Source organism: Dreissena polymorpha, chromosome 9 (assembly GCF_020536995.1).
Source record: "Dreissena polymorpha isolate Duluth1 chromosome 9, UMN_Dpol_1.0, whole genome shotgun sequence".
In the NCBI taxonomy this organism is placed as follows: domain Eukaryota; kingdom Metazoa; phylum Mollusca; class Bivalvia; order Myida; family Dreissenidae; genus Dreissena; species Dreissena polymorpha.
This window is the reverse complement of record NC_068363.1, coordinates 36164364-36236452: the sequence shown is the minus strand read 5'-3', so window position 1 is coordinate 36236452 and position 72089 is coordinate 36164364. Positions and strand designations below refer to the sequence as shown.

General features: G+C 33.8%; 1 protein-coding gene across 1 annotated transcript; it reads right to left on the bottom strand.

The window, feature by feature from the left end:
- Window positions 1-31675: 31675 nt before the first annotated feature.
- Window positions 31676-34741, bottom strand: LOC127845246 (uncharacterized). Its single transcript, XM_052376061.1, has 2 exons — window positions 33467-34741; window positions 31676-32565 (listed from the first exon to the last, which is right to left on the bottom strand). The coding sequence occupies exons 1-2, from the start codon at window positions 34299-34301 to the stop codon at window positions 32387-32389; spliced, it is 1014 nt and encodes a 337-aa protein (XP_052232021.1). The 5' UTR covers window positions 34302-34741; the 3' UTR covers window positions 31676-32386.
- Window positions 34742-72089: the final 37348 nt, after the last annotated feature.

The following is a 72089-nucleotide window of genomic DNA, read 5'->3' as shown; positions in this document are numbered from 1 at the left end:
AAGCAAATGAAACGGTCTACTGACATTTTGCAATCATGTGTCAGGTTTTATGATCATCCGATTGTAAAAACACTTAGCGTTAACTATCAGGTTAACGATATAAACTGTATTCATAAGTACAAGTCATTTTGTAACTAACAAATAACGATTTAAAGTCATATATTGTTATAATCATCACGTTGTGTGGAAAAGATTTGATACGAGCTTGCTGTTAACGAGTCGAATAAATTTACGGACGTTGCATTTACTATTGACGACATCATAAACTGTTTTTGAATGAAAAACACTGCATGCCATATTACATCTTGGTTCATGCAATGTGTGTGATAAAAGATTCCAACAGTGTTCGTGAGATTTTCTTCAAAAAAAGCTGGAGCAGCAAGGCCTTGTATACTCAGAGCTTTAGTGAGAAAGCTAAAAATAAATATCGTTAGCATGAATAGTAGTATTTTGTAGATAGAGTTTTGTTATTGAATATCAAATTTTATCAAACTTGTTTACGTGTTTCAAACGTTGTTGCTTTAAAATTCCATTTAAAAGACCTGTTTAAGCAAAGTACTATTGCACAATTAAGTAAAAGTAAAACAACATGTAAAATGTGAGATGGCATCTTACTATGTACTAAATATGTCTCTTCATTTTATGCATTTAACACATCTAACAGAATAATTAATAAGTGTATATTAAAGTTTAAAATAATATGAAAAAAAAGAGGACAGAAGGGCCGAAAACTGATAACTAAGAGCTGTTCGCAAAAGTATCCGGGGTCAGTAATTATCTAAACGGGCCATTCATGTTTTGTTATGCGTCTTTGGCCCTTTTTGTGATCATTCATGAGTAATAATGTCGCGTACTGAATACATAAGCAACTTACGAAGTCGCGCAAACTCGATAGTCTACCAAAACCATAAAAGAATAGTAAAAGTCGTTTAAATTTGACACCATTTTTTCATCATCAAATTTCGTGTGACTTCCTGCGCGTAAAGCCTTGGTTGATATTGTGGAAACACTTAATTGCTTTATCTTTGGACATGTCTTTGTTAGTTTAATTAGTGATTCAATTCAATGTTTAGGGACCTACTAATGGAAGTTTGAAATATTGTATTAGCGGTAAAGCTTTGCGCAGTTATATAAATGCTTAATTGGTTTGATAACGTGTTTGTTTTCTGTCGCGTTTTATACTTCTGATTGTTGCGTAACAAAAACGCATTCCAGAATGTTCATTATATCGAGAGGCTGTTTCTAGTGTAACTTGCTTTTATGTATGACCTATTTATTAAAATGGCGAAAAGTAATAGTGATTCATGTACTTTGCGTTTGTTCTTGAAGTATATTTATATGTAGGTAGTAAATATTCATTTTCAATTTCCGACATACATTTTGTAATAAGTATTTCTAATATCATACCTAAGAGAATACCTCGTGAGCAGAATTTTTAAACAAAACTTAATATACCGGTAATGATTGAATGAAGTTTGGATTAATGATGTTTTAGGAATCTTCAATGGTTGCAAAATGGTTGAAGTTGAGACGTATATAATTTTGACTCACCGTTTTATTCTTATACATCTATAAATCATTTATCGCAAATGACCCAAACAACATATATTCTCCATGATTTTGGTAAGCTTTGTAATTTGAGCAATTTAAAACATATATGTGTTTTGTGCTAATGACATGTTTAAATTTGTACCTGAAAAACAATTTAGATACAATTATCACCCTAACTACATTTATACACACCTATGGGACTAAGGAATGTAATTATATAATATTTCATGTAAAAATGATCAATAATTGTGATTTGTTAGACAAGAAAAGTGGTTGGGCTAAATGTCATATATAAAGAAAAAAGCCTAATGTGCATAAATAAATGTGCTATATTTTGAGATATACTAGGCTTGTTATGCTTATGTGCTTGGATCTTTTTTTTTAGTTTAATGTGCATGCACATTGTTTTTAAACATTAAAAACATTTCTTTTGATTACATGTATACTAGTCAAAGGAAAGATATAAGGGTAAGACGGGTATAAAATATCTCGCATTGAGCTCTACTAGTATCAGGGGCTCGCGCTGCATGATTCTAAGATTTTCTTTGAAAATGCTGATGATAATCTACATTTTCTTGGGTAAAAGATTGTTTTTGTTCCCACGAAAGTTATTGATCACATGGGGTATAAAGCCAAGATGGCTTACAAGATGGCTGCCCATAAACCTATCAAATACTTTGCTTTTCACAAATCGCACAAACAACATATAATTTCGACCATTTTGGTGAGCTTTTTAATATATGCAATGTATAACATATTATTAAAAAACAATTAACTGTTTTTGATGAAATATAATTTTAAAGTAATAACAAAATGATTAAATATACGTAAAATCGGTACAAACAAATGTGTCTTTTGCGTAGGACATGTAATTTACAAACCACAAAGAGATTTAAGAATACAATGATATATTATTTATTTATGTGAATATCATCCATGATTATTATATTCAAGAAAAGAAAAGTGGATCGGTAAAATGACAATCTGAACAAAAATTGCCTAATGTGCATGTTGATATATTTTAAGATAATGGATCCTTTTTAAACCTGTAATGTCCACGGATATACTAATTTGTTTTCGTTCTGATAAGAGCATGTACCTTGCATGGACCTTGCATGTTATTAGAATCTAATTCCACAAAATCATAACAGTATTGTTCATACAAATAGGAAAACATAATCATCTAATTGTATGCACTTAGCTTGCGCATTAAAGACCCTCAAATAACACACACTGTCGTAAGATATTTAATGTTCAAATAAAACATACTTGTTTCGAACTAAACATTGTTATTTTTATAAAAAAAAACTGTTGTACTAAATTATGAAGTTTCTATATTATTCTTGTAACGTATACTTTCCTTTCTATGTGTGTATAGGAAACATATTGCATTCAATCAAGTAAGTAGATTAAATCTAATTACGTTAAGCAACCAAAACAGTGTGTGCGTGTATGTGTTTTTTTTTAAGTTAACGAGGTCCTTCCGCGCCTGAGGCTGAATAATGTGTGGACCCGGAGTCGGTTCCATAACTTCTACTAAATTAACTCACTACACCTTTTTAAATCAAATTTCAATTTTGTCATTTACCCACTTTTCCAGTTGTATATATAACAATAATTTTCACATTTAATAAAGAGAGGATATTTGCTCATGTCAGTGTTAGATCGTTTGTTATTTTAGGAGTAATCATAGAAAATATATTTGCACGAGTGGCGCACGATCTATGATCACGAGTGAAATATCAAACGATCTTACACTGACATGAACAAATTTTCTGTTTCTTGTATGCCCCTTTTTCAATAAAATAATTAACAGCTGTTTCCCTTTCGCTGAAAAGTTACCCTTTGTCCCGTGGCGTGCCTCAATACATTTCAATACACAAAATGATGTCATTATACCAGCGAAGTTATCCGGCTTAACTCTTTTACAATTAAAATAAACGGTGAAAAAAGCATAAAATAAAAAGAAAATGTGTTTAATTCGATGAAATATCGTTTTCAATGCATTGGTGATCATAGAAAAAATATATAAATCTTGAAGTAAATCTTGATATGATAATCTAAAAATAGAAAAATTAGTTCCGTTGTTTATTTTCACTGCAGAATTTTGCTGTTATTTCACTGCAGAAATGTCATATTTTATCATTAGGTATAAAAGAATATATAATATTATTCCTCAGTCGCTTTGTTGTTTATAAATGTAGTATGTATGATAAAAACATCGAAATTGCTTTCATTTTACTAATTGAAATATATCTTTGGCAAAAATAAGGGGCATTATGTTTCACAAACACATATCTAGTTTTCATTATATTTGTCATTTACGCCACCCATTTTTCTTGTCTTATATATCACAATTATTGATCATATTCACTTGATCTATTATATATTTACATTCCTAAGTCCCATAGGTATGTATAAATATAGTTGGGATGATAATTGTATCTAAACTCTTTGTTTTTCAGGTACAACTTGAAACATGTCATAAGCACAAACAGCATGTGTTTTGTACATATTTTTCATTGATATAGTCATTTTTTTATAGTGTGTTTAATATTCACCAAAAACCTTATTCGTTAAATAAAACTAATATGCTCTCAATTGCTTAAATTAAAAAGCTTACAAAAGTAATGGAAAATTTATGTTGTTTGTGTCATTTGCGAAAAAAAAGGTATTTCCTATGTTTTTGGTCGGCCATCTTGGCGGCCATCTTCGATTTAGACCCCGTGGGCATAACATTTTTCTTGGAAACAAAAAAATTATCTTACCCAATACAATGTAGAACATCAAAAGCATATTTAAAAGAAAGCTCAATTCATGCACCGCGGACCTCCGTCCCTACTAGACTTAGACTCTCGCTATTCAGTGCATATCGTCAAATTTTGGATGATTTGATATGTTTAATGATTCATTAATATAATCTCCACATTAAAATAAAGATACCATAAAATTAGCTCTTTGTGTTCATAAATGTATCCGATAAAAGTAAGAAAGGTATACACAGCGAGGAATTTTAAAAACCATTTGTGTAAGCGGAAAGTCTTTTACAACCAAGGACATTACTTATTCACACAATAAATTAGCCTAAGAGGTATAAACTTCATTTGAAAAGGACAACTACGCGAAAACTGCACTAAATACATATTGAGGCACAGTACTGGATTGAAGACATGAGGCTAACTGTTTGTAAACCGCGACAATACGACAATAATCTGGAAAAAAACACATTCATGGTTTAGTGCGTTTTCCTTGAGAATGGTTTCAATTCAAGACAACGATACCTTGTTATAAAAGCTTCATGAACAGAAACGTATAAAAAAAATAATCGATGGAATAATTTAGTTCAGGGTGTCGTAAGTATCATTTACACAAACCTTTCACGTTTTTTTTCTAGGGGCCTTGTTTATGCGATCCTTACAATTGATATTTATGCCTAATGTTGCTACAAAACAACAATGGCCTGTAGGAAGTAAGCGCCCGCATTAGAATTGGGGTGTTTAACATTGACATTTGACATTCACGGTAGTTCGATTGTCCTGGACAACCAAACTATAGACTCGGACAAGTAAAAAAATTATCTGTTTTTCCGAATTAGCACATAAAATCAAGTGAAAAATCCAGCAATTTGCAATTTAAAAACAAAATTTTACAAAGCATTAAAAATTAAATTATACACTTTAATGTGCTGTAAACAAGGAAGTAAAGTCGAAAAGTTCAATTCAAAACATTGTTGCATTTAGTTCCTCTATATGTTTAAATAATGTTATACTCTATTGCGGTTTATTGCGGTTTATTGTAGTAGTTGTTTTGCATACAGTATTAACAGTAATACTCAAATGTGTTTCTTTAGAAACGAAAATGTTTGTTTTACATTTTATAATCCGTGAAACTAGTAATACCGTATGACAAGTGTTACATTTTTGTTAATTTGATCTATAGTAGAGAAACCAGTTAGTTAATATCAGTCAGGACAGGAAACCTTTTTGCCGTGACAAGTGAAATTTGGTTGCACTAGTGCGGTTCGGAAAAATGGATGGTGAAGTTAATATCGATCCCTATTATTGAAAGTATGACTGTCAGCACCAGAAATGTGCATAACTGCCATAAAAATCCCTTTTCAAAGGATATTAATTTATGTTTAAAATTGATTTGCGAACTAGAGGTGAGACAAAAAAAAGGCCGCAACGTTTAAACTTCAGACCCCGAAAACGGTTGACTACTTGTTGAAATGCTTTATGTTTGAGAACATAAACCCTGTGATTACCATAACTATTTCATACAAGCAATTATAAGTATAATTATATATATGATAATGTATTACCAATGTGTATTCTATAGTAGTCGATTTTTAAATTGCTTTAATAAAGAGGCAAAACAGTCATGACAAAATATATTTTGTTTTTTAAATGTGAAGTATCGGATAATCATCTAATGGTATCAACATTTATGATTTGCGATATTTGTCTAAAATAAAATTCGTTGTAAAACATTGACAAAATTACAGTTAAGATCTACATTTTCTCTCGGTGCTGTCAATAGATCGGTTGTTGATCAACCACCGATTCGCCCTGGTTCTCTATTGAAATTCATGTTTTTTGCCCTTGTAGCGCTTAAACAAATATAACATTTTAATAAAGAATTACAATTATTTCTATCAATAATTAACGGATTTTTTTTAATCATATAACCTATTGAAAGGTATTTGGACTAGTTAAAATAACATTTGGGTTAAAATGTTGTTTATATATTTCTATCATTGAAAATAAAATGTATTTATTACAAATAAATAAAACAAAATACACACTTATTTGCGTTTCGGCTCATTCGCCATCTTTTCAATTGCATTGATGCTCTATTAAAGTAAATATTCAAAAGTTTATCACAAATCTCAAACAATTATCATAACAATGTCCCTCAAGCAATATTTTATACTGATAAAAATCTCAGAAAATGTATAAAACAAAAGGTCCCTCAAGCAACATGTTGTTCTGATAAAACATCATACCGACTGTTAAAAATAAGGATTTCAATGTTTCAATTTGAAAACTTTTCAGACAGTGTAATTCATTTTATCGGTTACGAAATACGATTTACGATTTCATTGATGAAACGAAATACAAATTAATTGGTTAACGACTTTATTAATCTCGATACATATATTGCGATCGAAGAAACATTTTAAGTATTGATAAACAACTCCCAGGACACGTATTAACAATGTTAATTGGGGAAAAATTAAGGCTCTTGTCGCAGTATTACATACATCGTCGAATTTGTAACGCTTATTGCAGGCATTATTCAAGAAATAATTGTTTATTGTCATTCCACGATTAACTTTAATAAGTTGTATCTCAATTGAAGGATAATCTCTTATATTTAAGTTTTAACTTTTTCATTTTTATGAATAATTGTTACATTAACGTTTAAACTCTCATTGCATTTTTATCTTTTACATTAAAATTATGTCACTCACTGCATATTTATCTCTAACATTAAAGTTTACACCCCTCGTTGCACGAATATCTTAAACATTAAATTGTATTCATTTTAACTATCATTTCAGGGTCTACAATGTTGAAATGCAACAAAGAATGCTTTGTTTGGAGGATGTTGCATCTTCTACTGGTATGTATCTCTATCTACCTCTGCTTGTACTTCTACGCTTCTGGTCACCTTGGAGCAATTCGAGGAAACGCGGTGTATAAAGAAGCGGTTCAAGACTTTCAAGTGGTTGAATCGAAGGTAATGTATAAATTATGTTGTACCTAACACATGGGTTTTTTAGCATCGGTATGTTAGAAAGAAGTTATTTTGAACGACTCATTATCTATTGCATAACGTTGGACAATGCACATTAAGCTCTTAATTCCGTTAAGAGTCTCAAATTATATTTGGATTAACAGGATGTGCCGTGTGGTATCTAGTGATAGTTTCAGACTTCTCACGATGTATTTTAAGTAGACAAGTTTAACTGCCGTCGTTGTGATTGATCGTAAATGCAACAACTTCGAGCAATACAAATATTATTATTCACTAGGGATGCTACCGATTATTAACATTATGCGTATGTCTGCTTGCAGTTTGTGAGGCAGGACCAGTTCGTGTCCGCATCACACAGCCTCAAGCAGGACAGAAGCCAGAAAAAAGACAGCGTCACGGAAGTTCCTGCCACCAATAAAATCATCGCCGCCGCCTCAAGGGCTCCGAATTCGACCCAACCAAAAAATCATTCACTGGTCATCGAAAACGACGACAATACTCTATTGGGGACGTTCAAATCGAGGATTCTCTCAAACTTAACATTGCCATTACTCACACTCTTTACCTCATGGAATGAAAATCCAGAAAAACATCTTGTTCATAACCTGACTCTTATTAACTGGCGGCCATTGCATCCCTACGTGATTCCCGTGGTTTTCACTAACGAGAGCTCAGTTATCAACGAGTGTAGCAAAGCGGGTGTCACGGCGTTGCCGCTTTCAACTGTTGCAGCAGACGGCATTCCCGTGCTAAAGTATATGTTTCGTGACGCAATGGACCATTTCAATACGTCATTCTATGCTTTCAGTAACGGCGATATACTTTTCACAGACACGTTGATCCACACGTTAGCTCAAATTATTAACTCTACAGCGGTGTATTTGAGTAAGCCTGTTTTAATTGTTGGACACAGAACTAACGTCAATAACGTCACGTTTGAGGAAGGCTCATACTGGGAAAATATTACACGCATTTCAAGAAGTAGAGGCGAACTGTTCGGAGATTGGGCGGAGGACTACTTTATTACTACGCCGTCGTATCCATGGAATAAGGTAGCGGAGGTTGTGATAGGGCGGAGGGCGTATGACAACTGGCTTGTGTATAATGCGAGAAAAATGAACTACACAGTGATAGACGCTACCAATACACTACTTGCTGTACATCAGACCACAAATGCAGGGAATTTTGAAGGTCTTAATCACTCTAATAGCTACTACAATCATGATTTATTAGTCAAAATGTATAACAGTATACCATACGAAGCCGGTGATTTAGGTTGTATAGAAATGTTTACTCAATATGACTTGAAACAATTTCAGGTCAAAGCTAGAAAGGTTCCTGCTTATTGTAGCGTGTGATATATTTGGTGTGTTTTTTTTCATGAAGATTTGTTTTCGGCGCCGATGTCTAAGCTTTTTAACCAATATTTATTGCACTAATGTATACAGAGGTAACATTCAAGGCCAATCGAATTGGGAAATTTTCATAAATATAGGGAATGTAAGATATAGCATTTGTTTAACGGTTAACGGTAACAGTTGCTTTTTTTAATAACTTCAATTTACTTTATTGTTCAAATTAAACTGTTGCAATGCACATTTATACATATTTATTTCATACACACTAATTTAACATAATTTTGAACATTTGTGCACATCTTATGTTTAAATCAGATTGTCACGTGCGTCCAAATAATTTTTAAAAGTTTTTAATTTGTCATGTGTACACGTTGCACACATTACTAATCAGATGCTGAAAGACGGGCTCGAGTCAATCATAAATCTTTTTTTCGCAAAGAGCTCATGATTGCTCAGTACGATTAAGTTGTTGATGTGTTTGACAATAACTCCACTAACTAAATAAAAACAAACGGTTTAGCTATATAATTATGTAAGACAATTCCCAATAGTGCTTAGATAATATATAAAATGATATTTTAAGTGTTAAGTATTCAAATGTTAAGTTGCGTAATTCCTTCCAGGTATGTTTAGTCATCATGTTTATTTATTGTTTGTTACGATTTCAACTTGAGTATAAACTTTTAACCAAATTCTCATATTTTAACACACGTTTGCCGAGTTTAAATATTCTATACGGACACCTTGTAATTCTGTGGTGAGCAATGTTAAGTATAACATATCCACCAAATTCTCATATTTTAACGCACGTTTGCCGAATTGAACTATTCTATATGGACACCTTGTAATTCTGAGATGAACAATATTAGCTGAGCAATATGAACTAGTTCAGACCCGACTACTTGATTTTGCAAACGGTGTACTACATGTAATTCCCACTAATAAGCAGTGTATTATAGTTGTATATAAAAACGATATGTTTCGCACGTTTATGCAACATATACATTTATAAACTGCATCAGTGTTAAGGCATATTAATTTGTGCAAACTACGGCATCATTTCAAGTTAAGCTGGAACTTCACATATGTTTGCTGAAACTGAACATGTTTTCCCGATAAAGGATATATCATATAAGATTTATATGAACAAATTATCATCATTTCGCCGTAATTTTTTTCAATTTTTTTTACTGACCTTGATTAGAATTTGGTATAATTTTAGTTTTCTGGGACGAGGTAACAAAGCCGGTGTGCTTATATTATATATATATTATTATATATATAATGCACTTGTATATAATGAGTCTTGCTTGATCAATATCTATGTTAATATTGGTGAGGCATTTAATTAAATTGATATGTAAAAAATGTTAAAAAAAGATTAAGACAATTTCTGAGAATTTCTGAGAATAATGAATGGTTTGGAAATATTTTCTTTAAATTTGCTTATATATGCAGAATACCACTGCACTAGGAAATATACGACGAATATACAAAAGTGCCGTATGACAATTAAAAAAAACTTAAGTTAGTTTGCTTTTGTTCATATATTTAGTTCGTTTGCTTCCTTTTCAAAATGTAAATGTTACTATGAAATTTCGACAATGTGTTTCATGTAAACAAACATGAAATGTTGTCTCCAAAAACATGTTTGCATTTGTATACGTATGACAAGTTGTTAGCACGAATTTTTAAATGTATGGATTTGCATTTTAGGTAATGGAGGAAATAGATCTCGTGAAATTTCAAATGAGAAGTGTTGTATGATCCGGAATTCTGTCATTAAAAACAAGCACGCCAATTGTGTTTACATAGCTCTTTGTTTATCAAAAGTATCATATAAATTACTGGTTGCAATCGCAATAGCAAATTATAAAAACTGTTAAATACTTTGATACACAATGATAAATTTAAAGTTTCTCTGTTTTTAATGCACGTTTAAAAAAAATAACATAAATTTCAATAAAGGCAGCTCACTTTAACGGTGACTAGTGGTTCTAAAAAGCTTCAGTGATATGAATTGTTTAATGGCATTTTTTGTAATTAAGAACATCACGCAAACAGTATGAACATATATACATGTAAATCGCAACCAGGACAATCTAATCAGTTATTGCATCAAATGTAACGGGGCCCAGTTGCTCAAAACTTTAAAATTAAGCCAATTTAGTTATTATTCCGTCAACTTCAGACCCAAATAAAATGTATTTTATGAGCAAGGTTATTATCAAACATATGCAAATTATTTGACGCTACAAATGTGTTTACAATTGACATAAATAAAGGTTGTATCTTAATAGGCCGATATAATTTTTTGCCACTAGACCCAGAGCATTAACGCCGATGTTTGATATCGTAAAGGCCGTATGGTTTGCAACAGGTAATAGACCAATTGTAATACTGTTGTTGTAACACTCTGCCCCAGTTTGTGTACTTTCACCAATAATTGATGTTAGTTCGAAAGGTGATTGCCTGAACAAAATCAGGGGTTGCAGGAAATTGTATTGAAACGTATACTTCGCGAAATTTGTCTTATTGGAATGGCGGGATAATAACGTAACTGTGCGAAAATGACTATGTACTAACAAGAATAGTTGAAACACTATATAAGTATTTAAATACATTAAAGTACATACAAAAGCACTAGCGATTTCGGCATATTTTTGTGATTTAACAAACAATGAAAAATACATTCGAATGGACTTTCAACGATGCACAATATATTAATGAGGTGTTTACGAATTACAAATAACTTTTGGCATGAATAAGTTCAAGTAATTCGCTGTTTATACTTTAATAGTATCTCTGTTTAACGGATTAAAAAGTACATACGATTAAGTTGTTAGCGTCGCTCTGGAGAGCGGCGACTAGTATGTAATGCATTTTTTTTCGCTAATGGGAGGAAAAGTTATTTTACGGATCAATGTATATATTTTTGTTTTAAGAATATCTTGCATAGTGGTGATTTTTTGTGTAAATTAGTGTAAATAAGTACTGCATTTTTGCCTATTACATTTATTACAACATGTATTGCCAATAATGCAAAGCTAATTGTTTTAATTAATAACTGATTCACAACTGATCACAGGGGAAAGATCACAGGGACTGGGCAAATACGCGAAACTTTCTGGTTTTGTATAAAAACAAAACATAATCAAAATATATTTATTTTGTGGTTTTTCTTATTTGCATATTTAGTGGAGAATCAATGTAGTACGATATTTGACGACCTATCGCGCAAGCAAGTTTATTGGAAGGCGTAGTGGTACAAAAACGTACAATGTATTAGTTTATTACTAGACATATAATAACGATCGCTATACACAACTTCGCCGAATAGCAGTACATAAATGATGTCAGCCGGAATACTCAGTTGGGAGAGCGTTAGACTGAAGTTGTTTAAGCAACAATCATCTAAAGGTCCCCGGTTCAATCCCGGGTTCCGGCACGAACGGAACAGTTCGGCGGCTGACAATTTTTTCAGTCAGGTTAATAAATATAATAAAGCTTTATTTTATGTAGACATTTTAAAATCCATTTGACTACAATTGGGACATTTTTATTAAAATTAATGGATGCCGCGTAAATTAAAATTTCTTACATCACTTAAATATCTTATAAAAAAATACACGTGCTTTTTAATATTAACAAATAAATGCAAACAACACATCTATTATCAATGTATTTTTATGGTTGTCTATCATAGGCCCTAAGTACTATCTCTACCACATATAGAGCGCGAAGCGCGACACGTATTATTGATTGTAACAGTGAGTTGCGACAAAGGAAGCAGCCGCTATCAAGGAGGAGCTGTGTCCCAGCAACCCGTTTCCCTAGAGTCAAGCACTCCTCGGAGCTTTTTTTTAAGAACCACATATAGAGCGCGAAGCGCGACACGTATTAAGTAAGTAAGTAAGTAATGAAAAATTAATTTGAAAAATTTTGAAATCGTTGTTCGAAGTCCAAAATTTTCATCCGATTGTTCCCAAACTTGCACAGGTTTTTTTATCAATGAGGACCCAACCCAAAATCTCTATATGAGCAATATCGGACCATAAGTCCAGAATTATGTCTCTTTGAATTTAAAATTTAATTTAAGAATTTAAAAAATAAAAGTGAAAAACTGCTTGGTTAGGTGATTATGTAAACATTTTTCATCAGATTCTTTCCAAACTTAAAGTGCCTTCATATCAATGAGCATTTTTATCTCATTAAAAATGAGAAACATCGGGACAATAAGTCCAGAAATTTTTTTTCTATTAAATTTGACAAAATAAACAATTTCCACTTGTTTAAAAGATTTCACAACTTTCGTCTGAATCTTTCCAAACGTGTTAAGTGTTTTTATATCAGTATTACTCGAACCCTATTGAAAATAATGAATATCGGAGCAATAAATCTATTATGATTTTTTACTGAATTTCAAAGTATTTTGAAATGCAGCTTCTTTATGCAATTTACAGTTTTCATTCAATTTTTTTTTCAAACTTTTACAGTGTTTTCATATCAATGAGTACCCCTATCGTAAATGAGAAACGTAAGAATAAGTTCAGAATCATCTCCCCTTGAAGTTGAGAAAAATATGAAATTACGCTTACAAGATGAAGCAGATTTTTTAAAACCTACACAGTTCTGTTCCATTAATGAAAACTGCACACGGATGCCAGTAAAAAAAAGGAAACCAATGTAAATAAAATTAACTATGAAATATTTGGGGGTTTCAACACAAAATCATAGATAATGGTTATTTGAGGGTTAAAACACAACATCATAAATAATGGTTATTTGGGGGTTATAACATAAAATTATAGATAATGGTTATACCAGTATCTTTTTCTTTTTTGTTTAAAATAATCGGCCAATATATTAATATTTACAGTAGAAAAAAAATCGTTGCATTTAACTTCATTGAGTGCCTTTTACACTGAAATTCCCGACGCCCTTTGATGCTTTGCATCAATACTTATCTTGTATAAATATTATTATAAAGGGAAAAATTACATAACAGATTATCTGAACAAAGGGATATATCATTAACATGATACTCGATTATGTGCCTACTTAATTTGGTATAGAATTCAAAATAACTCGGAATATCACGCCTTTCCGCGAAACAATCAATCGTGATACATCGGCTATCCCCGGGCTCCGCCGCAAGATATTAATTTATGGAATAAATCGTCTGCGGATCCAGAGTGCGAAGCAATCTGATGACCATTTAGATGAATGTTGACGAGTCCACGCGATGATTAATATCTCTAACGACATCACGCGATCCTTTTTTAGATGGTCGCTTTAGCGACCGTCTAAAGTGCTTAGTGTAAAATTCAGGTCGGTACGGCCTAGGTACGAGGAGCCCAATTCCCGCTTACTACGCGTATCCGCGCAAGAAAGAGTTGTATAATTTATGCAAGAGGTTTGAGTTCTCCAATTATGTTTATTCACAAATGGAAACATTATATTAATATCGTGTTAAATGCAATAGTTTCGAATGGTGTTTTATAGAAAAGAATAAAAAAACAATGACCGTATTGTACGTGTCGCGGAGGAGATTGTTTATGAATGATTAAAATAGTCCACTTTCTGCTGCGTCTGCGTGACGTAGTATTTTCGCTCATCTCATTCATAAATCTGAGGCTGGCGATAAACAAAGGGGAGTTCGGGTGAGAATAACGCACTAGTATAAGGTTACGCTTGTTTATATTCACAGGTCTCAATTAATAATACGTTGACCACGAGTTAAACAATTATTACAGGGATACGATAGACAACATAAAAAAATGTTTCATTATCGCTGAAACTGAATAAAAAACATTTCAATATAACAAGAATATTCTCTAAAAAATGTAGTCTTGCTGTTTTGAAATAAGGTTTGGAATTTTGGTTTCTTAATAACTTAATTCAAAACAAAAGTTTAATTATAGTGTTGTTTACTTGTTAGTCGCATATTTACCGCATTATAATGTGTGTAATAATAGGCAAACCATACATTAGTAAAATTCAATCTGCCTTCGCACATAGAAGGAATGGGTCAATAAGGTGCTGCGTTTCCTTTGCTTACTTCAGTTTGAGGTCAATTCTTCACGTAATAGCAATCACAAGGCCCCGACTTCAAAGGAATTGCGGAGCGTTCTTACATAATAAAAGTCGTAGTCGCATGGTATTTGCGTTTAGCGTCCTATTTCGTCACGTGGTTCTTTTTCGCGGGTGTTTTGGCATTCATGATATGAAGCTATTAATAGATGCGCCTGTCGATAAACAAAGGGAAGTCCACGGGCGATAACAACGCAATAGGTAACGCTCTCACATACAACTCAATGACGTAGTACAGGTCGTAAAATTGAGGCTGTTAATAGATTCGGGAAAAAGTTGACGCTTATTTATATTCTCAATTCATAAAACATTGAACATAAGTTCAACAATAACTTCAGCGATACGATAGACAAAAACAAAAAAAAAGTTTCATAATCGCTAAACCCGAATATAACAAACAATTTATAATAATAATACGAATGACCTGTTTCGTAACCTCGTTCATGCTACTACAGCGGGTATTTCTGGAAAACGTTCTTTGGTTCTCAACAGATAGCGGCGATCTTTTGTATTTACGGGTGCTAGCAACGCAATAGTAGAAGGTTAATAGAAGGTTTAGCTTGTTTAAATTCACATTTCTCAATACATAGACAGTTGGATATGAGTTCATCAATTACTACAGGCATTCTATAGGCAACCTAGAAAATGCTTTATAATCGCTAAAACCGAAAACAACTAAATATATTATATTAAATATATTTATAACAATACATATCTTTTAAAAATGTAGTCGGCGTATACGCTGACTTTGAAATAAAGTTAGCAATTTACTTTTCTAAATAAATAAATACAATTAAACAAAAGTTAAACTATTGTGTTGTGTTTTTCACTTGTAAGCTGCATATTCACCGCATGAAATGTGTGTTAGCATTGTCAAACCACACATTAGTGTGAGTAGATAAAAAATATACTACGGGAGAGCACTTCATATGTGTCCTCATTTGCCTTGTTATGAGTATCTTTCTTCACTATCGAAATATATCGTATGTTTATATATGATTTAAACGCAGTTTTCTTTCGACACATTTAAATCACACGTCAATAGCGCCGTCATGCGAAAATGGGTCTTATGCGTTTTGGCAATCGTTTGTTAACCCCAACATGTGCTTTTGCGCAGTCAGGCCATATGCGATGCGGTTCGCTTTAAAATCACTCAATATGTTATGTTTCTCCTTACCAGAAGGAGAGATAGCTGAGTGGGCTATTTATATGATGGGCGCATATGGAATAAGACCCATTTTCGCATGACGAGGGTCATTACAAATCTCATTGCGAATTGAAAATGCCACATTTAAGAACAATGCTTTTTGATACAAAATTGAATTCAAAATAGCAAACTTGTTAATAATGGCCTATCCACACATTAAGGAATGAATCTAGACGTGCTGACCAAGTACAGCAAACATTGTGGTATGATAATTAAACGATTTTCTCTTATCGTGACACTATACTATTTCGCTTATGATTGTTTTCTCATCTTGGAGGCGAAAGTGAAATTCTGCGAGATGGATTGTAACGCGTAATTGTAACAGGGTCACAATTTGTGTCGTTTGAGCATACAGAGAGTAGTCCGGAATTCCTTACACCTAACACATCCTTTGAATTGAGCACATACGCAGTGATGTAGCAAAAATTCAGAGGTTGTATCTCGAATCAGCTTATTAAATATTCGAAAATATTCATGCGTGTCTGTAAGCGTTATGTAAAAGTCACTAAGATGAAAACTGAGTAAAACAGCTACGCCTAAAAGCGCATTAGTGCTCTATACCTATGTTTATGTCTACGTTGTTGACACCATGTGAACTGCTCGGGTAACAAGTAAAGCATAAACAGCAATGTTTATATACTTTTATTCCTCCATATACAAGATACGAAGATTATTGTATATTTTGAATGTGTATATGGTGTCAAAAATCAAAAGTTTTGTACACGGAACTCTCATACTATGCTAATACAGCAACTAGAACACCACTAGCTTTACTCAAAGTCATGAGTAAATTTATTATTCTCTTTTCTCAAAACACTATAAAATCCTTCTCATCATTATCAACAACAACTTTACAACGTATTTCCTTATAAATAATAACACAAAAACAAACTAGGAGTGGGTGTTTGTATTTGACAGAGCTTTTCTACACATGCATGCACAAACAATTATTCTGAAGACCGTTTGTCTTCAATGTGCAACAGAGATCAACCTCAATAGTATCGCCTAGTTGAAGAGTCTCGACATGTCCGTAAACGTTACGATGTCCTTCTGATTTATGTAAAGAACTGAAACGATACTAACTAAATTTTGTAAGGAACGTCGTTATACGTTTAAAAAAACATGCGTGTCATAGTGCAATATTATTAATAGGCATCAGACGGTAAGCTCAAGTCAAAATCACACAAATGCACAATTTAACTACACCAATCAAACGTACAAGCCTATTGCCGCCACGGCCCGAACAATCTGCGCGCCCCCGCCGATGCCCAAAGCTCACACAGGACGCACCCAACGCCCATCCACTACGCCAATTTGCGAAAAATTTACACAGTGAAGCATTTGTTTGTTTGAAGCAACTGCGATAATTGCTTTATTTATCCATCACCACCAATAAAGAGAAGTGCACATGACTTCACGTACACCCCAAACAATAATCGGTAGTAATGAACGATTTAAAATATTAACAAATATATATAAACAATAATTACGTTAAAAAATAATCATTCAGTACATAACATAACACAAATGATAACACTTGAGCAATTTAAATGTGTCAGACATGTAATCATACTAAACTTTAAATAAATATGGACAAAGAATTATCTCAAGCAAAAGCGATTCTTAAAAATCGCATTAAAAACTCAATATGAGGCTAAGGATGGAACAAAATAATCAAGAAAATTAAGCTGACTTAAATCTAAATTCGTCCATTGACCTACACAGTAAAGAAATCGGTCCATGTGAGAATCCCTATTGAAATGAACAAAGATCTGGACTAAAAATCAACTAAATATCGACCTGTATCATCGCAATAGTACAGGTATAAATAACTTAACCAATTATGTTAACACATATATTCATTAAGGGGCGGGCGGGCGGGTTTATCATGCTTTCTTGCTCTGTTTCCATCACTTATGCCCTTCAAATACGCACCTCGAATAGCAAATCAATAGATATGTAACTCATATATAACCAAATACGAGAAGCCCATGATTATTTTCGCTCTAAAGCCTTTACAAGAAACCCGTGCATTTTCGCGCCACAACATCACCATACATTACCGTACTTCCTCTTCTCAATGACACACTGTACAATACCAATTCGATACCGTATATATCAAACCGAGAATAATTTCGTATATACCAAACACTTACCGGGGTAAGCTATCGTTCAGCTACGTTTAACAGTCAATTTAGATTGTTTTATAATCATTAGATAAATGAACACCATTCAAGCTCACCAAAACCAGACCGATGATGTATGTCATGATGAAGAATATGAATGTCGTGGCGTCATGCCGATGATAATTATGATGCTCGTGATGCTCATGTTGCTGCTGCTGTGGCTTCCGCTGCTGCTGATGATTATTAAGATGAGGATGGGATAGTGATAATGTTGAAGTTGATGTTGCTGATAATGGTGGAGAAGTAGAGGAGGATAATGATGATACAAATGAAGAAAATGTTAATAATGATACGAAGATGATGGTTATTAAAGTGAATACAGTGATGATTGGTGGTCTGCAACAAATCAATAAACTGCCATATATGTTTTAACACATCGATAAAGATGTCATTTTTTGTAAGTCCAATGTATAAGAGTGACAACCGCGATCATACCGTGACCATTGAACTGCATTTGCGTTTAAACAACGCGTTGTTAACGCAGTTATATATTTACATTAACAGATCAAACATAGAGAGAACATTGCAGAATTATCATGGTGACTGTCTTATGGTCGACCTTAAAATGTTTGTATGTGGTTCCACGGAAACCTGAGCTCTTATACGTTTCTCCGACACTTTTGCTTTCTATGCGTTAAAGCGTCTGCAACGACTTCAGGGTATCCTCTGGATCCATTACGCAAACGGGTCGAGGAACCTCGGTAGTGCCGGTACTCGCCGTTTGTATTTTCAACATCACCATACGGCGTGCTTGCGAATTCTGCCGCACTACGAGTTGACATTACTTAAGAACACGAAAGAGGCAACAGTCGGATTTGACAGCGTATCACCGCCGCCTGGTCCAAACAAATACGTTCAGGAATAGAACGAAATCCTCCTGATACTTCTAAATTACTCACTGCTCTACTTCTGCTTCTCTTCTTCTTCTTCCATGTGATGTACAAATCTCACTCCGAAGCATGGTCGTACATTTTATTTTTACAAGGTGATCGTCGGAGTGCAGTTTAAAAAAATTAAAACCTTTAATATGTATAATGTTTGAATTGGAGGCCGGCCAGTCCATCCCTGAACGACTATGTGGTATGTAGAACTGTGAGGTGCTTTGGTAGCTGGTTCCACAATCGAGCTCAAAAGATGAGACAGAGAGAGACAGAGACAGTTTATTTCAATCCAATAAGGCAGTTAAGCCCACGAGGACATATATACAATAGAAGTGCTGAAGAACAGTATAGACTAGAATACAAAATTTTAACAAAAGTTGTACCGGGTAGTTGTATGTTTCCAACATTTGGAGAAGATTACTTTGAGAACAATATTTAAAGCGGGTATATACGATTTTGTCAAATATTTATGAATTTATATAAACAGTGTAAAAAAATTATTATATATATAATTCCATATAAATTAAAATAAAAGTTAAGAAGAACATGTGTAAAAAAATGCGAAATAAGCAAGATATTTAATTCTGAAATTGAAAACGGCTGTACAGCCGAATTCGCCAGCATGTATACGATACATGTACGATTTGAATCTAAACTTAGTTTAACGGTTTATTTGAATTCTTGCAACGATATCTATCCCTACGACACACGAACACTATCTCCGATCCTAATACAAAGACGAATGCTTCGGTTATTGTAGGAAAATATGTACGTCACGATCGGCTCGGGGCGCTAAACTGTCTTTGCTGCATTTTATGAAATTCGGCTTTAATGTTTAATTTGTCTTGCCTATTTTGTGTTATTGTAACATATTTTATCAATATATTACAATTAAACACATATAAAAAATCGTATATACCCGCTTTAAAACAAAAAACAAAAAAACATACATGCAAGATAATTCTGGAACGTTTTCTAAGCACCAATCTATTTTAAACAATCTTTCAAATATCATCATATAAGCATGATAGTTTGTTGTTTAAAAGAAGCCTTTTATGGCTGTATTCTAAACATATACATCGATTTAAAAAGCAATGACAAAAAGAGTAGTTATATATACACATTTACATCAGTATGCCATATTACACCACTGTATCCCGCATTAAATGGTTTCTCTACATCGGCCTCTTCGGATATGTTTATAAATTTAGTTCAATTTTACTATTACCAAAAACAAGTACAATAACCAATCGCAAAGAAACCTTTAACTACAAAAATACAATATAGGTTAATCATTTAACTTGTATGAATTATATATCTATCACAGATGGTATTTTAACATCTATGGGATTAACATTAAGAGTGCCATATATATATATATGCCTGTCCGAAACGAAAATGTAAGACTGATATCATGGTCAACTGCTATCACTAACATCTGTACTTAACTTAACAATTTATATCCACTTTTCATATATTTGTCTTACCGAAAGAAACATGTAAGACAAATATTGTGGAAACTAGACTTATAATGACACGTTATAATACATTAATTGTAAGATCTTCAACTACATTATGATTTAACGAGTTAGACAGACATTATAGATGCTTTTGTCATATCTATTCATACGATAGCACGCTTATATGGTGCGATATTAACATAAACAGCAGAATTAATTTTGCTTTAACAATTTCAGATTAGTTCACTACAATACTTTAAAGTTGTACAGAGCAACGATATTATAGCCTGGTAAATATAATAATACAAAGGGTATTAAGGCAACATGTCTTATCTATTAATCGTAATAGAAAAATGCATGTTAATGCTATAATGTAATCGTATTTCACTTCAATACATTACAGTTGTAAATAGCAACGCTATCATAGTCTGGTATACTTAACAATTAAAACGGCATAAAGGCCTCATATCATATTTATTATTCGTATAACAAAAGTATGTTACAGTAACCAACAAACATGTAAACATAGTTTGCGTATGGTTTCTGTAATATACCAAGGAACATACATAGTACATCAGACATATTAACAGTTTCAGCAGGACCACATAGAAAACATGAAATATATACAATTCAAGTACAAAGAAATACATAGAAAGCATGTATGTACAGTATCACAAAAAACACATTGTGCATCAATTTTTACCATGTCAATTTCTATTCATTACCTCATTTCTAATAATAAATGCTTTATGAATACAGGTTCCTAAGTTTCTAAGTATATTCTCATTTTCTGACTGAATAAGATCTACGAATTTAGCCATGCTAGGTCTTAACCAATATTTTCTGCCAATATATTTTTTCCTAATGTCAGTATACAATACACATTCCATAACAAAATGATATTCATCCACAATTGTATTGCATTTTGAACATTTTCTATCACTTATTGTGGTACTCAAAGGTCTGGTCCATCGACCAGCCTCAATATGCAATCTATGCGATGAGACTCGAAAACGAGAAAACGATTGACATAACTTACTAATATTAAAGCATTTAAGATATGATTGAAATCTAAAAGATGAAATTGTGTTTTAGAATAAAGCTCTACTAGACTGAGTTAATCTGGCGTACCAGTTCTGTATAAATTGGTCATTTAATATCTGCTTAACAATATATAGAAACATGTCATTATTACCTACACCTTGAAAAGTCCAGGCATCAACAAAACCAAGCGAGCACAATAAGTTATTCAATAAGGAGCACCAGTTTGTTTTATTGGGATACAATTCTAAATCATTCTTTAATAAATTATACACAAGAAGAATATACTTCTTTTCTTTCGTTTGAACAATTCGTAACCGATATTTAATAGCCTTATACATATGGATAGTTTAAAAAGATACTCTGCCTAATTCGCCATATATAAAATCGTTCTGAGTAATTTTCTTCACACCAAGCAGTTTTTTGCAAAATCTCATATGTAATGTCTCAATTGATAAGTCATTCGCAAAACAACATATTTCACAACAATAATTCAAAATTGGCGATACAAGCTTATCGAAAAGTTCCAACTTTTGTTTTGGCGGTATACACGTAAATTTATACAAGTATTTATTCAAAGTAAAAATGGCTTTCTGTGCCTTTCCGGCCAACGTACTTTGTGCGGTACTAAGCGAATCCCCTGTAGTAAAACCCACACCTAAATAACAGAATTTGTTAACTACTTCAATTGGTTCGCCATTATAATAAAATGCAATGTCATTTGGAATAGAATCGCCTTTTCTAAAAATCATAACTTTTGTTTTAGCAACATTTACCTTCAGTTTCCATGTTAAACAATAATCATATAATTTATCAATCCTACGCTGTAATGATTCAGCCGAATTTACAAAAATGACAATGTCGTCGGCATACAGTAACATAAATATCTTAAACATATTAACATCTATATCATCTGCATTGTTATGAATAAACATATATCTTCTAAATCATTGATAAACATGGAAAATAAAAAGGGAGATAAGCACTCCTCCTGACGTACCCCAAGTGTGCATGTGTATTCATCACTTAACTTATTGCAATACTTAACTCTAGACTTAACAGAATCGTATATTGATTTAACAATGTTGAGTATATTACCTCTATGTCCCAGCTGTATCAGCTTAAACCAAAGATTTTCACGAATCACATAGTCAAACGCTTTAGTATAATCAACACATAATGTATAGAGTTGTTTCCCTTGATTCAGAAAATGTGTTATTAAACCGTTTAGCACAAATATATTATCAACCGCACTCATATTTGCCTAAATCCTGCTTGGGCTTCTATATACACGTTATACTTTTCGGCCCACGATTTCAATCTATTATCTATAATCCTAGTAAACAGCTTACCTAAACTACTCAATTAAGTTATACCACGATAATATCCACAATATTTATACTGCCTTTTTTATGAAGTGGAATCACAAAGCATTCCGACCATCGCTTAGGGAAATATGCGTTTTCAAAAATCTTTTTAAACAATTTATAAAAATCGTTTATCAATACATTTTTACCGACAGTAAACATTTCGTTTATTAAGCAATCAGGACCACCTGACCTGTTGGTTTTCAACTGGTTAATGGCTGCTGTTATTTCCGTAATAGTTATACATGTGTTTAATTCACTGAACATAATTTTAAATTCATCATTTTCGTACCTATCAATAAAATACATACTATCTTCATCAGGTGTAAAATACATATCTTCTGGATTATTAACAGCTTTAAAATAATTTTCAAACATTGACATTGATATATTTGACTTTTTGATACCAGCAGATTCCTTTAACATATTCCAATATAAACGAGTATTTTTGTGCCTGTTACTCAACAGTTTATTAGTTTTTTCTTTATCATAATTGTGTCTACATTTTCTTATTATCAACTTATAATCCGACCTAGATTTCACCATATTCACTCTTGTGTTTTCATTTTGACTAATTCTATACTGATTAAGACATCTTAAAAAATATTCCTTTTCTCAAAACACTCCTCGTTAAACCGTGGCTGTGAACTTTCCGATTTAACAACATAATTACTATTGTCTGTACATATATTTTTACAAAAGGTGAGGCAACATTGTCTAAAATAGTTTCGAAATTATTTATACACACATCTATATCATCACATGTCATGCTAGTCTAGTCAAGAGATGAAGAAGGAGTGACGGTAGGTGTCTGTTCTGCAGTATGGCATCCAGTAACGAACCACTGCATCATCCATGTCTTCCAGTCCATGTCCTCGTGTAGATGTAATGGATCGCCGGGGAGGGGATCGGTGGCTGGAATGTCGAGAAGACCATAGCTGATCCGATGCATCATCAGAAGTTTTGAGTGCTGGCGGCGGAGTTCTAGGGTAGGTAGCCCAAGGTCTGCGATCATCTGGCTAGTGCTGCATGTGGTCCTGTAATTGCCTGTGATGAATCGCGCTGCTCTTCGCTGCACCGCCTCTAACTGTTGGATACATGTCTGTGTGCGGGTCCCAATCTGCTGATTCGTAGTCGAGGACAGGTCTGACTTATAGCACTGCAGCTTTATGTCTTTCGGGCAGCTGGAGAAGTTTCTTCGGAGGAAGGCGAGTTAGGTATTGGCAGACTAAGTGCGGCTGTCCACATGTGGTTTCCAGGAAAGATCGCCGGCAAGTGTCACACCTAAATACTTTCCTGTCTTGGCTAAGGCTAGCTGGTGCCCGTGGATGCTGTATAGTCTGCTTGTTACACTGTATAAAGTAGTATTCACCAATTATATACAATATACTGTAGCCTGTGGTAACACGTTTTTCCTGCTACTGAACTACCTATTTGTTTTAGATTACTGGTTTGTAGCCTATAACTTGATAGTTGTAAGCAATCCGCTTCCGGAGCATTTCTTATATGCCGCCAAGTCAACCTAAGTCTGCTAAGACACTGAAATTTATTGTGAATTTTACACAATAAATTCGTAATGATTTGATTTTGGAAGCCTCGATGCTTTTCATGTTGACACCATATGCTAAATTTATTGTCAGTTGCAACTTCATTGAAATCGTAAGTACATTTATTTCGTAAAAAAGAGTAATGTGCTAAACTAAGAGCACGTGCACTTCGTGCGAGGTTTTTATTTATTAGGTAATGAATGAACACATGTCAAATGAGCTTGATCTTATTATTCAATATTAATCTTTTACTATCCAACAGACATGTAAAATAAAACTCCTGTATAATGGTTTTGTTTTTGCTTTTTAATATACAGCCTGTGCCTTTTGAGAAAATTAGCACCATAAACAATTAAAATGGGAAAATAAAACATTAATATGCTTAAAAATAACAATATTGTATCGTTTATAAGTGCATACTAACTGCATTTTTTTAATTTAGGTTATAAAGTGCGAGGAATTATACAGTTTTTTTAAATACTAAGCTCGATAAACCAAACATCAAGTTTATTGGAAAAGTATGTTTTAGTAAATTGGTGTCAGTTTTGTGGGGAAAATGTTTTGTGCCATTGGGAAACAGCCTGTAAAAGGACTGTAATTTTTGGCAAAAACCCCCACTGTGTTAAATGGTTTTAGTTTGCAAAATTACTTAATGCCCCCAGTATCCAAATTTTGCACAAAGACATGCTCCAAATACCAATTCATGTTATCTGTACAAACTATTTTCTGAAACTCGGCAAAAAAACAAAAGACAATTTATTTGATTAATCAACCTGTTTTTGTCATAGGTGCTCGATGGCAATGTTTTATTTATTTATTTTTTTTTTTTCAGCTCATCTATTGTTTGTAAAAAAAAAGAGCTATTGTCATCACCTTGGCGTCGGTGTCTGCGTCCGGTTAAGTTTTGTGTTTAGGTCCACTTTTCTCAGAAAGTATCAACGCTATTAAATTCAAACTTGGTACACTTACTTACTATCATGAGGGGACTGGGCAGGCAAAATAAGATAACTCTGACGTGCATTTTGACAGAATTATGTGCCCTTTTTATACTTTGAAAATTGAAAATGTGGTTTAGTTTTGTGTTTAGGCCCATTTTATTCCTTAAGCATCAAAGCTATTGCTTTCATACTTGTAAGACTTACTTACTATCATAAGGAGACTGTGCAGGCAAAGTAATGTAACTCTGGCCGGCATTTTGACAGAATTATGTGCCCTTTTTATACTTAGAAAATTGAAAATTTGGTTACGTTTTGTGTTTAGGTCCACTTTATTCCTGAAGTATCCAAGCTATTGCTTTCATACTTGCAACACTTACTAATTATCTTAAGGGGACTGTGCAGGCAAAGTTATGTAACTCTGACTGGCATTTTGGCAGAATTATGGGCCCTTTATACCTAGAAAATTGAAAATTTGATTAAGTTTTGTGTTTTGATCCACTTTACTCATAAAGTATCATAGATATTGCTTCCATACTTAATGGAACACACGCAAACTATCATAAGGGGACAGTACAGGACAAGTTGCATAACTCTGGTTGTCATTTTGCAGAATTATGGCTTTGTTTTTACTTAGTAACTTTGAATATATGGTTAAATTTTGTGTTTACATCCACTTTACTTTTAAAGTATCAAAGCTATTGCTTTCAAACTTCAAATACTTTCATGATATCATGAGGGTACTGTACCTGGCAAGTTGAATTTTACCTTGGCCTTTGAATGACCTTGACTATCAAGGTCAAATTATTAAATTTTGCTAAAATTGCTTTAACTTCTTTATTTATGATTAGATTTGATTGATACGTTGACATAACAACTCTTACCTGTCATACCACAATAGACTACACCCAAACCATCCCCCACGCCCCCCACCCCAGAATCCCCCCCCAAGAAAATTAAATATATTTTTTTCCATTTTCTTTAAAGATCATCTAATAAATGACTACACCCTCACACTATACCCCCCGCCGCCCCCCCCCCATTTTTTTAAACATGGTTAAAAAACAATTATTATTTTTTCTAAATTTTATTTTTGAAATACCGTCCAACCATCCCACCCAAGTATAACCTCCCCCCCAAAAAAGATAATTTTATAAATGACCACACACCCACACTCATACACCCTCTCCACCCCACCCCTCCCTCCTTTGTGATTGAAGTATTGAGGCAGGTTCCTTCACCTTTAAAAGTAAAATAGATGAGCGGTCTGCACCAGCAAGGCGGTGCGCTTGTTTGTTTTAGTTACCCGTTGTTTATTATAATGCAAACACATACTAAATCAATAAAAATCTTCCACAATTTTCACTCAACTGACTTGGTCTACGGTTGAATGGATTACATCCAAGACTGCATCCCCTGCGAAATTTTGTTCTGCAGTTCACGAATAATTCATGAACTGTTCATGAACTGTTTGCGAACTGAGTTCATGAATTGTTTACGAATAGTCAGTGAACAGAAAATGAGCCACGTCTGTGAAATGTTCTTGAGGTTTTAGTTCATGAACTCTTCATGAAATATTCTTGAAACATAATGGCATGAAGTGTTCATGAACTATTCTTGAACCCTTATGGCATGAAGTGTTCATGAACTATTCTTGAACCATTATGGCATGAAATGTTCATGAACTATTCATGAACACCAATGGCATGAAGTGTTCTTGAACAGTTCATGAACTACACAATGCTTGAAAAATTCTTCAGGGTTTTGCTGTTCATGAACAGTTCATGAACATTTTTCTTCTATTTTTCAATGGCTCATTTTCTGTTCACGGACTGTCAGTGAATAGTTCATGAACTATAGTTCTTCAAGAGTTCATGAACTGAGGTGGCATGAAGTGTTCATGAACTATTCATGAACAAGAATTTGTCAATTTATGCCAAGGTTATCATAAGTGTTACCAAAGCTCAACAAACAGGTCAGGGTAAGAAGAAACATGTCTTGTATTAGCACTTAACATATTGATAGCAACATATAACAATATTTTAAATATAACACTAATAACTGAGATACAAGTGGTTTGAAAATACTATTTAAATTTCATAATACAACTTTGCACTATATGTTCATGAATAATTCATGTATTGAAAAGATTATGAATAGTCTCATTTTCAGTTCAAGAATCATTTACTTATCAATGGTTTCCCTGAAATGGTTACACTTACAGTGCCAATGAACTTGAAATGGAACCAATGGCTAATCAGTTCAGCCGGTAATTTATTAAAGACTTACATTTTCAAATATAACATAAACCATGTGCCTTCCGTTTCAACTTCCTGTGCACACAATATTCTTCCTTTGTAAAAACAGCAACGTCATGTACATGTTTGAGTTCTTGATATCATCTTAAACTGTTCTTGAAATAAGATGTCATTAAAACGTTCTTTTAAGTCTTCCAAAAACAATGACAGATCCTTTTAAGAACATATTGGATACTTATAAAGTCCATCATATGTTCAAAAACATTGTGTAGACCTGTTTAAGAACATCAGAAGGAAACATGTTGTTCAAAAAAGTTCTTAAAGTGTTCAAGAATAGTGACCAACATGAGGAGAACAGGAGTGGGAAAACCGCGCCCTCTCCTTGACCAAGAAAAGATGGATTTGTTTAGAGGTAGAACTATACAGGGTACTGGTTATTGCATTTTAAAGGTGTCACACTTCCTACCAGTCCACACAGCCAAATGATACAACGTACATATGTAGCACATTAACGCTACACGATCAACCAATATGCCTTTTGATTTTAAGTCCAAAAGCAATTTAGCCCTTATTTGACCATAATAGGGTGGGGGATCTATTTGAAATACAACTATTTCAGATAACAAAATCTGAATTCATTCATTTAATGCACTTATTTTCATAACTTTTGCTACAATATGACCATAAATCAGCTTTCCCAGTCGTATTTGGCACTAGCAGATGATATTTCATTGTTTATCTATGAAAGGTAAGAATAATTGGAAGCAGCATTTTATAATATGAATTTAAAAATGCACTAAAAATGCACTTAAAACAATTGTAATTCTAATCATATTAATTATTCTTCTATTTTCTCAATTGTATGGTTTAGCCGCTATTTTTTCCCAATTTAATGGTTTATCATGCTTATTTTAGGTAATCCAAAAGGCACTGGCTTTACAAACTGTCTAAGCATGTACAACTATTATATTAAATATATATATTAAAATCGCTTTGTGAGTGATTATGGGTGATAAAAATCTAACACGTATATCATTAATCAATATTGTTTGTATTTTTCGTAAACTTAATTTCCCACCAGTGTGGTCAAAAATATTTTTTGTTTTGAATGACGTTGTTTCAAACATTGCTGTAACTAGTGATTTTTTTCGCTTTATATTTTACAGCCTGTGCCTTATGGATTGGGAAAAGCGAGATAGTCCATGCAATTGGGATTAAGTAAACATTATAAATATGATGATTATAAATTACAGTTAACCAATTATTTATTAATGCATGATTTCTTAAATTTATATCACAAAAAGCTGGGTAATTAAATTGCTGTATAATAAACTCAATAAATCAAATATTTAGTTTATTGGAAAAGTTTTGCATATTTTGGGGGAAATTTATTTCCAATTGGGAAAAATTGCTACTTTTTGCCATTGGGAAACGGCCTGTAAGAGGCTGTAATTATGGGCAGAAAAAATCACTGGTAACGTACAATCCTTAAACGGAATGAAGGAGTTTTATTTACCAGTAAACTTTTTTATTTTTTGAAACTTTAAAAAATATTTTATTGTTAAATGTAATGTGTCGGACTTGTTATTATTAAAATCTAGAGTTTTAATGAGATTACGTCACACAATATACGTATACAAATATGTAACTGCACATCCGACTTGTCGTCATTAAAATCCAGGATTATTGAATCTTTCTCGGGGGCAGAAACATGTATTGGCAAAATTTACTAGTACAGAAATACATTTAAAAAAAGTATTATTGACAACTACTTGAAGATTATGTAATGAGAAGTACAAGACATTTCAAAATTGTTAACTGAAAAGGATTACTGTTTACTGTACTTGTAATTTGATTCCATTCCAAGCATGGGGCTATTTTTCATGAGTGTTGTGAGTGTAAAACTTGTAATGAAAGCATTCAACGGGTTTCAATTGAAATTGCCTGTCATGACAATTTCGCAAGAGTTATACAAGGCAGTAATTAGAAAATATATTAAGGCAGACTATTGAGATTGCATGGATATAACCGTATTCAACAATTCTGAAATATCCTATTGATAGTTATTCTGAAATATCCTATTGATAGTTTTGACAACTCAAGTGTAAATAATCAATAGTGTGTGATTATTACGAAGCATGTGTTTATTTGATGAGACCATCATTTACCATAAATATATTAACTTGAGATGGTGAATTCAGTTTTGAGCTATTGAATTTTTTTTTACAGAATTCAAATATAATTGGACCATAGAATAATTTGAAATTTGTTATTTGCACTCAACCTTGTTAATAATTTATTCATCTCAATTGAATCGCATACTAAAGAGAAATATATTAATACAGCTCCTATTGTTCTGTTCCCAAATAAACATGTATTTAAGTGATATGAATGAAATTAAGATAAGTGTCGGCCCATGGTGTTACTTTTATTCATAGAAGGTGTTTTCAATACACAGGGGTGGTGTCAATTAGTTGCATAGCTGGGTCATAAAAATGGCACGTGTAATGTTTATGATTGATGTAGAATCGCTAGTCACAATTTTAATGGGTTGGTACTCAAGAAAAACATCCCTTTTGTCAAAAACAAAGCAAATTCAATTAAATTGCGTCAAAATGCAATAATCTGCGGCTATTTAGATATCTAGTCATATTTAAAAATGCTTATCAATGAACAAATTTGACCATAGCCTGATCCCAGTACCATTAACTATCTTTAAACAAAAAACACCATAAAATCAGAAAGTGTCGTCAATGCGCACAGGCTAATCAGTGTGCACAGGCTAATCTGGGACACTTTTTATTATCCCCACGCTTTTAAAAGCGTTTGGATATTGTATTGATCTCCGCTGTCTTTCCGTCTGTCCTGGCCACTATCTCTAACACTAGAACCTTTAAACTTACACACATGGTAGTTATGAACATATGTGCGGCGGCGCACTATTTGGAATTTTGATATGACCCCTGGGTCCAAAGTTATGTGTACATAAATGGGAAAAATGAGTAAAAAACCTCATTTTACTAACAACATGCGACGCTAATGATAATAAATTTTGACCCAGTGGTCAGATCAAAATTCCAAGTAGTGCACCGTCGCACATTAATCATAGCTACACTATGTGTAAGTTTCAAGGTTCTAGTGCTTATAGTGTAGGAGGAGATAGTGGACAACCACGCCCATCCAAAATTTGGTTTAACATAACTTCTTCATTTATTCACGAATCGACTTCAAAGAAATACTGAACATCTCTTATGACAACGCGGTCTATCTCAACCATCCATGTCCACATTACCCACCCCAGGGTCCTGCCCACATAGACCACATCCACCCAAAATTGCCTGTTTATTGTAACTTCTTCTTTTCTACACCGATTCACTTCTAATTGGTACTGAACTTCTCTTATGACAATACGGTCAATCTCAACTATGCATGACTCCATTACCAACCCTGGGGCGCCCCGCCCACATAGACCACGCCCACCAAAATGTTGTGTTAACATAACCTCTTATTCACCAATTGGCTTTAAATTAATACTGAAAATCTCTTATGACAACACGGTCTATCTCGACCATCCATGTCCAAATGTCCCACCCCGGGGCCCCATTAATATAGGCCTCGTCAACCAAAAATTGTGTTTTAATATAACATCTATGCGACGTCGGGATACGCGTTGGCCTCTGCCGCGCCACTTTCAGTTTGACATGCATTAAGCCGCGTTTTCCCTGAAAGCAGCCAATATGTACAGATTTCAATGACAAACTGGCCAATGTTGTCGCAAAAGCTGTTAAACACTTTTGATTACATATACACACTCACTGTCTGCAGTGTACCAGCGATGAAGTATAAACAGGCAGATGCAGTGGTTATCGTTCTTAGCGTAGTTAAGAGACGACTGACTTGCAACGCATACCACTTAGCGAACAACTCAAAATTGTGATGATTTATCAGCCATTTATGTGAACTATGATCTACTAAGGTATTATGAACTTGTTTTAACTGCTTGTGAAGATAAATTGTTGTGCAACAGGCTTTCGTTATATTTAGCATTATTAATAGGATTGGACACGCAGTAATTCTACTGGATGAAAGGTTCCTCTTGTTTAAAAATGCACATTATCACACCAGGAATTTTAAATGCAATGTCTATTTCTTATTTGAGTTATTATCTGGAGTCCAAACTTACATAAGCAGGGTTTAAATGGTAACATGCCAACAAAAAGACCGTCTTTAATTCATCATGCATTTAAAAATCTCTGCTTATTTTCGAACTGACAACACGTGATTTTTTCTGTATGATGACCCATAATTTGAATATTCTTCTAAATAAAATTACACCTGGGGATAAATCAATTCAATTAACTGATATTTGTAATCATTTTTGTTAACAATGTCTGTATATTTAGTTCAGGATATGATTGTAGATGATGGAATAATATTATACAAGACAATTGAGTGAAAACAATGATGAAAAAATCTGCTTTATTATGTAAGGTCCTTCATAATTACAAGTTCGACCCGTGTATGCAAAAATCACCCGTACAATATTTTTTTTTGTAAGTTGTATGTCACTTCTATGGAATTTGAGCATTTATGTTTTATCAGAGGCATGTGAGTTTGCAGCTGTGCTACATATACCGTCAGAACTTTTCACGCGGGTAAATGAGTCATCACAGCAGAAAACGGCGCAATAAGGATCACGTCAACGTCTAAAAACACGTACATATGGACTTGAGTTCTTTTCGCTAACTATTAAGGATAGGCGGACTAGAAAAGTTTCCGTCTATATCTAGACGGGCCGGAAGTGCTGGCATATTCTCACATTCGGGTTTCCAGGTCTTTAGAAGAGGGTTCGATTGTCTCGACCTGTTCGCCTTGTAATGCAAGCCGGGCTCCATCCAGTTCGTGGTCAGACCCTGGTGATCTGAAATGCGACATGCGCTACGCTTATAAGAAAGGGTCGAATTCAATGAAACAAAAAATGGTCGATTTGTCCTTCAAGAGACCTTTTCAAGATTTGGTAAATTGACAAAATAAAAAAAATGGTTTTCGAAACGCAAATTTTGGTTTTACTTATGATATCTGTGAGGAAACAGTAATACTGAACATTTACCATGCTTAAAAATATCCATTATATGCGTATTATGACGATTTAAAAACCTAAAAATTATAAAGCTTTTCAACGCGAAACGATTCAATAATTTGGAATGTTCTGTTGTTGTTGTAATATTTTGCGAAATACAAGGGTTGCTTATATAAAGTAAAACATACATCCCTTCATAACATGAGCACGGATAGCCGAGTGGTCTAAGAGGAAGTCTTGTACTCCAGGACTCCAGGGGTTAGTGGTTCGAGCCCAGTAGATGGTTAGTTTTTTAAATTGTATTCTTGTTTTTTTCTGGAGATTTGTATATCCAATGTTAAAATTTATCAATATAAAGCATTTAATTACAAACTACAATAAATGCCGAAATCTGTAAAAGGTCTCTTTAAGACACATACACATGAGCCGTGCTCTGTGAAAAGGGGGTTTAATGCATGTGTGTAAAGTGTCGTCCCAGAATAGCCTTGCAGTCCGCAAAGGCTTATCAGGGACGACACTTTACGCCTAAACTGGATTTTTGCTAAGAAGAGACTTTCTTTCAACGAAAAATATCATAAAAGCAATAAATTAAACGTCCATGATTAGCGTGTGCGGACTGCACAAACATTAATACCCGTTATACCATCAGAAACAAAGAGGAGGTCAGCAGAAACATTAGTATAGTTGGCCTTAAGAACATTAATACCTTTAGGTCGTTTGAAGATTATTTAGAAGTAAATACCTTTAAAATTCGGATACAACGTGTACTCATTGTGCTTCCAGGCGAAGTGAATATGCCAAATCGACCACATTGTGTTGGACTTTCCCTGTGCAAGCAATACGTTATACCAAGAGGTCGCTACATTCCCAGGAACATCCGGTTTAAAGTCGGGTGTTTTTCTTGCCTCCGCATACCAGTCCAAGAATCGAACCCAATTCTTTCTGCTCGGCGAAAATCCCCAGGTTCCCAGGACCGGATATAGGTACACACACTGGCCATCTCTGTAGTTAATGAAACGCTGCCTTGTTTTTACCCCGTGATGAATGGACAGACCTTGCAGTGCAAAACCGTTAATTTCCGGGTCATGGTCATATTTTAAATGCACAAGCTTCAGATACCTATAGAATAGTGGCGACACCTCGAGGTCATCTTCGAGAATCACGGCTATTTCTAGCGGATTAATGTTCGGATTCCATGTAGATAACCATTGCCCATATATGCCAACATGTCGTGGATGCACGATCACATCATACGCGCCGTGACGGAACTGGAATTCCCGCGCTGTTTGCGCCGTTAATTGGTCCACGGTTCCATTTATAGAACGGTCTAGCCAGACCTCCAGCTTGACATTGTCATTTTCATAGTCAGCCCTGTTCAGAGATTCTAGTAAACGAAGGACAGAATGTGCCCGATCAAACGCTATGACAATTACTCGCAAATCAAACTGATGGGTGAATATGTTTACAAGTTTAATATAAGCCTCGTAGTTATACAAATATATAACGGAAGCCAGTATTCCTGTCACTCCCAACATAAGCGTCAATAATAAATATGCACGTGACACACGAACCTTCATCGTTCTTAGCCTATTAATGTTGTCTGCTCGCTTGACATACGATAAGAAACACCCTGTTCACCAATAACATGAATAAGGCGCGCAATTGCAATGTACTTATCCCCGCGAATAGCCTTCTAGATGTAACCAATAACTTGTTTTGCACCAATTTTCAATGCTAGAGGAGCATATTTATGGTTTGTACGGCAGTGGATTGCGGCCTCTTTTAAATTGTCGACATTATTAATTACAAAATGTATTTAATTAAAATTATATTTGAGCGATGTTGATTTTGTGTTCCAGTTCAACCAGTATTGATCATATTACACTTTACACAATCACAATCTAAAGTTTAACTCTTGTTACTAAAAAAAACTAAAATAATATCCTGTATTATCGCTAATAATACATTGAACATGTGATATAAAATCCAATAAATCCACATATTGTACGCGAACACTGTTAACTCAAGTACCGAAACGCGATACGCACTAACCGCGTCTATACAGGCAATGGTCTAAGTGTGACAGAGGTTTTGTATTACCGAATGCATAATCCTCTATTATGTGAGTTTTAAAAATCAAGGTTTCAACGCTGGCGCTATTGAAAGATCTATTTCAAAACCCACATACTTTCGAGTCTATTTAAGTGATAGGGTTGAAAAAGCCCGTAACTTAAACCCCATTAGTTAAATACCAAAACATGTAAATAATAGCGATATGACATGCAACGCTTTGCATTTTAAGAGCCTATTACGTCGTAATGTCGGTCTCATATTATGCTCGTTTACGATCACCACGCTAATACCAACATGTGCTCAACAATTTTATAAATAAACGACTATTTAGAATACACTCGATGCTCAACCTCGTGCTCGAACTTAAGTCCTAGGAATCAGACGAAACATACAAACCAGTCGTTGCTGTTTAACTATATGCGCTACTTGATTACAAAGCATTAAATAATAACATATTGTAAAAATAAAAACGCTCGCACCGTTATATATTACTTCAAAACGATGGTATTTAATATTTAATAATTAAACAAAAGCTTGTTACAAATGGAATATTGCCTTAAGTCGATTTACTTTAAATGGTCAAACAGTTATCACTAACAAAAGCTGTTGTATTTAAACACGTAGGGATTATAACGGTTTTAATGAAGTGCATTGTTGATCAGAGATGATGTGCATTTACAATTATTTATGCACTTTTACTTTCATGAAATATATTTTAGTACTGTTGCTGTTAAGAACAAAATTTCTAGAAATCGTGAATCGTTCACGTTTGGTGGTATTATCACTTTAATTTTGCATTTTTAAACATGGGGTTGTTAAATAGTACGTGCTTAGTAAATATGAGTGTCATATATTAATCCAATTTCAAAAGTTTCAATTTCAATCGAGTTATTTGAAATCCGATATCCTGTTATTTAAATGTATAATGCAGCGAACACCTTAACAAAAAATACGAGAAAACTTCCTTTAATGCTCGAGTAATCGCCAGTTTTTGAGAAATCGCCAGCTCGAGTTATTGCAATTCTACAGTAATATACTACCCATGTGTTTTCTTTAGTAGCAGGTACTTCAGTTGCTTTAATATAGAGGGAAAACAGTCATGACAAAATATGTTTAGTTTTTCAAATGTAAAGTATTGGATACTCATCTAATGGTATCAACATTTATGATTTGCAATATTTGTCCAAAAAAATTCGTTGTAAAACATTGATAAATTAAAATTAGGATCTACATTTTCTTATAGTGCTTTCAATGGATCGGGTGTTGATACACCACCGATTCGCCCTGGTTCTCTATTGAAATGCTGGTCATTTGCTCTTTTAGCAATTTAATAAATATAACATTTTAATTTATAATTACAATTATTTATATCATTAATTAACGAGATTTTTTAATCAAATCACCTGTTAAAAACTATTTGGATTCGTTTAAATAACATTGGGGTTAAGTGTTGTTCATATATTTCTAATATTGAAAATACAAGTGTTCCGCAGTAGGAGACATATGCCCCTCCAAACATGGCTTTGAAATAATGACCCCAATTTCAATAGGAGTCATCTACTGCCCAAGGCCAATGCGAATGTAAAGTATCTAGCTAATCGGTCAATTCGTTTATTATTTATTTATCGGACACAATTTTAACACTAATTATGCCATTGACCTTGAATATTGACCTAGTGACCAACATTTTGATAGGATCATTTACTGTCCAAGGCCAATGCGCATGGGAAATATCATGCCAATCAGTTTATTCGTTGGCGAGTTTTTGATCAGAAACATTTTATCAACTTATAAGGCCAGTGACCATAACCTCTGACATAGTGACCCCAATTTTTAAAAGGGTCATCTTCTGTACAAGGCCAATGTACATGAGAAGTATCAAGCCAATCGGTGGATCAGTTGATGATTTATTGATCGGAAACGATTTCACGCTTAGTTTGTAACCGTGACATTGACCTTTGACCTCGTGACCCCAATGTCAATAGGATCTATCTACTGTCCAAGGTCAATGCACATGTAGAGCATCAAGCCAATCAGTGAATTAGTGGACTAGTTATTGATGGAAAACGAGTTCACACTTAGTGTGTAACAGCGACCTTAACCTTTGACTAAGTGACCCCAATTTCAATAGGGGTCATCTACTGTCCAATACCAATGCATATAAAAAGTATCAAGCCAATCGGTAAATCAGTTGACGAGTTATTGATCGGAAAGGATTGTACTCTTAATGCGTAACAGTGACCTTTACCTAGTGACTCCAGTTTCAATAGGGGTAATCTACTGTCCAAGGCCAATACACATGTGAAGTATCAAGCCAATTAGTCGATTGGTTACAAGTTATTGATCTTCAATGATTTTCACTGAGGGTAATAGTGACCTATAACTAGGTAACCCCAATTTCAATATGGGTCATCTACTAACGAACTGGTCTACCGACATTCAGACTGGTCCACGGACATTGCATTTTCACACTTAACAAAAACATTAAAACCATGCAAATGATGCCTGTTTATGAAAAGAAGTATATACAAAGTCGTTAAGTAGTGAATGGTAAAGGACATTCTACTTAGACATGATTAAGGATAGGAGAACTAATTTGAAATGAAGGATAATAAACATTTAAAAACCCGAAAATTATAAAGCGTTGCAACGCGAACGCATTAATAAAATGGAGAGTTTTGTTGTTGTCGTTATATTTTGTGAAACTACGACGATTGGTTATATAAAGTATAAAATGCACCTGTCATTGTATCCGGAAGGATGGCCGAGAGGTCTAAGTGGAGACTTTTTACTCCAGGACTCCAGGGGTCAGTGGTTCGAGCCCTGCTGAGGGTTTACTTTTTTTCTTTTTATATCCAATGTTAACATTAATCAATATAAAGCAATTAATGACAAACTTCAAAACATGCCAAAATCTGTGAACAGGCCCCTTTAATATATACCAAATAGTTCATATCATAAAAGTAAAAAAACAACATGTGCTGCAAATTAAATAGAAAACATATCTAGTACATCAAAAGTTCAACATGAATAAGTTCTATTTGTTAATTTTTTATAATTTGTGGCATGCATTCCAGTTTCGACTGCGCTTCCAATTTTGATCTTAACTGACTATAATCAATGCGAATTTACATTAAATATCCAAATACATTTATCTGTATAGCAGTTGGAGTTAGCATTAGTGCATTGTATTTCATTTAACAAAGTCACAGGTATGATTATTATTCTAACTAAGGGGCGAGTGATCAGGAGGGCCAATCTTGGTGTTGGATTTCCTCAATAATATCTGACGGCGTTACTTAATTTATAATCTATGTGCATGTAATTATTGTTTAAATCACAATGATCAACAACTATTTAACCGTGTGCTCTAACTCATATAGATTTTGTTTCTTCCAGGTAACATAAAAATAATCTTTGATAAGAAAGTCTAAAAATAGTTCGCATTACTTAGTACTCTTTAAATTGAAAAAAGGTTTATTTTGTAGCAGGATAATATCAAATCATTCGAATAATTCTACATCTTCATTCAACATAGCCTTAGTTTAAACATATTTTTTAAGTTCGGTGGCATCGAAACTCTATGCTTGGTTGAGTGTCCGTTTTGCGATGGATCCGGTTCTTTGTATCTTAGGAATGATGTTGAGAACGCCCCCACGGTAGGGATAAAAGCAGGGATCGATAGTTGAGAGGCAACAGATCTAATACAAACCAAGACCTCTAAGTGAATTTAAAAATTTACATAAAATCGTCACATTTGAAAACAGCGTCTGCGTTTAATAACATTTGCCAATGCTCAAATGAGCGCATACTTCGTAAAATAGAGTCTATCCACACACAAATCAGTGTTCCTTATAACAATAGCCAAAATGTCAACGCTTGATTTGGTATTGTAACATTGATTTTACTGTATACAGAATGCTCGTTTTTATTTATTTTTGTGGGTCAATATTTTCTATTTGATTTTCCCGTCACGATCTCCGAATATTAACGATCGAACATGAAATCGGCTTCGGGCAGCTACTGAAGCATGACGTAGTTCTCATTAATAATGTTGTTGAGAACATTGCTGAGCTCAATTATAACTTATTTACTCTCTGAAGATAACGAATACATTTTGTCCACAAGCGACTTGTTAACACAGTTATATTTCGGAATTTGATGACGTCAGCTGCATATTTCTGGGAAAGCTTGCAAACATTTTGAACATTAACGCAAACTGAATGAATCCGACCCTGACTCGAGATAATCCGTAAAACGAAACAAGATGACATCATGAAACGATTTTTAGAAGCTAAAAATTTGCAGAATATTGGTATTTTAACGTTTTAACACGCATGCTACTTGTTTAAGGGTCTTCTTATTGTAATTAACCTTCGTATAGAACTTTTATTCGGAAGTTTCTATATAGCATAATTGTATTGGGCAGCGTTTACGGATCTTTAATAAGTTATCAAAGAATGATTTAAATTATGTTATCACGCGTCAGTGAGGTATTTCCGGCAAGTGTCAAATTGCGTTCTAAATATCGGACAATACCCAAAGTATATCATTTAACATGGAATGATAAAAACTAGGATCAATAGATAGTTTATTACAAGCAGAGGCTCGTAGGGGTGTGTTGTATAAAGATTACGTTATGTTCACCAATTCGTATAGATCACTTGTGATCCCATAACTTTCCTTCTGGACCTAGTAGCGCATAAAAGGGGCGCAACAATGTTATTTAACATTTGTAAATTGTGATAAAGGTTATTGATTTTAAATAAAATACATAGGATTTAAATTAAATATGCACGAATCCTTTAAATGGCCTAAATACAGCTTTTCAAATACTACAACGCTTATGGTTTTATGGTTTTACATGATTATTTTCATATTGTAACCGTTACAAACATATGGTAGTTATGCACAAAATTAACGTGTCTACTCAACTATTAAGAAACGTACATGTGTCGTATTTAAAGCAAATATACCAGTCTGTCAAGGGTATCAAGAACAATGCATGCACTCAGCCAATAGCGCGACACGCACAGGACCTGAGCAATCAAATCAGAGAGCAAATAAGAACATGCATAACGTTAATACACTTGGTCTTGTTTAAACTAAATCAGAATTTAATAAGGTTATTGATTGATTGACCATGCCTATATTTGAAGAGGCAGTCGCGCATAAAACCTTAGCTGTGCAAACATGTGAGTAACCAGAGGTTTAATGTCTTATTTATTATATTTATTTAAAATAAATATCGTTAACACGGATATTAGTATTGTGTAGATATGTATTTTTATATTGAATATCAAGTTTAATTCAACTGTGTTACGTTTTACCAAAAGTTGTTCATTTAAAGTTCAATTTAAAAGACATGTTTGAGCAAAGTACCATTAACCATAAAACAACGAAGTTAAAGTTAAAACAGATGCTGATACTCAAAACAAAACTAAGTGCACTCTTGCAAATGTATGCAAAATGTGTGCGGATGGTAAACCTTGCGTTTCCCATACATTTTACCTGGTTCAGGTAAGTGACTGACTTCTGTCAGAGACAATCATATAACAAACTGTTGGGCTTGAATTTCCCTCAATAATTAAGTATCTACCTGTAAAATGTTAGATGGCATCTTACTATGCACTAAGTATGTCTCTTAAGTGTTTGCACTAAACAATTCTAACAAAATTAATTAATAAGTACAGGTAGATTTTAAAGTATAAATTCATATGAGTAAAATATTAAAGAAGGATCGAGGACCGATGACCTCTCTAATTGGTACCCGAGAGCTGTTCTTTAAAGCATTATGTGTCGGTAATTATTTACGCGGGCCATTCATGTATTTGGTATGCAGCTTTAAACATTTTCGTAAGTAACCATTACGCAACGAAATCATGCAAACTCGATAGTCTACAAAAACCGATGTTTTGTGCGATAAAACAATTTATAAAGTCGTTGTAATTTGACAACATGTTTACATCATTAAATTTCGCGTGTCTTTGTGCGCACACAGCACTTGTTTAATATTGTGGTTTACTTTTGGACATTTCTTTGTTAGTTTAATTATTGGATCCACTCTAAAGTTTAGGGACCTACTAGTGAAAGTTGGAATAATAGATTAGCGGAAAAACTTGAGGTAAGCTTAACGCAGTTATATTAATGCTTAATTGTTTTGATAACGTGTTTTTTTTGTCGCGTTTTATACTTCCGATTGTTGCACAACAAAAGCGTAATCCAGAATGTTCATTTTATCTAGAGGCTGTTTCTTGGTAACTTGCTTTAATGTATGACCTTTTTATTAAAATTGCGAATAGTAATAGAGATTCATTTGTTTTGCGTTTGTTCTTGAAGTACATTTATATGTAGGTATTAAATATTAATTTGTCAATTTCCGACATACATTTTTGATACGCATTTCTAATATCATACCTAAGAAAATACCTCGTGAGCAGATTTTTTAGACAAAACTTGATATACCGGTAACGATTGAATGAAGTTTGAATCAATGATATTTTAGGAATCTTCAGATGTTGCTAAATGGTTGAAGTTGAGGCGTATATAATTTTGATTCACTTTCTTTATTCTTATAAACCTATAAAGCATTTATCATAAATGACCCAAACAACATATATTCTGCATGATTTTGGTAAGCCTTTTAATTTAAGCAATTTAAAACATATTATTCTTATTAAACAATTAAGTTTTTCGGTGAAATATTGAACGTATTATGAAAACATGACTTTATCAATGAAATGTCAAAAGGTACAAGAAAGTGTTTTTGTGCTAATGACATGTTTCAATTTGTACCTGCAAAACAATTTAGATTTGATTATCAGCCTAACTACATTCATACACACCTTTGGGACTAAGGAATGTAAATATATACTATTTCATGTGAATATGATCAATAATTTTGATTTGAAAGACAAGAAAAGTGGGTGAGGTAAATGACATATATAAAGACAAAATGCCTAATGTGCATATTACTATATTTTGAGATATACAAGGCTTGTAATGTTTATGTGCTTGAATCTTTTTTATAGTTGTAAGTGCATGCACTTTGCTTTTAAACATTAAAAACATTTCTCTGACTTACATGTATAATAGTTAAAGGAAAGATAAAAATTCATGTATCAAAAAAGGGTATAAAATCTCTCGCATTGAGCTCTAGTAGTATCAGGGGCTTACGTTGCATGATTCTTAGATTTTCTTTGAAAATGCTGATGATAATCTACATTTTCTTGAGTGAAAATTGCTTTTGTTCCCACGAAACGAATTGATCACATGGTGTCTAAAGCCAAGATGGCGTCCAAGATGGTTGCCCATAAACCTATTAAATAATGTGTTTGCACAAATTGCATTAACAACATAAAGTTTTGACCATTATGGTTACCTTTTTAATTTAAGCAATTCCTAACATATTATTAAAAAACAAACATTAACTGTTTTGATTAAATATAATAAATGTAATACAAAAATGATTAAATACACGTTAAATCGGTACAAAAATGTTGTTTTTGCGTAGGACATGTAATTAATATGTCAACGACTTATACAAACCACCAAGAGACTAATAGGGACTGTCAGCCGCGATTGACAAAAAACGAAAAGTTCTAAAAGACCGTATGTTTTACAATTATTACTTTATATTGATCAAAATATCACGACTGTATGTATATTTTATTCTTTTGGAGGGGGTGAGCGTTGGGTGTCAATGCAGGTTACTAAAATTGATGCACTACATAATACACAATTGTAGGACAAACTCTGTGTCTTTACTAAATTATGAAGTTTCTATATTGTTCTTGTAACGTATACTTTCCTTTTTATATGTGTATAGGAACATTTTGCATTCAATCATGTCAGTATATTAAATCTAATTACGTTGAGCAACCAAAACAGTGAGTGCGTGAATGTGTTTTTTTTCAAGTTTACGAGGTCCTTCCGCGCCTGAGGCTGAATTAAGTGCGGAACCCGGAGTCGGTTGCACAACTTCATGACTGTTTATAAATCAAGTGTCAAATTATTGATAAATTGTAAACAGAAATAAAGAATAACAACACGGTATTGAAAATCCTGCACACATAATAAGTAGGATGAACTAAAACCATAAACCACATTTTTTGTTGGCTCTACAAATTGTATATTCTGATGTTATATGTGGGTTGCAGTTTCATATTTATGTTCACTTAATCTCATTGATTTCTGAATAATATAAAAAAAACTCCCTATCTTAACGACCTCTTGGAAGTATTATTGGCTTGTGTATAAACACATCGCCAAATAGAAGCGGCGCTTGTGATCAAAGGCTGTCTTAGTAATCAGAATGAGTAAATGCACATCATTGTTGCTTGTTATCAGCTGGACAGTCTACAATTGTTAATCAAAGCGCTGAAGGCACTGAAATATACAATAAGATGATCGATGAAAATAAATAAAATTAATCTGCGAGCAATTCTTTTAACTCACGAACTAGGTAGTCATAAAGACAGCCCTGTTGACCCGTACTTTGTTGTTTATGCTTTAGTTGTTACCCTAGCAGTTCACACTGTATCAACAAATCTGACCTAAACATAGGTAATATCTATAGAGCACTTATGCGCTTTTTCGGCGTAGCTGTTTTATCCAGCTTTTCACCTTAAATGACTTTTACATAACGCCAGCAGACACGCGTGAATATTTTCGAATTTTTAGGCTGATTCGAGATAAAACCTCTGAACTTTGGCTACAACACCGTGTCTGCGCTCAGCACAAAGCATGTAACACTGTTCAGTGTAAGGAATTCCGGACTACTCTCTTCATACGACACAAATTGTGGCCCAGTTACAATTACGAGTTAAAACCCATCTCGCAGAATTTAAGGGTCAGTACTCGTTCACTAAATCGTCGGGGGAATATATAATTGACTATCGATAAACACAAATTTTGCTTTCAAGATGAGTAAACAAACATTACCGGAATAGTATAATGTCACGATAAGAGGAAAAACATTTCAATATCCAACCACAATGTTTGCCGTACTCGATCAGCACTGTCTGGAAATCGCTCCTGAACGCCTTGTAAGGCTGCCCTTATTTACAAGTATGCTATTTTGAATTCAATTTTGTATCGAAAAGCATTGTTCTAAAATGTGCCATTAACAATTCGCAATGAGATTTTTAATGACCTTCGTCATGCGAAAATGGGTCTTGTTCCATATGCGCCCATCATATATATATAGCCCAATCAGCCTGAGCATCTCTCAGTCTGGACAGGAGATACATAATGAGACCATAACACATTGAGTGATTTTATACCGAACAGCATCGCCTCTGACCAGACTGCGCAAATGCACATGTTGGGTTTAAGATACGCTGGCCGAAACGCATAAGACCCATTTTCGCATTTCGCGGCTATGAAAGTGTGATTTAAATGTGTCGAAAGAATACTAAATATTTAGATACGATATATTTCGATAGTGAAGAAATATACTCATAATAAGGCATGTGAAGAATTTGTGGTTTTACAATGATAACACACATTTCATGTGGTGAATATGCGACTTACAAGTGAAAAAAAAAAAACAATAGTTAAACTTTTGTTTTCAGTTTATTTATTTAGAAACGTAAATTGCAACCTTTTTTAAAAAAAAACAATTTATTTAAGATTCGGTTTTAGCGATCATAAAGCATTTTTGAGGTTGTCTATAGTATACCTGTAGTTATTGGTGAACTGATGTTCAACGTTTTATAAATTGAGAACTGTGAATATAAACAAGCTTAACCTTCTACTACTGCGTTCTTAGCACCCGTAAATACAAAAGATCGCCGCTATTTGTTGAGAACAAAAGAACGTTTCCCAGAATTATCAAATTTAACCCCGCTGTAGAAGCATGAACGAGATTACGCAACAGATAATTCTTGTTAAATTAAATTGTTTTTTATATTCGGTTTAAGCGATAATGAAGCATTGTTGTTGTTGTCTAACGTATCCCTGAAGTAATTGTTGAACTCATGTTCAACGTTTTATCAATTGAGAATATAAACAAGCGTAACCTTATACTATTTTTTTGTTTTCCCGAATCTATTAATAGCCTCAGATTTTGAATGACCTGTACTACGTCATTAAGACGCAGCAGATAGTGGACTATTTTAATCATTCATAAATAATTTCTTCCGGGACACGTAAAATACAAACATTGTTTATTGATTCTTTTCTATATAAGCTCCGTTCAAAAATATTCCATTAAACACGATATTCACATAATGTTTCCATTTGTGAATGAATATAGTTGGAGAACTCAAACCTCTTGCATAAAGTATACAACTCTTTCTCGCGCGGATACGCAATGTGTGGCGGGTAGTAGGCTTACCGTAGATAAGCCGAACTGACTTGAAATTCTCAGTAACAACATTAGATGTTCGCTTCACGAACAACTAAAAAACTTTAACGGCGAATTAAGATAAACGACTATAAACAAAGATAAATTTCAGTCTCAACAAATAATAAATTTAAAAGCAATGCTTTTTTTAAACATTTTTAAATTATTCCAAAAAATATATTTGCAAAGAATTAACATATAGTGAAGGGTTAACAATTTAGTCACATTAATACCTTGATGGAACAATCAACGGCTGTGAGCTAAAATGGCCGTTAATTGTTTTTTTGAGCAACAGCCTCTGCATAGGGAGTAGAGAAATGAAGGGCATGGCCTGACAAACTTCAAGGGAATGATGCAGGATATGGCCTCACAAACTTCAAGGGAATGATGCAGGACATGGTCTCATAAACTTCAAGGGAATGATGCAGGACATGGCCTCACAAAATTCAAGGGAATGATAAAGGACATGGCCTCACAAACTTCAAAGGAATGATGCAGGACATGGCCTCACAAACTTCAAGGGAATGATGAAGGACATGGCCTAACAAACTTCAAGGGAATGATGCAGGACATGGCCTCACAAACTTCAAGGGAATGATGCAGGACATGGCCTAACACACTTCAAGGGAATGATGAAGGACATGGCCTCACAAACTTCAAGGGAATGATCCAGGACATGGCCTTACAAATTTAAATGGAATGATGCAGGGCATGGCCTAACAAACTTCAAGAGAATGATCCAGGACATGGCCTCACAAACTTCAAGGGAATGATGCAGGGCATGGCCTAACAAACGTCAAGGGAATGATGCAGGACATGGCCTCACAAACTTCAAGGGAATGATCCAGGACATGGCCTTACAAACTTTAAGGGAATGATGCAGGACATGGCCTCACAAACTTCAAGGGAATGATGCAGGACATGGCCTCACAAACTTCAAGGGAATGGTACCGGTTAATCTAGGGGGGGGGGATGTAATTTAGATGTAAAATATAGTAATTGGATAACCATACTTTTTTACCATTGGGTAAAATTGAATTTATTTATATATACATTCCGCTAAATCATAAAAGTATTGCTCATAAACATAGGAAAACATGATCATCTAATTGTATGCACTTAGCCTGCGCATTTAAACCCCTTATATGGCACACACTGTTGTAAGATATCACTTAAATATCTTATAAAACATAATTGTTTCGAAATAATCATTGTTATTTTTAATTAAAAAACTGCTTAAGATGTATCTATTATATATATTTATTTATTTGTTGGAGGGGTGAGGGTTGAGTGTCAATGCTGTTTACTAAAAGTTATGCACTGCATAAAACACAATTGTGAGGTAAACTCTTAGTATTTACTAAATTATGAAGTTTCTATATTGTTCTTGTAACGTATACTTTCCATTTTATGTGTGTATAGAAACATATTGCATTAAATCCAGTCAGTAAATTTAATCAAATTACGTTGAGCAACCAAAACAGTGTGTGCGTGTTTGTGTTCTTTTACGTTTACGAGGTCCCTCCGCGCCGAAGGGTGAATAATGTGTGGACCCGGAGTCGGTTCCATCGCTTCTGCTAAATTAAGCAACTTGACTTTTTGTAATAAAATAGGAAACTATTGATAAATTGTAAACAGAAATAAAAAATAACAACACGGTATTGAAAATCCTGTAAACATAACAAGAAAGATGATCTAAAACATGTAAATTTACAACAGTTAAATTAGACGTGGGTGCAATCTCCGGTTATAAGAAATTGTCAGTATACAACTGTACATTGAAAACAGCACTCAATGTGTATTATTTCTGTAATTACAAAATAATGCAGTTACAGTTATGTAAACTAATACTCACAACCCAGATCACACCATACGAACTTGTAGTCCGAGTCGACAATGGCCAGTAAGATGCTGCTGAAAAATCCCTCATATTTATAACATAAGGAACCAGAGCTGGCAGGCTTTCTGATGCTATGTGCGTACGATCAATAGCAGCAACGCAAATTGGAAAGTTCCAATTCTTGAGGAAACCATCAGACAGATGTCTCCAATCTTCAGGTGTGGAGGGGGCTGTCATAACCTCATCAACATATTCTTCACATATAGCGTGATACGCGTATCTGACCACTACAGAGAGGGTATTCTCAGCGACCCGCCAGGAATACTGCATGTTTGAGTACTTGACACCAGAAACCAGTCGACGTAGTGCGAGAGCTAACTTTAGCCCTGGATCCAAGGGCTCCCTGTACCGAGTGTGTTGCTTCACGAGGCGATGACGAACCTTCCCTTAATTGTATCGTACACTTCAGTAGGCATGCGGAGGAATTTCTTAAATGTTCCAGGATCTTCACTTCTGAGCTCAGCCATGAGCTGATCATAAATGCCAAATTGGCGCCGTTTCCCGGAATGCAGCCATGGTCTTCTCCAGATATTACGTGCTCTGGCTTCTCTTCTCCACCTTAGTTGGCCTCTGAGAAAGCGGTGAATGTTTAGTTGTTGCTGGACTACTTCTTGATTGGCAATAGCAGCAACATACTGCAGTTTCAGGCGTTGTTTATCTTCCATTTGACGAAGAAATAATGATACCTTCAGCATTATATATATGAAATCTAGGCATATGTCTGCACAAACTACTAAAACAATCAGGAGCGCTATTATTCGGATGGATTCGCATAGATTTGCCTATCGTAGTTACCCTTCGGATTGATTCGTATACGAGCGTATACCGTTCGTTTTCTGAACGTTAACTTATCGTTATAAATTGCTTAAATGCGTCGGATTCAATTCCCTACAATACTTAAATCCTCGCTATAGTTCGCAAAAATTCGAACGCTATCGCAAAGATTTGTTTTCGGATCGTCCTCTGTCGCTAGATATGCAAATCAAGTAATCATGATATGCAAATTAGCTGAGAGCTGCGACCTCTAACGCCAGTTGACGAACGCTATGCGAAGACTTTCCGATCGGCTAACGTATTGACACGAATTTTAACGAACGATAGACGAAACTTTTATTCGCTAACAATTTTTGAACATGTTTAAAAATTTTCGACTAACAGAACTAATCGCAACGGACGCAAAAGCTCACAAACGCATCCATTATAACACCACCAAAGATGTGCAACTAACATATACTAATGAGAACGAATTTTGCTGAAGCCTTATTCACCAGTACACGCAAGTTGACGTCGGGAGACTTTCGCCTAATAGTGTGTGTAATGTTTGAGGAGGCCTTTAAGGGCGAATGTGTCAAATTCATTGGCGAATTCAGGGTTTTGTTAATCAACTGTTTTCCAATGAACATTAACTGGGAATCAAATAATTATTTGTAAAATAGACTATGGTTATGATACCTATGCACAAGCTTAGTCCCGGCTTTGATCACAAAACATGTTATTATAGACTTATACCATTAACCCGTCCGACTCAAGGGCGAGTTACCATATGTGAACAAATACGGTTCATCATATCTATTTACATGTTCACCATTTTAACATCAGTAATTTAAAAACTTTATCTGTTTTGTTGGCTTAGTTATCACATGTAGCAGCGTATGTTACCAGACCTGCTTACTAAATAACAGGTTTATTGCTAATATTGCTCTTATTTACATATCAGCAAAGGAATCTAGACATGGCTTCAATTGAAGCAAGTAATCTGAGTAGGATGTACCATAATAATAAGTTTAAACACGCACTGTAGACGCCAGCACCTGTTTGGCAGAAGTGTACAACACGCTTTATTGCGTGACTATTCAAAATGTTTTGCTACGCTTTCAATACCATGGGATACTTAAATTAACAGTATTAAAACTATCTGTGCACATATTTTGTTTATCTAGATTCAGCGGAGTCAATTTTTATAAAGCGACATTTTAACATATTTATATTTTAAATACCAAACCTTTAAATACTCCACTCTAGTTGAACACAATATTTACATGATGTATTGATTGATTGATTTTTATTCAGGTTTAAAACACAAAATATACAAGTTATCATTAAAATTTACATAGCAATTTTAACTAAAGGTATTTGTAAAATTAAAAGTATTTCTTCTGATCTAAACCTATGGTATAAAAGCTGTCATAAAATAATATAAAAAATAAGATTGTACAATGAAAATGAACGCAAAAGTGTGACACAATAAAACAAAGTCTTCAGAAAGCGTATCTCCTCAAATTAGATTTGAAGGGAACAGAAAAGTATGTTTAAATTTTAGTTGTACATGCAAGGTTTATTGAGACACGCAAGAGTTCGTTTCCTTGGTCAAATCAGTACTTGTTGTCTTTGCAGATTATATTATCAGAGATGAGATAACAGTAAAAAAAATCACGCTCGTATTTTTTAAGATCGAGCGACATTTTTTACAGCTAATCAAATAAACTGGTAGTTTTAATTTTTCATGATGAAGATCTAGACATGTTTTAAAGGGGCCTTTTCACAGATTTTGGCATTTTTTAACTTATTCATTGAATGCTTTATATCGATAAATGTAAACATTGGATCGTAAAAGCTCCAGTAAAAAATCAAGAATAACATTTAAAAAAGGAAAAGAACATTGCCCGGACCAGGTTTCGAACCAGTGACCCGTGGAGTCCTGCCAGAGTCCTGAAGTAAAAACGCTTTAGCCTTCTGAGCTATTCCGCCGAGTACACATACTGGGCGTATTTTATACCTTATATAAGCAATCTTCGTAGTTTCACAAAATTTAACGACAAAAACAGAACTCTCCAAATTATTCAATCGTTTCGCGTTGCAACGCTTTATAACTTTTAGGTTTTAAAATCGTCAAAAGATGCATATAATGGCTATATTAGACCATGGTAAATGTTCAGTATTACTGTTTCCTCACAAATATCATAACTAAAACGAAAATTTGCGAATCTGAAACAACTTTTTTCAATTTTGTCAATTTACCAAAGCGTGAAAAGATCCCTTTAACATGGAAGTGGACACCAGACCATAATACTACACCCTAAAAGATGCTTTATTATCAGTCATTCAGATAAAATTCAACTATTTACTGTGTTAATATAAAGCAAAATGCTTTTGTCCTTGAATGACACCATACGCAAAGTAAAGACTTAATGAGACGCATTGCGTACTGAGAGTATTTAAAACTAGAACGTTCATGACTTCTTTGATTTTAAGATATATGAGTCGTGTTTTGAGAAAACTGGGCTTAATGCATGTGCGTAAAGTGTCGTCCCAGATTAGCCTGTGCAGTCCGCACAGACTTATCAGGGACGACACTTTCCGCCGTAATTGAATTTTTGCTAAAAAAAAGACTTCATTTAAACGAAAAATGTCATAAAAGCGGAAAGTGTCAACCCTGATTAGCCTGTACGGACTGCACAGGCTAATCTGGGACGACACTTTGCGCACAAGCATTATGCCCTGTTTTCTCAGAACGCGTCTCATCTAATCAAGCTCTATTATATTCGTACGTCTAGTATCGAACTCAACAAATTGACAGCACGATAAGAATCGTACGGTTAGTATTGAACCCAACGAATGGACAGCACGATATGGAGTCAATGGGACTTTTTTCACAGTGTGGTAAAATGACGATTTTCACAATTATTCTCATCAATTCAAAACAGACTGTTTGAAGTGTAAAGTTTAAAGGGGCTTTTTTTTACATATTTTGGCATGTATTGAAGCTGTAATTAAATGCTTTATATTGATAAATGTAAACATTGAATCTAAAAAGCTCCATTAAAAAAATAAAGAAAGAAAAAAGTAACCCTCAACTGGACTCGAACCACTGACCCCTGGAGTAAAAGTCTATCGCTTAGACCACTTGCTCATACAAGGATGTATACCATATATAAGCAATCCTCGTTGTGTCACAAAATATAACGGCAACAACAGAAATTATTCAATCGTTTCGCGTTGCAACGCTTTATAATTTTAAGGTTTTTAATCGTCAAAAGATGCTTATAATGGATATTTTAGAGCATCGTAAATGAACAGTATTACTGTTTCCTCACAAATACCATTACTACCACGAACATTTGCGAATCTGAAACATTTTTTTATTCTGTCAATTTACCAAAACGTGAAAAGTTCCCGTTTAAAAAGAGAAATAATACTCTTGGAAAACAACAATGTTTCAACTATTGTTTCATTAACGGATCATTCGAAATCGGTAAATTAGTAATTTTTGTAACGACGTTTCTCGATGAATTGTTAAAATGTTGGTTGTGCGGCTCAGTAGTAGCACATTCCCTTTTGCTTCCAGAGGTCCCTGTGTCGAATCCCGCGCAGTGCAATTTTTATTAGACGTTTTATCTTGCAATAATTATTAGTTAAGACTACTGAAAGCATTACATATTTGTTAGTGAAGAAAAATGCTTTCCTTCATGAAAGGCGAAAATCTTTGAAAAAGTCTCTTCACGCATACAAACAACAAAGTTTCAATTCAGATTGCAATCTTTCGCACTTGTCATTCTTACTAAAAAATAATTCACTCGTTTTTATTCTGAATTTATTTCGTGTACACTTTTTAGTGCACGTATTAGATGGACAATTTTATTTAATATGATTATGCACTGTCATATACGTTAGTTGACTATCCTTACATTGACGCGTGATGTGGCACATACCCATAAATATAAAATATGCATTGGTCTAAAGTAAAAAAAACAAAAAAAAACATATCCACACGCATGGCCCTTGGATACATTAACATTGATAGAGTGGAAACACATGTGAACCAAAGAGCACTATTGTTTATAGAGAACAACGATACAAGTATTAATTTTAAGATGTTATGGTGGGTCAATATACCGTGTGCTAACGCCAATACGTCGACAGGTGGGTCAATATACCATGTGCTAACGCCAATACGTCGACAGGAATTCCACATTGGGAGAGGATTACAAGTCCTTAAACTATTCCTTCAATTAATTATGCACTAGTGAGCAAACAATAATATAACATTCTGAATAATAGGTAATACTAGTGAGCAAACAATAATATAACATTCTGACTAATAGGTGATCTTGATAGTAACGTATCGTGTTAGTCTTAGTTAATTCAAAAACATATATATTATATACATTTTTATTTTATATGATTATACCGAAAAAGGATATTTGCTCATGTTGTTGTCCACGATACTGATGCAGCTGTATATACATGTATATATATATATAGCTGGATCAGGATCGTGGACAACAACATCGGAAAATATACTTTTTGGTATAATCATATATATATATATATATATATATATATATATATATATATATATATATATATATATATATATATATATATATATATATATATATATATATATCACAATATGGCTGAGCGTTATGATTATGTATGCTAATACAGCAACTAGAACACCACTAGCTTTACTCAAAGTCATGAGTAAATTTATTATTCTCTTTTCTCAAAACACTATAAAATCCTTCTCATCATTATCAACAACAACTTTACAACGTATTTCCTTATAAATAATAACACAAAAACAAACTAGGAGTGGGTGTTTGTATTTGACAGAGCTTTTCTACACATACATGCACAAACAATTATTCTGAAGACCGTTTGTCTTCAATGTGCAACAGAGATCAACCTCAATAGTATCGCCTAGTTGAAGAGTCTCGACATGTCCGTAAACGTTACGATGTCCTTCTGATTTATGTAAAGAACTGAAACGATACTAACTAAATTTTGTAAGGAACGTCGTTATACGTTTAAAAAAACATGCGTGTCATAGTGCAATATTATTAATAGGCATCAGACGGTAAGCTCAAGTCAAAATCACACAAATGCACAATTTAACTACACCAATCAAACGTACAAGCCTATTGCCGCCACGGCCCGAACAATCTGCGCGCCCCCGCCGATGCCCAAAGCTCACACAGGACGCACCCAACGCCCATCCACTACGCCAATTTGCGAAAAATATTCACAGTGAAGCATTTGTTTGTTTGAAGCAACTGCGATAATTGCTTTATTTATCCATCACCACCAATAAAGAGAAGTGCACATGACTTCACGTACACCCCAAACAATAATCGGTAGTAATGAACGATTTAAAATATTAACAAATATATATAAACAATAATTACGTTAAAAAATAATCATTCAGTACATAACATAACACAAATGATAACACTTGAGCAATTTAAATGTGTCAGACATGTAATCATACTAAACTTTAAATAAATATGGACAAAGAATTATCTCAAGCAAAAGCGATTCTTAAAAATCGCATTAAAAACTCAATATGAGGCTAAGGATGGAACAAAATAATCAAGAAAATTAAGCTGACTTAAATCTAAATTCATCCATTGACCTACACAGTAAAGAAATCGGTCCATGTGAGAATCCCTATTGAAATGAACTAAGATCTGGACTAAAAATCAACTAAATATCGACCTGTATCATCGCAATAGTACAGGTATAAATAACTTAACCAATTATGTTAACACATATATTCATTAAGGGGCGGGCGGGCGGGTTTATCATGCTTTCTTGCTCTGTTTCCATCACTTATGCCCTTCAAATACGCACCTCGAATAGCAAATCAATAGATATGTAACTCATATATAACCAAAAACGAGAAGCCCATGATTATTTTCGCTCTAAAGCCTTTACAAGAAACCCGTGCATTTTCGCGCCACAACATCACCATACATAACCGTACTTCCTCTTCTCAATGACACACTGTACAATACCAATTCGATACCGTATATATCAAACCGAGAATAATTTCGTATATACCAAACACTTACCGGGGTAAGCTATCGTTCAGCTACGTTTAACAGTCAATTCAGATTGTTTTATAATCATTAGATAAATGAACACCATTCAAGCTCACCAAAACCAGACCGATGATGTATGTCATGATGAAGAATATGGATGTCGTGGCGTCATGCCGATGATAATTATGATGCTCGTGATGCTCATGTTGCTGCTGCTGTGGCTTCCGCTGCTGCTGCTGATAATTAAGATGAGGATGGGATAGTGATAATGTTGAAGTTGATGTTGCTGATAATGGTGGAGAAGTAGAGGAGGATAATGATGATGCAAATGAAGAAAATGTTAATAATGATACGAAGATGATGGTTATTAAAGTGAATACAGTGATGATTGGTGGTCTGCAACAAATCAATAAACTGCCATATATGTTTTAACACATCGATAAAGATGTCATTTTTTGTAAGTCCAATGTATAAGAGTGACAACCGCGATCATACCGTGACCATTGAACTGCATTTGCGTTTAAACAACGCGTTGTTAACGCAGTTATACATTTACATTAACAGATCAAACATAGAGAGAACATTGCAGAATTAACATGGTGACTGTCTTATGGTCGACCTTAAAATGTTTGTATGTGGTTCCACGGAAACCTGAGCTCTTATACGTTTCTCCGACACATTTGCTTTCTATGCGTTAAAGCGTCTGCAACGACTTCAGGGTATCCTCTGGATCCATTACGCAAACGGGACGAGGAACCTCGGTAGTGCCGGTACTCGCCGTTTGTATTTTCAACATCACCATACGGCGTGCTTGCGAATTCTGCCGCACTACGAGTTGACATTACTTAAGAACACGAAAGAGGCAACAGTCGGATTTGACAGCGTATCACCGCCGCCTGGTCCAAACAAATACGTTCAGGAATAGAACGAAATCCTCCTGATACTTCTAAATTACTCACTGATCTACTTCTGCTTCTCTTCTTTTTCTTCCATGTGATGTACAAATCTCACTCCGAAGCATGGTCGTACATTTTATTTTTACAAGGTGATCGTCGGAGTGCAGTTTAAAAAAAATTAAAACCTTTAATATGTATAATGTTTGAATTGGAGGCCGGCCAGTCCATCCCTGAACGACTATGTGGTATGTAGAACTGTGAGGTGCTTTGGTAGCTGGTTCCACAATCGAGCTCAAAAGATGAGACAGAGAGAGACAGAGACAGTTTATTTCAATCCAATAAGGCAGTTAAGCCCACGAGGACATATATACAATACAAGTGCTGAAGAACAGTATAGACTAGAGTACAAAATTTTAACAAAAGTTGTACCGGGTAGTTGTATGTTTCCAACATTTGGAGAAGATTACTTTGAGAACAATATTTAAAGCGGGTATATACGATTTTGTCAAATATTTATGAATTTATATAAACTGTGTAAAAAAATTATTATATATATAATTCCATATAAATGTAAATAAAAGTTAAGAAGAACATGTGTAAAAAATGCGAAATAAGCAAGATATTTAATTCTGAAATTGAAAACGGCTGTACAGCCGAATTCGCCAGCATGTATACGATACATGTACGATTTGAATCTAAACTTAGTTTAACGGTTTATTTGAATTCCTGCAACGATATCTATCCCTACGACACACGAACACTATCTCCGATCCTAATACAAAGACGAATGCTTCGGTTATTGTAGGAAAATATGTACGTCACGATCGGCTCGAGGCGCTAAACTGTCTTTGCTGCATTTTATGAAATTCGGCTTTAATGTTTAATTTGTCTTGCATATTTTGTGTTATTGTAACATATTTTATCAATATATTACAATTAAACACATAAAAAAAATCGTATATACCCGCTTTAAAACAAAAAACAAAAAAACATACATGCAAGATAATTCTGGAACGTTTTCTAAGCACCAATCTATTTTAAACAATCTTTCAAATATCATCATATAAGCATGATAGTTTGTTGTTTAAAAGAAGCCTTTTATGGCTGTATTCTAAACATATACATCGATTTAACAAGCAATGACAAAAAGAGTAGTTATATATACACATTTACATCAGTATGCCATATTACACCACTTTATCCTGCATTAAATGGTTTCTCTACATCGGCCTCTTCGGATATGTTTATAAATTTAGTTCAATTTTACTATTACCAAAAACAAGTACAATAACCAATCGCAAAGAAACCTTTAACTACAAAAATACAATATAGGTTAATCATTTAACTTGTATGAATTATATATCTATCACAGATGGTATTTTAACATCTATGGGATTAACATTAAGAGTGCCATATATATATATATATGCCTGTCCGAAACGAAAATGTAAGACTGATATCATGGTCAACTGCTATCACTAACATCTGTACTTAACTTAACAATCTATATCCACTTTTCATATATTTGTCTTACCGAAAGAAACATGTAAGACAAATATTGTGGAAACTAGACTTATAATGACACGTTATAATACATTAATTGTAAGATCTTCAACTACATTATGATTTAACGAGTTAGACAGACATTATAGATGCTTTTGTCATATCTATTCATACGATAGCACGCTTATATGGTGCGATATTAACATAAACAGCAGAATTAATTTTGCTTTAACAATTTCAGATTAGTTCACTACTAATACTTTAAAGTTGTACAAAGCAACGATATTATAGCCTGGTAAATATAATAATACAAAGGGTATTAAGGCAACACGTCTTATCTATTAATCGTAATAGAAAAATGCATGTAAATGCTATAATGTAATCGTATTTCACTTCAATACATTACAGTTGTAAATAGCAACGCTATCATAGTCTGGTATACTTAACAATTAAAACGGCATAAAGGCCTCATATCATATTTATTATTCGTATAACAAAAGTATGTTACAGTAACCAACAAACATGTAAACATAGTTTGCGTATGGTTTCTGTAATATACCAAGGAACATACATAGTACATCAGACATATTAACAGTTTCAGCAGGACCACAAAGAAAACATGAAATATATACAATTCAAGTACAAAGAAATACATAGAAAGCATGTATGTACAGTATCACAAAAAACACATTGTGCATCAATTTTTACCATGTCAATTTCTATTCATTACCTCATTTCTAATAATAAATGCTTTATGAATACAGGTTCCTAAGTTTCTAAGTATATTCTCATTTTCTGACTGAATAAGATCTACGAATTTAGCCATGCTAGGTCTTAACCAATATTTTCTGCCAATATATTTTTTCCTAATGTCAGTATACATTACACATTCCATAACAAAATGATATTCATCCACAATTGTATTGCATTTTGAACATTTTCTATCACTTATTGTGGTACTCAAAGGTCTGGTCCATCGACCAGCCTCAATATGCAATCTATGCGATGAGACTCGAAAACGAGAAAACGATTGACATAACTTACTGATATTAAAGCATTTAAGATATGATTGAAATCTAAAAGATGAAATTGTGTTTTAGAATAAAGCTCTACTAGACTGAGTTAATCTGGCGTACCAGTTCTGTATAAATTGGTCATTTAATATCTGCTTAACAATATATAGAAACATGTCATTCGCAAAACAACATATTTCACAACAATAATTCAAAATTGGCGATACAAGCTTATCGAAAAGTTCCAACTTGTGTTTTGGCGGTATATACGTAAATTTATACAAGTATTTATTCAAAGTAAAAATGGCTTTCTGTGCCTTTCCGGCCAACGTACTTTGTGCGGTACTAAGCGAATCCCCTGTAGTAAAACCCACACCTAAATAACAGAATTTGTTAACTACTTCAATTGGTTCGCCATTATAATAAAATGCAATGTCATTTGGAATAGAATCGCCTTTTCTAAAAATCATAACTTTTGTTTTAGCAACATTTACCTTCAGTTTCCATGTTAAACAATAATCATATAATTTATCAATCCTACGCTGTAATGATTCAGCCGAATTTACAAAAATGACAATGTCGTCGGCATACAGTAACATAAATATCTTAAACATATTAACATCTATATCATCTGCATTGTTATGAATAAACATATATCTTCTAAATCATTGATAAGCATGGAAAATAAAAAGGGAGATAAGCACTCCTCCTGACGTACCCCAAGTGTGCATGTGTATTCATCACTTAACTTATTGCAATACTTAACTCTAGACTTAACAGAATCGTATATTGATTTAACAATGTTGAGTATATTACCTCTATGTCCCAGCTGTATCAGCTTAAACCAAAGATTTTCACGAATCACATAGTCAAACGCTTTAGTATAATCAACACATAATGTATAGAGTTGTTTCCCTTGATTCAGAAAATGTGTTATTAAACCGTTTAGCACAAATATATTATCAACCGCACTCATATTTGCCTAAATCCTGCTTGGGCTTCTATATACACGTTATACTTTTCGGCCCACGATTTCAATCTATTATCTATAATCCTAGTAAACAGCTTACCTAAACTACTCAATAAAGTTATACCACGATAATATCCACAATATTTATACTGCCTTTTTTATGAAGTGGAATCACAAAGCATTCCGACCATCGCTTAGGGAAATATGCGTTTTCAAAAATCTTTTTAAACAATTTATAAAAATCGTTCATCAATACATTTTTACCGACAGTAAACATTTCGTTTATTAAGCAATCAGGACCACCTGACCTGTTGGTTTTCAACTGGTTAATGGCTGCTGTTATTTCCGTAATAGTTATACATGTGTTTAATTCACTGAACATAATTTTAAATTCATCATTTTCGTACCTATCAATAAAATACATACTATCTTCATCAGGTGTAAAATACATATCTTCTGGATTATTAACAGCTTTAAAATAATTTTCAAACATTGACATTGATATATTTGACTTTTTGATACCAGCAGATTCCTTTAACATATTCCAATATAAACGAGTATTTTTGTGCCTGTTACTCAACAGTTTATTAGTTTTTTCTTTATCATAATTGTGTCTACATTTTCTTATTATCAACTTATAATCCGACCTAGATTTCACCATATTCACTCTTGTGTTTTCATTTTGACTAATTCTATACTGATTAAGACATCTTAAAAAATATTCCTTTTCTCAAAACACTCCTCGTTAAACCGTGGCTGTGAACTTTCCGATTTAACAACATAATTACTATTGTCTGTACATATATTTTTAACAAAAGGTGAGGCAACATTGTCTAAAATAGTTTCGAAATTATTTATACACACATCTATATCATCACATGTCATGCTAGTCTAGTCAAGAGATGAAGAAGGAGTGACGGTAGGTGTCTGTTCTGCAGTATGGCATCCAGTAACGAACCACTGCATCATCCATGTCTTCCAGTCCATGTCCTCGTGTAGATGTAATGGATCGCCGGGGAGGGGATCGGTGGCTGGAATGTCGAGAAGACCATAGCTGATCCGATGCATCATCAGAAGTTTTGAGTGCTGGCGGCGGAGTTCTAGGGTAGGTAGCCCAAGGTCTGCGATCATCTGGCTAGTGCTGCATGTGGTCCTGTAATTGCCTGTGATGAATCGCGCTGCTCTTCGCTGCACCGCCTCTAACTGTTGGATACATGTCTGTGTGCGGGTCCCAATCTGCTGATTCGTAGTCGAGGACAGGTCTGACTTATAGCACTGCAGCTTTATTTCTTTCGGGCAGCTGGAGGAAGGCGAGTTAGGTATTGGCAGACTAAGTGCGGCTGTTCACATGTGGTTTCCAGGAAAGATCGCCGGCAAGTGTCACACCTAAATACTTTCCTGTCTTGGCTAAGGCTAGCTGGTGCCCGTGGATGCTGTATAGTCTGCTTGTTACACTGTATAAAGTAGTATTCACCAATTATATACAATATACTGTAGCCTGTGGTAACACGTTTTTCCTGCTACTGAACTACCTATTTGTTTTAGATTACTGGTTTGTAGCCTATAACTTGATAGTTGTAAGCAATCCGCTTCCGGAGCATTTCTTATATGCCGCAAAGTCAACCTAAGTCTGCTAAGACACTGAAATTTATTGTGAATTTTACACAATAAATTCGTAATGATTTGATTTTGGAAGCCTCGATGCTTTTCATGTTGACACCATATGCTAAATTTATTGTCAGTTGCAACTTCATTGAAATCGTAAGTACATTTATTTCGTAAAAAAGAGTAATGTGCTAAACTAAGAGCACGTGCACTTCGTGCGAGGTTTTTATTTATTAGGTAATGAATGAACACATGTCAAATGAGCTTGATCTTATTATTCAATATTAATCTTTTACTATCCAACAGACATGTAAAATAAAACTTCTGTATAATGGTTTTGTTTTTGCTTTTTAATATACAGCCTGTGCCTTTTGAGAAAATTAGCACCATAAACAATTAAAATGGGAAAATAAAACATTAATATGCTTAAAAATAACAATATTGTATCGTTTATAAGTGCATACTAACTGCATTTTTTTAATTTAGGTTATAAAGTGCGAGGAATTATACAGTTTTTTTAAATACTAAACTCGATAAACCAAACATCAAGTTTATTGGAAAAGTATGTTTTAGTAAATTGGTGTCAGTTTTGTGGGGAAAATGTTTTGTGCCATTGGGAAACAGCCTGTAAATGGCTGTAATTTTTGGCAAAAACCCCCACTGTGTTAAATGGTTTTAGTTTGCAAAATTACTTAATGCCCCCAGTATCCAAATTTTGCACAAAGACATGCTCCAAATACCAATTCATGTTATCTGTACAAACTATTTTCTGAAACTCGGCAAAAAAACAAAAAACAATTTATTTGATTAATCAACCTGTTTTTGTCATAGGTCCTCGATGGCAATGTTTTATTTATTTATTTATATTTTTTTAACTCATCTATTGTTTGTAAAAAAAAAGAGCTATTGTCATCACCTTGGCGTCGGTGTCTGCGTCCGGTTAAGTTTGTGTTTAGGTCCACTTTTCTCAGAAAGTATCAACGCTATTAAATTCAAACTTGGTACACTTACTTACTATCATGAGGTGACTGAGCAGGCAAAATAAGATAACTCTGACGTGCATTTTGACAGAATTATGTGCCCTTTTTATACTTTGAAAATTGAAAATGTGGTTTAGTTTTGTGTTTAGGCCCATTTTATTCCTTAAGCATCAAAGCTATTGCTTTCATACTTGTAAGACTTACTCACTATCATAAGGAGACTGTGCAGGCAAAGTAATGTAACTCTGGCCGGCATTTTGACAGAATTATGTGCCCTTTTTATACTTAAAAAATTGAAAATTTGGTTACGTTTTGTGTTTAGGTCCACTTTATTCCTGAAGTATCCAAGCTATTGCTTTCATACTTGCAACACTTACTAATTATCTTAAGGGGACTGTGCAGGCAAAGTTATGTAACTCTGACTGGCATTTTGGCAGAATTATGGGCCCTTTATACCTAGAAAATTGAAAATTTGATTAAGTTTTGTGTTTTGATCCACTTTACTCATAAAGTATCATAGATATTGCTTCCATACTTAATGGAACACACGCAAACTATCATAAGGGGACAGTACAGGACAAGTTGCATAACTCTGGTTGTCATTTTGCAGAATTATGGCTTTTTTTTACTTAGTAACTTTGAATATATGGTTAAATTTTGTGTTTACATCCACTTTACTTTTAAAGTATCAAAGCTATTGCTTTCAAACTTCAAATACTTTCATGATATCATGAGGGTACTGTACCTGGCAAGTTGAATTTTACCTTGGCCTTTGAATGACCTTGACTATCAAGGTCAAATTATTAAATTTTGCTAAAATTGCTTTAACTTCTTTATTTATGATTAGATTTGATTGATACGTTGACATAACAACTCTTACCTGTCATACCACAAAAGACTACACCCAAACCATCCCCCACGCCCCCCACCCCAGAACCCCCCCCCCAAGAAAATTAAATATATTTTTTTTCCATTTTCTTTAAAGATCATCTAATAAATGACTACACCCTCACACTATACCCCCGCCGCCCCCCCATTTTTTTAAACATGGTTAAAAAACAATTATTATTTTTTCTAAATTTTATTTTTGAAATACCGTCCAACCATCCCACCCAAGTATAACCTCCCCCCCAAAAAAGATAATTTTATAAATGACCACACACCCACACTCATACACCCTCTCCACCCCACCCCTCCCTCCTTTGTGATTGAAGTATTGAGGCAGGTTCCTTCACCTTTAAAAGAAAAATAGATGAGCGGTCTGCACCAGCAAGGCGGTGCGCTTGTTTGTTTTAGTTACCCGTTGTTTATTATAATGCAAACACATACTAAATCAATAAAAATCTTCCACAATTTTCACTCAACTGACTTGGTCTACGGTTGAATGGATTACATCCAAGACTGCATCCCCTGCGAAATTTTGTTCTGCAGTTCACGAATAATTCATGAACTGTTCATGAACTGTTTGTGAACTGAGTTCATGAATTGTTTACGAATAGTCAGTGAACAGAAAATGAGCCACGTCTGTGAAATGTTCTTGAGGTTTTAGTTCATGAACTCTTCATGAAATATTCTTGAAACATAATGGCATGAAGTGTTCATGAACTATTCTTGAACCCTTATGGCATGAAGTGTTCATGAACTATTCTTGAACCATTATGGCATGAAATGTTCATGAACTATTCATGAACACCAATGGCATGAAGTGTTCTTGAACAGTTCATGAACTACACAATGCTTGAAAAATTCTTCAGGGTTTTGCTGTTCATGAACAGTTCATGAACATTTTTCTTCTATTTTTCAATGGCTCATTTTCTGTTCACGGACTGTCAGTGAATAGTTCATGAACTATAGTTCTTCAAGAGTTCATGAACTGAGGTGGCATGAAGTGTTCATGAACTATTCATGAACAAGAATTTGTCAATTTATGCCAAGGTTATCATAAGTGATACCAAAGCTCAACAAACAGGTCAGGGTAAGAAGAAACATGTCTTGTATTAGCACCTAACATATTGATAGCAACATATAACAATAATTTAAATATAACACTAATAACTGAGATACAAGTGGTTTGAAAATACTATTTAAATTTCATAATACAACTTTGCACTATATGTTCATGAATAATTCATGTATTGAAAAGATTATGAATAGTCTCATTTTCAGTTCAAGAATCATTTACTTATCAATGGTTTCCCTGAAATGGTTACACTTACAGTGCCAAAGAACTTGAAATGGAACCAATGGCTGATCAGTTCAGCCGGTAATTTATTAAAGACTTACATTTTCAAATATAACATAAACCATGTGCCTTCCGTTTCAACTTTCTGTGCACACAATATTCTTCCTTTGTAAAAACAGCAATGCCATGTACATGTTTGAGTTCTTGATATCATCTTAAACTGTTCTTGAAATAAGATGTCATTAAAACGTTCTTTTAAGTCTTCCAAAAACAATGACAGATCCTTTTAAGAACATATTGGATACTTATAAAGTCCATCATATGTTCAAAAACATTGTGTAGACCTGTTAAAGAACATCAGAAGGAAACATGTTGTTAAAAAAGTTCTTAAAGTGTTCAAGAATAGTTTAAGAATAATTCAAGAACAGGAAAGGTCCTTAAAAAGTTATTGAAGTGTTCCTGAAGCCAGTTCTTGAACAGTTCTTGTACAAATGTTCTTCAAAAAAAGAACTCTTACTTACAGCGGTGAAAATACTATGCATATTCATACTAATTTCACAGGTTTCACAAATCTGCAAGATTAGTATGCTAGACATTTCAATATTACTTTCAAAAATATTTATGAAACATCTATCACAAAGGAATTCATGAATTATTCATGATGGATCCTCAAAGTCTGTCTCAGAAAAGTCATCAAAAATAATTGTTCATGAATTGTTCATTACTAAGTATATATGGTTAGATGAAGAACTGTTCATGAACTTTGAAGTGTTCAACACAAATTCATAAACTGTTCATGAACGTGTCTTAAGAACAGTTCATGTCCAAAAGTTCATGAACCAAGATCAGGAACTTTTTGAGAACGGTTCATGAACAATTCCTGATTGGCTTGAAGTGCTCATGAAATCATGAACAACATTTCGCCAAGGATATATATCAGAATAGAAATATATTGGAATAACTCATTGTTAGAAAACTAAAAAGGTTTATTTTTCTGCAAAGGATGGCATATTTAAGGTATCATTAAATAGAACAATTATACAACTATAGAGTGAGACAATTTTATAGTTAGAGCATTTACAAAACTTGTATTGGTTGAATACCAGAGATTTGTGTTAATTTCTATAGATTTATTAAAATAATGTGTGCCAATACAAAGAACAGCTAAAAACTAAAAAAACTAGTAAGCATGAACCAACAATTGGTAGGGAACTCGTGATGACAGTAAACAAAAAGTCACACTTTATTATCTCGCTTTACATGGGTCAAAATAATGTGTTTGCTCTTTTAAGCTCTTTCTGATTGAATAAACAGTCCAAAATCATCAAATTACAAGGGGCTTTTCACATTTTGGTAAATTGACAACATTAAAAAAAAATGTTTTAGATTCGCAAATTTTCATTGTAGATAATGATATTTGTGAGGAAACAGTAATACCAACACCTTTTTCAGTGTTTGATACTAACTAATCTGAGTAAGGTGTCATTTTTGAAATTTAGGAGTCCGGACAGATTTCAAGGAGTCCAATAATTAAGACACTTTATATCGTATTTTTCGGGTTATAACACAAGTCAATACCGGTACATGAAATATTATTTTTTTATTTTATGTTTGTTTTTTTCAGATCGAAATTCTAAGTCAGACTGTTGTTAAATATATGTTATATCACATTGCAAAATATTTAACACATTCCATTATAATTTAAGTTAATAATTAACTTAGTTATTGTAAGGTTTCAACATATACTATTTTCTATGATGCATTATGATTGACTGTTTTACCTTGACATTAGGGTTACTATAACAAACCATTCTCGGAGCATTCTGTTTTGTTAATGTCAATCACATCACAAGGATGTAACAGCCCTATACTTCTCATAGCTGTATACATGTTCTCCATAATTATTTCTAAGAACGTGGAAATTGGGAAACGCAATATAATTCAAATTTTATTTTTAATTTCAGCACTGGGTTTTAACAACATGAAATCATGCAATAAAAAATGTTAAGACAATATTATGCCTGAAAGGCACAATTTCCACGAGGATTCCCGTACGAAATAATGGGGCGGATTCCGGGCGTAATTGGGGCGGAATTGGCACGTAATGTTGGAATTACGCCCGTACAACTGGCGGAATGAGTTTTACGCCCGGAACTAAAATTATTTCTGGGCGTTATTCAACTGTTTTTTTCCGGGCGTAAGACAAATCCGGGCGTATTTTTATACTTAGAATTTGTATGATGGAGATTTGTGGACGGAATTTTGCACTTTGTTTCTTTCGTGGGGCAGAATTTCATACTTATAAAATATTTGTGAAGCCACATGACGGAATTTTGAACTTAGTAGTTTTTACAGCTAGTAATATTGGACTTAGCAAATTTCTATGAAGCTGAACAATAACTTAATAAATTTAATTTAAACCAAAGTACTGAACAAAATATTACCAGTAACTGATAACTTAAATAAAAATATGTAATTTTATTTATACATTTGTACAATCAATGAACATTCATTATAGACATAACTATTTCAGTCACAGTAAAATTAATTCAGCATAAAGCTTTGATCTAATTTATGATTTTCATGTTCAGATTCTAAAACATATTTTGTAGTATTTTTATACTTTATTTGTGAGAAGCTGAACAGGAGACAGACTTGTGAACTTGTGATCATGAATTATACTCTTAGATTTTGCATTATTATTGGTAATATTGCTGATAAAAAAAATTAGGAGATAACAATAACACATTTTAATTAAATAAATTTTATCTATTGCTGACTTTTACAGTTTCCACTTACAATTTTAAGTCTGAGGGATGACCATGCATTAAAAATCTATTTGCACTTATTTTTTTAATTCACTACTTTAATTCTTCTTCTTTTTGAAAATTTTGCTCCTTTTTAATAATTATTTCATAATTACAATAATGACTGTAAAGTTTAATAAAGAACAAGACTTGGTAATGTTTTCATCATTTTAAGGTTTCCTTTAACATTAAACACACAACAGTCTAGTTTAATATTATGTGTTTATATCATCAATATGAATGCAGTTTCTCTGCATGTTACTCTATATTTTTTTTTTTATAAGATTTCCCCAGTCTGAAAAGACCATAAACATACCAATGTTAATTTAATCTCAGATAAACGACAACCAGCTGAGTTGATCTCATGTATTGTGCTGCCCATTCAATACGCTGAGTCACATCTGTACATGTTTATAAACCATCTGGGCTTATCAGGCTTCAGTGGATTGGTTCAGTGGTACAGGAAGTGAGTGGTAGAAGTTGCTGTTTGAAAACATTAGAGCGGTTAAGCAAATTACTGACTCTGAACTTTAAGCAAAATGAGGACTAAACTGTAGTGAAAAAATGTCTTGCAGGGAGTACTGTGTCAAAAACAATTTGTATTTAATACACCACATAATGTGGAAATGAACAATAAGTTTGTTGCAAAAGAGATTCAAATTTGCTCAGTTTTAACTGTAATTTTGTCTCACCAAATTCCTGTGTTTTTGGAATACTGCAGAACAGCATAAAAGGTTTGTATTTTTACTCCTTAATTCCTCTATTATTTAAATTATTAACTGATATAATTGTAATTGTATTTGTGTACTGTCCCAGTGGGAAATGTAACAGGATGATGAAAAGTAGACGGGCATCTGAAGGAAAAACAACACAGTTTGAAACTAAAATGAAATACACAAATTTCTTTAAAATATATAGTAAGTACTTAAATTAACATTTCATTATCAAATTATGTCATAGGATTAGGGAGAAAGGTTGCTGGTGGCATAACAAATTTTCCCTTCTCGGACCTCAAAAGCCACATCACAAATTGAAGAATTTGTTAACAAGAAAGCACAGTGTTGAAAAAAACATGTTGTGAAAAATGAACTTTTTTATATTTGCTCTGTGTGCGCGCCAGGATGATCAGCACAAAGCGGTCCTTGGCAAAGGAAAGCTGGATTTGTTGATAGGTAAATCACAATTTTACTATATAAGTTATTGTATTATTAGTATGAAATAGTTAAGTTCAAAATAAAGATTAATTCGAATTATACGATTAGTGATCCTCAGGGCTAGGCCTGTCAATAACAGGGTGTCTCAGTTAACCTTGCCGCACTAAGATCCAAACCTGCCCCCTTTGACTCCCAACATGTTTTAATTGGTTCTGATCACATTATTTTACAGAATATTCAATGAATTTTCAATAAACTAATTTTATTTTAACAGTGAAACTAGTTTTATCAATTAAAAATTTTTTTTTAATGAAAATGCATGTAATATTAAATAATGAGCGCATATATAGCACATTTTATTTGAAAATATTTCACAGGGATAAATATCCAAGCACGTTCAAAAGTGTACTTAGTTGCCAAATGTGGACCCTGTCTTTTTCAAATCCTAGCTGGGGCCCTGGATTAGATAAAAAGTTTGAAAAAGCAATTAATTCTACATAAGTTGTTAACAGTATTTGCAATAGGTGAACTGTAGTTGTACTAAAATAAATATCAAATTGCATTTCAGATTATGACATAGGATGGGGGAGAATCGTGGACCTGAACAATACTGTGATAGAGAGGAATTCCTACTCAAGAAAGCAGTTTAAAAAACGCATTCAATGTGAAAAAGTGAACTTTTTATTTTGGCCGTTTATAAGAACAGTTTGTTTTTTAAAAAGTGCATGTCTATCAAATTATTTTGTATGTATATATATTGAATATTTTTATGTCCCCCACTATAGTAGTGGGGGACATAGTGTTTTGCCCTGTCTGTTGGTCTGTTGGTTGGTTGGTCTGTTGGTCTGTTGGTTGGTTAGTTGGTTGGTTTGCGCCAACTTTAACATTTGCAATAAGTTTTGCAATATTGAAGATAGCAACTTGATATTTGGCATGCATATGTATCTCATGGAGCTGCACATTTTGAGTGGTGAAAGGTCAAGGTCATCCTTCAATGTCAAAGGTCAAATATATGGGTCAAAATCGCTCATTTAATGTACACTTTTGCAGTATTTCAATATTCAAGATAGCAACTTGATATTTGGCATGCATGTGTATCTCATGGAGCTGCACATTTTGAGTGGTGAAAGGTCACGGTCATCCTTCAAGGTCAGATGTCAAATATATGTGGCCAAAATCGCTCATTTTATGAGTTCTTTTGCAATATTGAAGATAGCAACTTGATATTTGGCATGCATGTGTATCTCATGGAGCTGCACATTTTGATTGGTGAAAGGTCAAGGTCATCCTTCAAGGGGAGAGGTCAAATATATGTGGCTCAAATCGCTAATTTTATGAGTACTTTTGCAATATTGAAGATAGCAACTTGATATTTGGCATGCATGTGTATCTCATGGAGTTGCACATTTTTAGTGGTGAAAGGTCAACGTCAAGGTCATCCTTCAAGGTCAAATATATGGGTCAAAATTGCTCATGTTATGTCACTGATGCAATATTAAAGCTAGCAATTTTATATTTGAAATGCATGTGTATCTCATGAAGCTGCACATTTTGAGTGGTGAAGGGTCAAGGTCAAGGTCATCCTACAAGGTCAAACGTCATATAGGGGGACATTGTGTTTCACAAACACATCTTGTTGTTGATTGTCTTTAAAAGCTACATTGTATTTTAAAAGTATCATCAAAATGCATAACGAAAATGCGTACATTTTCCGCATAAGTTCCACATTTTTTGTGACTGCGGAAAAAATGCGGGGATTTTCAGCATTTGTTCCGCATTTGCAGAAGTATAAAATGGTGATCCATGTTTTTAAAATGTATTATCTTAAAATTAATATAAAGATACTATGTTAAATGTATCTTGTCATAATTTTGACTAGTTCTTAGCTAACCTGAGCACAAAGTGCTCATGGTGAGCTTTTGCGATCGCCTTTTGTTTTTTTCAAATGGCCTGTGCCTATATGGATATATTTACAATATGCATGTAATCCGATTTCCGCCCGGTATCTAAATTACGCCCGTAATCTAAGTTACGCCCGTAATTTTAACATTCCGTCTGTAATCTGAATTCCGCCCATAAACTGCTTTCCGCCCGTAATTTAAAATTCCATCCCACCTCATTTACATATTTCGCTCCTGTTTTCCGCCTGGATTACGCCCGGAATCCGCCCCTCTTCTAAAAATCATATATAGAAAAATACTCCCGGAAATATTTTTTACGCCCGGAATTTAGTTTGCGATTCCTGGCCGATTCCGGGCGGAACATTTCGTACGGGTTAAACCCTGTTGCCATCATCAGTCTCTTAAGTAACTTGCCACGATTTTATCGTGGAGGAGTACACTGTAGGAACCGATTAGTGTGGTTGGTATGACAATTCCTACTAACTGAAATAAATCACTGAAATCATTGATTGATAGTTACACTGGTTATTCACGCTCAAATGATTTACAGCAGGGGCGGTATTCTGAAACTTTCTTAGACAAAATATTCACTAAGAATTCATGTTTTTTTCTAAGTATTTTACTATAACTGTAATATTTTCTTAGTTTTTGTCTAAGAAACGTTCTAATCTCTTAGAATTTTCTAAGAGTTGCCGAATTTTACTAAAAAAGTTAGAAACCTCAACACCTGTCTTAAACTTATAGAATTTTCTTACAAAATATTTTTATCGGCCATATTGTGTTGATTCATAAAAAAAAAAATCTCGAATTTTTCGTCGAACCATCACAGGTAAGTTAAATTTTAACATTTGAAAATAATGTTTACATTTTAAATGAGTGAACAGCAATTAATATGTTAATTACTTAACATAAATACCCATCTTCGTAAGTTTACCCCCGCAAATGTGTGTACACAATTTATGAAATATATTTTGACAGTATTTATTTATTATTATCCTTCAATTCAATAGTATTTCGAAACATTCCGTTCCCCTCTTATACAAAATACGACACTGTTGAGTGACGAAAGCTCCGTGGATACAGTCAAAACAAATATGGCGGACGTGTCAGTTTCGGTACATTTTGGAAAACTTCAAATTAATGTTTTCTATGTAAATATGTACATAACGATCGAAAAGCACATCATTTCTGTTGCTTTAATGCTCATAATTGTATAACACTGTGTGGATTTAGAATTGGAAACATTAATGAAATTGGAGGAAGTGTAATCAAATGTCAATTTAATACCATTTTAACTTTTATACTGATTTATACATGATAATATTTCTTTGGTTTCTATTTTAAGTTATTGTCATCCTAACGTTGTTTACATTGTTGAAATGTTCATATTTTATTTGTAACCGGATGGTGAATTGGTTATGCCGTTTTTACATATTGCCTTTGAAATGAACTTTGGTTTGTAAAAATCAAATAAGCCTTTAAGCATCAATACCAGTGACCCGGCAACTGATACCCCACCTAATGAAGCAATTAGCAACCCACTTTCACACTATCATGTGTTCATGATATTTTTTTCCCCAAATGTAGACGCTGATGTTAAGTGACATTTTATTATTACAAAATGTTTCTAATATTATTATTTGTGTATTTTTCTTACAAAAAATATAAATTAATATAAACCTTGTTTATTTATTGACTTGTAGATATGAATGAAAGGCTGGACACATTTGAGAACCTCAAGAACATTGTGGTTGTAAGAAGATATTAGTTAGATAAGGATGGCATCGATCGTCTTAACCAAGAATATGGTGAACGTTTACCACCTAAAACACTTGGGCCAAGGAAGGTCTCTTCTTTACAGAAAATTCTTATCACCCTAGGCTATTTTGCGTCGGTTGATTTCCAGATAAATGATGGTGACATGCATAATTTGTCACAGCCATCAGTGTCTGTGGGCTTCGACACAGTTCACTGAGATGCTCGCTAGCAGTGAAACTGCATCAAGATTTATATCGTTCTCTCTAAATATGCATGATGTCAGCAGAGTAAAGACGGATTTCCAAGGCATAGCCTACTTTACGAATGTTGTTGGCGTTGTGGATGGAACTCAAGTGCAGATTCAAGCTCCACATCTCAACGAGGATGCATATATCAATAGAATGAGATATCATTCTTTCAATACCCAGGTAAAAAAATAGTACTGGTAATATACATTTATTCTTAATACATGTAGAAGCCTAACTGCCTACATTTATACATAGTTATCCAAATTTAATTATGCACCCATGTGTTTGTATACATGATTTCAACAATTTATTTAAACAAGAGCTGTCTCCATAGGTTGACATATGCCCCCACAAAACGCTTTCAAAGCAGTTATAAGCGTACCTAATATGAAGGTTACATCTTAAGGGACATAGAAGTTTTGAGCATTAAATGGATATTCACGACACACAAACTACCACAACTGTTTAATTTTAGGTGATATTCAATAGTCAAGAAAGACTACTAGACTTACTTGCGCGGTGGCCAGGGTCAACCCATGACAGCCGGACTCTGAGGGAGAGTGGGGTTTTCCAATTGTTTGATCGTGGGCATGTGGCTGGCGAGCACGCACAAATATCTGCTTGTGGATAGCGGCTATCCATGCATACAGTGGTTGCTCACTCCCTATTTAAACCCAGCCAATGCCCCGCAGATGAACTACAACAGGTACATAACAAGGTGTTTTTATTAAACAGTAAGATGATTCATATTCATTGTTCACAATATTTATTAGAAAAATTAAAACATATTTCAAATATATTGTGAAATAAAACAATAACAGGTTATGGTGAGTGTTTTTGTTTGTATGTTTTTTACTTAACACCTGGCAAAATATAAGATTTTTGGGTGAATATTTGATAAGGTTCCATTCTTAATAAAAAAATATTCAAAAACACAATTAGTAGAGCAGTGTCGACAGACCGTTTATCAGTTACGTACATGTCAGACGGACGTCATCCTAAGCTGGGCACGACCTAATTGCTTCATTATGACGTAAAGGTTGAAAGAATGTTTACTTTTCGGAAAAAGTTGTATCCTCGTATCATTCCCGTGCGGTAGATGAAAAAAAATTCGTAACGGTGTTGACTTGAAAAATTACGGACAGAGCCATAACTGACCATTTATAAATATTCTTCATATAAAGCTACTAAATGTAACTGTTA

Excerpts from the sequence above, each read along its gene's own strand:
- LOC127845246 (XM_052376061.1), bottom strand. The coding sequence starts at position 34,301 with ATGAAGGTTCGTGTGTCACGTGCATATTTATTATTGACGCTTATGTTG. Across the intron at positions 32,566-33,466 it reads GTTGTATCCGAATTTTAAAG|ATCACCAGGGTCTGACCACG; the intron begins GTATTTACTTCT and ends GTCGCATTTCAG.